The following is a 72,089-nucleotide window of genomic DNA, read 5'->3' on the forward strand; positions in this document are numbered from 1 at the left end:
CATACCATGATATTTATATATAAATTAACATTCCTCTCCCCATGACTTATCAGTGAACCTTACTTTCATTTGGGCACCTTATTGCACGGGTGCGCTGTCATTATTTGCTCTTTTTACAATAAGTATCATAGTTATGAACATGCAATTATCTCAAGATACCTAATGCTATAACCCATCAGCCCGCCAATTCAGGAAATGTTCAGGGAAGCCAGAAACAGGATTCAGGTGATAACCTGATTTCCAAAAATCACATGTGGATCACATTTACAGCTGACTAACCAGTGTGTTACTAGCTTCCAAATGATATATGAATAGATGTGGTACAGCTTATCGTTGCTGAGAAAATCACTACTTATGAAAATCCATTTAAACTAATGGGAAATCTTACCATGTATGCAAATCTTAGCTTATGTCAGTTTCATTTATTTGCAAGCATATGACCAGAGCCTCTTGGGCTGAATGATTGTTTAAGGCCAGGGTAAAAGCCATTAGCCTCTTTGCTCTTTGAAAGTTGATGGGCTGACGAGATCCTTATGCAGCAACCAGTTCACCTCTGCCTTGTAATGCCATGAGTCTATGCTGACATCTGGTACTTTGTCCTGTTATCTGAAGTTGACCACAATCATGATCTCAAAACCTTAGATTTCTGAGTATTTTTCCCCATCCAGCGCTGGTTCTGTGTTGATATGGCCTGTCTTAAATACTTGGAGTGTACATCATTTTCACAGAGATATCCCTTCCAGATAAGGAACCAGGCAGGACTTGACCATCTTCCAACAACAAGAAACAGGGTCTGTCTCTGACCTAAATACGATTTACATTTTACCCATGGAAACAAAGTAGCCTTTTCAATTGTTGCCATTATTTTGCACCTGAAGCATATTATATATTTTAATACATCGTACCTTGCCCCCCACACATCCAGCTATTTCTCTGACATCTTTATTGCAGCAGGGGAACAATTTTCTCACGTCTTGATTTAAAACTGCAAAACGCACATACAAGGCCATTTTAGTTTCAGTGTTGGAAAATCCTGTTTTTCATGTAGAAGGGGCATTTGATTTTCCATTGCAAATGCAAATTAAAGACATCTTTGCAGTTCGACCTTTTCCTTTGTAATAAAAGATAGGCCTTTTGATTTCCAATGCCTGGCCATTCACGTAGCATTTCAATTCTATCACAGCTCTTCCTTGTGTTACTTGCAGAAACTCACACAGTCTGCATTAATTGGCCCATGTTCAGAGTGAACATTTTTGAAGGTCTGCAGGTCAGTTTTCCAGTGGGCCGTTCAGTTATATTTGTTTGGGCTATGATTAAACCCCACAAATAGTAGAAGATAAAATGGCTGCCTGGACCTGTCAGATGTTAGTGGAAGGTATTATTTAATACTGTACATCAATGCATTCTGTGTCTCTATTGTAAGAGAATGGTTTCCAAGTGCGTCTAGGGAATGCTGAGGACATGGATGTCCATGCCATTGCACTAACTGGTAATTAAGTGGTGGCCCAGAACTTCCATAAATTGCTTCGTTTGGCCAGTGGGTTTGAGGGTGATAGACAGTTGCCCTTCCTAACATGGTTGGACCCAAACCATTAGTTTCTTCAAAGAGGAAGAAATTCATCTTTATTGACTTCAGTTGAAGTCTGTTGGGCCAGTTTGAAATTCATGAAAGGAAAAAGGTAAAATATTGGCCCATACATTTTTTTACTTTTTTGGTCTGCATATGATGCATAACTTTGAACTGTTTCTGCTTGCAAGTACATATCCTTTATCAAGAACACTGTTGCTTTTGCTTGACCTTCATCCCTGATTCATTACCCAGAGTGCTGCATCTACTATCTTTGCGTATTCTGTGTTCTGTCTTTGTGTAGTATTTTTCTAGTTAGTAGTTATTGTACATAGTGTGTTTAATTAAAGTGTATATATTTTTCTTTTTCTTTTTAAACTTCTCTTTAATAGTATACATTCTTCCCCCTCCTTCCTTTCTGTTTAAACTACAATGTAACTGTCTGTCATGCTATATAGATGACCTCACCTCCGGTCTGCAGTTTCTCAGCAGCTAAATAACACTTTACAATGGAGGGAGAAATTGGGAGAGGGTGCAGGACTAGGGGGAAGAAACAACAAATGATTTTTGCATACCCTTCATATTCTTCCCATACCTTTCCAGGTCGAGAAGAGGTCTAAAGGAAGTCAAAGGCATTCTAGAAACTTCTTTGGACTGTACTACTTTGCTGTTTGAGTTGCTACTCAACTACATTCACACACCTCTTAAGTGTATAGCCTTCCCTTGGCCCATGCTACCACAAAAGGAAAAGGAGGTATATCTCCAAACTGTTCCTGCTTTACCTTTCTGATTGTGTTGGCTTTTGGTTTGTAGAAGTGTAAGGGCTGAGTGGGCATTTTAGCTTCCACTCACCCATGTACTCTTGGAAGACATGAGTCAATTCATCACACAGACACAAATCTAATGAAATTAAACATGTTTTCATTAAGCTTTGTGCACTAAAGAAGTGGTCATGGGGTAGATACAAAAGAGTGTAAGTGGCATATGACAAAAAGTGCAACAAGGGAGAGCATAGATACAATCTAACAATACATACAATGCAATGCAGTGACATTTAAAATGTGAGCAGGGCAGACAGGGGACAGGAAATCCCCAACTGAAGAGAAGACAATATGAATCTGTGCCAGCAGAGCTCAAACAAAGTTGCCTTTCCTAAATCTTCACTGTAACCTTTTTTCCTTAACAAATACTTGGGGCAAACAGGGCTGCAGATAGACAATTCAGGTAAGAGTATGTTGCTTCCTATTTTGGGAAGTTGGGAGTAGGGGGATTTTTAAGGAGCAAATATATAGTGCTTTTTAACCAACTGACACTTTTTGCCAAATAAAAATGTATTTTAACTTAAAGAAATAGTAATTTGCCTTGCATTGCAAATATTGTTTGCAGCCAGCAATACATGCAAATTAAAGGTTCATTTCTATCATGTAGGCTGTCCTCACATCAGGCAGCACTACTGCAGAGGTCTTCTTTGTTGAATGTACTGCTCATGCCACTGGTCTGAACACATCAACTGAGAGCGGTGCAAGTGGCATACCATACAAGTTTGTGACTTTTGTACCTTTTACTCCTTATTTTTCTTTGTCAATAGGATTGATCTCCTAATGGGGAGTTAAATAGGAAGGTACGCCACTTACCTGGTGCCCTGACCTCACCTGTACATGTCAGAAAGAATCCTGTCTTTATTATGTAAATAGACCAGGAATTCCAAGCACTGGAACCCTTGGCAACCAATGTTTTAGTTCCTACTTCATGGCAATGGTTAAAAGCTGAATAAAGACGATGATTCCATCAATAGGGGACAGCCAAGTCTTGCAATAGATTTGTGTTATTTTGACCTTCCAATACAACACCCACTACCTTCACTTTGGATTAATCTTCAACAAGAAGCCAGGCCAGATATGCTCTCCGTGGAGTGACATGAGTCCATGGACCCAAGGCCCACACAATCCCAATGGCACTATCTAAGAGACTTTGAAAGAGATGTGGATAAGGTTTTCTCTGAAAAAATGGTAACAGAAAATATTAGACTCTGGGGTGGGAAGGGATGTGGGGTGGAGGAAACATCCTGCAACATCTAAAAAAGATTCTCTGTCGTCCTATTCCAGAGTCCCGTAGACTGGGAGTTCTGCTGCGCACATCCTGTAAATTCGTCCCCCTCAGACATTCCCTTTAACCCACTAGAATGATTATTGGGGGCCCAGCTATAAAGGGGTGCAGGAGTAGTTTGACAACTCTCCTATCTTCAGGGAAACTCACTCGAATGCGCTAGTATACACCCCCAGCCACTGGCCAACCCTGCAATGGAATCCCAATCACGCGTGGTTTACCCATGCCTGTGATGAGAGTGCAGGCTTTGCCCAAAGTACCATTATCTTAGAGTAACTCCTTGCCAATGTATCCTGGAGGACATGTTAGGCATTCGAGAGGCTGCAGATTAGGATCGTACCTTTTACTATTAAACCAACCTCTTATTGTCTCTGGCGGGCACACAGCCGTATACATTTCCTCTGGCATACACATACACACTTGTACATGTGCTCTAGGTGAGGTGGAAAAATACACAATTTACCCAGAGAACTTTGGGGTTTATGACTGTGTTTTTACATCACCCTGTACGTTCGCTGGTGTATCTAGTGAATACTTATACGGCATGGGATTCCTGTTAGCCTTGTGCTTTAGCTTTGCGACCCTCGCATCTTCTCCACACCCGAATGCAGATGAAACACATTCGTTATTCTTTGCATCTAATCTATGACACACCTCTTGGGCCCATCTTTCCATCAACTGGATGCATGGGTTCGTCTTTTAAATCACTCCGAGGACGGATGACAGCTTTCGCGTGGGGTAGGACGCGTGATGATAAAACAGACTGAGATATGCGCGCCAAGATTTACACATCCATCCTTCTCGCCTCACCCGCTTTCTCCGGGTGACAGTGATCTCCATGGCTGAGTGGGGCTCGCGGCTGACAGAAAGAGGAGAGGCTAAATGATCGATGACGGAGCTCAGCGCGCGCGATGAGAAACGATCATGGAAACCTCAGCATATCAAACCCGACATGAAAGAACCTTCTTAGAAAAATGCGTCAGGACTTACATTGTGCAGTAAATAAAAGTGCAGTGCGTTTGCAGTCTGATGATATAGCTCACCCTTTGAGTGGGGGAGAAAATTGACGGGGGTGTTGTGGACTATTGTGTCTTAAAAGAATATTTGAAAGTGTCTTCTGTGGCCTAAGAATCACAAGTAATGAAGGAACCTTTGAAAGACATGGGGCCAATGTGATTAATGGGGCCAATGTAGATGTGCCAAGGATTCATGCCTGAAATGGAAGGACCTAAAATCTATTTCAAAAGATGTTTTAAATATCATACATGTGGCGGTAAAAAAGCAACCAAAATAAATATATTCAAATATAAACTCAAAACCAAATCAATATATTTTGCAAAAATAAATCAATAATGTATAATCTATTTCATACTTTCCCTTACACTTAGTGTTAGTAAAGAATAACCTAATTCCAATTTTCTGTAACTGATGATGTGTTTATAAACATGGCTGATATTGACACCTGCTGGAGAAGAGCTGTATTATAAGTCAGCAACTTTTCTTTTATTTAATAATGTCCAAAGTCAGTACAGAGAGTCTAAACAGAACCCCGATTTGAGAGGAACCTTTGGCAATTTCAAGGACTAAACCACAGATAGCCCTGGCCCACTTAGGCCCTTTGTGTAGCTAATTGGACCAAATGATACCATCAAAGGTACTACACTGTCCTGACAACAGACCAATTGATACCATCAAAGCCACTACACTGTTCAGAAAACTGTCAACAAAAGTGTGACACAAGGGTGCGCCCAACCTCCTTAAAAGTATAGCAAACACCATCATGTTTGATGGTAACATACCCTAATGCTCCACCCTCAAGGAAGTCGAACTGATCTCCAATGAGGGTGAAACGTGCATGGGGTTGGCTACATCCTTGAGAGGTTCAGTGTTTGGTTCAGAAAGCTATGTAAAAAATAGCCTTGCCCTGTCAGGCGAAGATAGTTTTCTGGAGCAAAAACCGAGTGCCCACAATATATTGCTCAGTGGCTCTGAATTGGAGTTGAACTTCCATTATGCCTACAGTTGCATTTTCACACACATTAATGGAAAATACAATGTACTAGTGTACTTCTAAAATAAAAATACAAACCTTTAAATGCTAGTGGTAGATGCAGCCAACACGTGCAGAGGCCCAAGCAATGGCAACGCACATCTTCAATGGGTGAATTGAACACAATCAATCGCCTTACATAAACGATGTATGGGAGTAGGTTATAAGAGAAGTGTATTGACAAACAACTCATTTATTTAATTGGGTATGATTCCTTTTTCATGATACTGTATTTATGATATTGTGCGTTGATGTGGTATTTATAATGATTATTGTTGTACATGAAATTTAATGGATCAGATAGTTTCGAATAGAGTATATTGAATGATTGTATAAACAATGCATGTCAAAGGGGTTGTGTTGTTGGCAAGTTCTTGCCCATTCACACTACTTCTATAATACACTGGGTAATGTGCTGGAAGACAACCATCTTGCAGCCTGCATGCAGCTGTGGGTAGTCACAGTACCCGAGAGTTCATGTGCACAATGCACAGCAGTCAATCCTAGCTTACGGGCCTGGTTGTATTAGAGCACATTTGCAAATACTGGTTGCAATTAAGCGGGCAGTGCTTACCATAAATGTAGCCATGGGTGAAAGGCGGATGCAGATGGATAGGCGAGGAGGCGGGTGTTAGGGAGAATTCTCATTTTATGGCTAATTTCCCTTACCTATAGAGTCCCCCAGCAGCTTTGCTGGATTTGAAGGGTTTATTTCTTTTTACCTGCTAAGAGTGAGACTCTTTTTCCCACTCTTAGGCATTTTTGCTATGTGTGTTATAGGCTATTCTTGTGTTTAATGCCTATGGGATCTTTCTCAACCCCATAGGAACCATCTTTATTCACATGTGGTACACAGCACCCTCAGTGCAGTGACAAGGGGTGTCGTAGCGACCCCCAAACATAGACTCCATACCATGGGACTGACTACTGTCTCCCAGGGCATGTAAAGTCCGCATTGACTTTACTAGTCAAATCCTATGAACTAAACCAGTACAACCCATCTTACTATGGAGGTACTGGAAGGGGTTAATAGTTATTTCCCTTATGTTCATTTTCGAGAGGGTACCCTACAGTCCCTCTCTCAAAAGTTTCTGGCTGGTGGCAGTGGTTACTACTATAAATATTTGACCGCAAATATTTCCCTATGAGGTTTTCCCATTGTTCGAGGCTACCACATTTTCGGACAGCCTCTCACATACCGCCGGTGCATTTTAATATTAACTTTGCTCCGGTAGGGTTTATTTGCCAGAACTTTAATGTAACTTCTTTCTCGTGTCTTTCTCTAAACTCCTAAACCAGGTCAGGGATCCTTTGTTCTTCCTTTTGGCGGGCTTCTACCGAGAAGCCCTCCTTTCAGGGCCCCTTAGTCTGGGGTGGGTCCATTGTGTGGGAGGGGGAGTAGGACCCCTGGACAGGGTTGCCTCAGCAACCCATGTCACACTCTATCCTGATATGCTGGAGGGTCTCCCGCCAAGATGACCACTCCACTGTGTGAGTGACAGCTAGGCTGTATGAATGGGGATCTTTTTGAATAAAAGCAGGGTCCTGATGACTGGAAGAGCAAGACGTCGCCACTGGAACTAAGAAGCCGAAGAGGAGAGAAGCCAAAGACGTCTGCAACGACTGAATCACCGGTGAAGCCCTGTTGCAGCGGCTCACCACATTTCTCCACACGACGAGAGAAGATCTTCACCTGCAAGAGCCTTCTTCCCTTGAGCTGGTGGGGCCAACCAGTTTGCTAATCGCCTTCCCAGACCTGCTTTGGTCGAATCTCCCATACCCTGTACTCGGAGGCTGGATAGCCAGGCACCAGTCCACCCGGATCGCGGTTTAAAGGAGCGTATCTTTTATTCGTCGGGCAGCACCGCGGCTGGTTTCATCCCTGGGTAGTGCAGTAACTCGAACCTTCCTCCACGACAAGAACCTCTCTTCCTCTGCTGGATCACCCGAACTGCAGGAACTACCAGGAACAACCACCACCACAGGAGCCACCTCTTCATTTTAAGGTTTATTGTTCTGCCAGGCCGCCCTTTCTTCGCGGTAGTGCTAAAGGTGTTTTAAATCCTTTACCTACCTGTTGGTTGGCCGCCCCCCTCTCTTAACATTGTCTTTTCAACTTCTGCAACCACCTTTTCAAATTCGTTAACCAAAGACTTGACTGCAGCTACAAGAACATTTTGCTCCTGGGCCCTTGCCCTGTACCACTGACTCTGGCACAGGCCTACTGACTCTGGTCACATTTGTTAGATCTGCTTTCTTTAGATTGATTCTCACTGAGAACAGTATTGGTGCACCTATTTATTTTAACTACCCTTTCCTTCCCATGCTTAAACATTATGAAATACCATTTTTCTCAGTTTTCATTTTAAGTATTGCCTATACTGATGCACTGTCTTGCTGAACTGCTTCACAAACTGATGGGAAGTGTTGCTAGGGTGTATGAGAGACTATTTCTAGATAACTTGTGTTTTCCCTCCCTTGTGAGGAATTGTTAGAGGATCCCTTGTGTGTAGTTTTCATTGTGCCGTTTTTCTCAGTTCTCACGCTGGTTCACTTGGTCTACAATTCAACTTGGGAGTGTGTATATTTTCCCTTTGACTTAATTTAACTTGCTTGATGACTGTGATACCTGTGTTTTATTGGAAGTGTATAAAATAAATATTTAACTACTTTTTAATATCAAGCTTTGGTCAGTGTTTCCTTGTACCATGGTACAGTAGACCTATTGTGTAAATCCTGAATACAGCTCATCTCCCTCTTGAGATAAGTCTGACTGCTCAGCCACAGCTACCAACTAAATCTTTGTGGTACAGACTGATACCAAAGGGGATGCATTGCTCTCACCTGTAGTCCTAATCTGGTGTAGTGCTCCCTAAGGGAACTGCACTGGATTCTGCCTAACACTGGTGTACAGCGGTGAGGATAAAAGTATAGCATTTACATTTTACAGTTCTGCTAGTGCTTTGGTTCAAATAACCACAAGGCTAACTATCACAAGTTTACTTTAAACAAAAGTCAAAATTATGGGAAGTTACAGCCAGGAGACCCTCCTTACTAATACTGCTGATTATTTAAGGGATCTGCGTAGACAGAAAGGTCTTCCTGTCAAAGGCAAGAAACAAGAAATGATTGATAGACTGTTAGAGAAACAAAGTCTGGATAGTGGTGCCCACTACTCCAGCAAATGTAGCAAACAGTAATGAGGATAATGTTGACGATGTTATTTTTGAGACAGAGGAGGAAGAGGAGGATGACAATGTCACCCCCTCTGGTCCTCTGCCTGCTCAAAGGCCTCAGCCTGTGGCTACTGGACCCTTACCAGGTCCCACATTACGTCGTGAATTTATCTCACTAGAAAAAATGAGACTTGAACTTGAATTCAAAAGAATTAGTGCCCAAACTGAACAGAGACATCAAGAACTAAGGCTCAAAGAAATGGAGCTCAACCATGAGCTTGAGATGAAGAAATTGTCTTTGGAAAATGCTTCTCTCCCCAAATCTTCTAGATCTTCCAGTCCAAAAAGATCCCGGATGCCTAAAGAGATTGTGGGTATGTATGAACCTAAGATGGATGTATTAGATTGGCTTGCTATGTTTGAATATGATCATGGGCTCCAGTATATCACAGGGAATCAGTTGATCCCCTGGTTATTCTCTAGGCTCCCCCTGTAGCATCTGATGTGGTTATGGAGTTGGGGGAGGTGGATATGATGTATTATGAATGTGTAAAGCTAGCTTTGATAGCTAGATTTGGGAAGACTCCTTCCCAGTACCTTAAGAGGTTTAGGACCCTCAAAAAGCATGATAGTACCCCTTGGGCTACTTGGGTGAATGAGTGTTTGAAGAACTTAGAGGGATGGATTAAGTGTTATAGAGTTAACACTTATGAAGGAATGAGAAATCTTGTCATGATGGAGTCTATCTATGGTGCCTGCTCTCCTGAGCCCAGACAGGACTTGGCTGATTCAAAAGAATTGGATTCTAAGAAACTATCTAAGGCTGCTGACTTGTGGGTTGTCAACAGGGCCACTCACAAGGATTCAGGGGTAACTCAGAAAAAGGATGAGGGAAAGCAGCCAAAGAAAGACAACAAAGAGAATTCAAATAATTCCAATTCCAAAGAAGGCCCCAAACAAAATTCTAAGGGTAAGCCACAAGGGAAACCAAATCAGGCTAGTGTACCTTCCGGTCCCGGACCAGTAGGATGTCAGAACAAGCCACCATTCATAAAGACATTTGGGAAAAATTATGTTTGTGGCTCTACTGATCATGTGAAAGGGGATCCCAGATGTAAGGGTAAACCTTCAGGGGTCCACACTGTCTCCTTAGCCTTTGCTCCAGAGGAGGAAGTACAGATGGCCAGTGGAAACTTTCAACTACTAGCTGATGATCAAATTGGAGTCTCAGCTAGTATATCTTTAGTATCTCTAGGGTTGTGTGAACAACAGAATTTAGTTGTGTATAATTGTATCCCTCCTAATACTAAAGAATATTATAAAGACAGTGTCCTAGTCAATGGTCAAGAAACCCCTGCCATTAGAGACACTGGGGCCAGCATAATTGTGGTGGACAAATCTTTTTTCAAGGTGGAGGATGTTGCTAAGGCACCCAAACGCCTCACCGAGTTAGCTGGAGGGCCTGTGCAGATGCTTCCCCAATTAACAGCTCTCATCCAGTGCAATTAAATGACTGGCAGGATACCTGTGAGTGTACAATCTGGAGTACCAGGAAGGGTGTTGTTGGGCAATGATCTGAAAGACCTGGGAGTAGTGCCAAGTACTTCCAGACCTCCTAGTAAGAGATTACAGGAGCTTACCAGACCTGCAAGGGAGAGGACCTTGAGGGGCTCTCCTGAGGAGATGATAGAAAATAAAATCACTCCTACTCCACTGGAGTTACTAACTGCTATTTCAAAGCAACCAGGCGCAAAGGGGAAACCCAAGGCTTCAAAGAAGAAACCAGCAGAAGGCACTCCAGTGGTGCCAACCAGGAAATATCCTAGGTTGACAAAAATCACACTTGTGATTCCTCCTCCAGCTGAGGCGAGAGTGAGGTACAACCCTGTGTGGTTGAACTTGAGCCTGTAGATTCAGATCTAGTAAGAGGCCAGGAACTCATTGGAGATATTGACCCTGTGACCATCCTGAGCTGCATTCTTTACTGGCAGAAGGTGGACCCCAAAGGGCAGACTTCAGTAAGGGACAAAGAGAATGTCCAACTCTGGAAGGTTTTCACCACCAGGCGGCTTCTCAGCTTGAAGGGGAAGAGCCCGGGAAGTACATATTACACTGGGAAGATGGCCTCTTCTATAGTGAACCAACAGAGTCACTCCCTGGGGACTACAAAAGACTTGTAGTACCCCAAGCAAACTGACTCCAATTCTTGCAACTAGTCCATGAGATACCTTTGGCTGGTCACTTGAGCTTCAAGAAGACCAAGGAAAGGCTCTCTCTCTACTTTTATTGGCCTAAAATGGGGGCTGAGGTAGATAAGTATTGTAAGTGTTTCCACACTTGCCAAACCTCTGGTAAAAGTGGCTCCAAGAATGTGGCACCTCTAGTGCCTCTCCCTGTGGTGGGAGTACCATTTGAGAGGGTAGGAATTGACATTGTTGGTCCCCTTGATCCTCCAACTTCTTCAGTCAACAGGTTTATACTTGTAGTAGACCATGCTACTAGGTTCCCTGAAGCAATTCCTATGAGGACTGTTACAGCTCCGGCTATAGCTAAGGCCCTCCTTGGTATTTTTTACCAGGGTTGGGTTTCCTAAGGAGGTAATATCCGACAGGGGGTCACATTTTATGTCCCACTACATGAAGGCCATGTGGAAAAACTGTGGAGTTACCTACAAGTTCTCAACAGCATACCACCCTCAGACAAATGGGTTGGTAGAAAGGTTTAACAGAACCATGAAGAGCATGATAGGAGCTTTAGAAGACCATCTTAAGAAAAAGTGGGATCTTCTACTGCCATGCCTTCTCTTTGCATATAGAGAAGTCCCTCAGGAGGGAGTGGGTTACAGTCCCTTTGAACTTCTCTATGGCCATCCGGTCAGAGGTCCATTGGCCCTGATCAAGGAGGGGTTGGAGGGTGCTCCTTCCCCAGGCCAGTCAGAGTCACTAACTATATGATAGGACTCCGGAGGAGAATGTCACACAAGACGGCTGAGGCAAGTGATAACTTGAAAGCAGGTCAGGCTCTGGTCAAGCATTGGCATGACCAGAAGGCCAGCATGGCTGAGTTCACTCAAGACCAGCTAGTTCTTGTTATGGTCCCAACAAGGCAGAGCGCCTTGCAGGACAAATGGATGGGACCCTTCCAGGTTGTGGGGCACCTTGGAGAGGTGAACTATCTGGTGGCAATCCTAAGGAGGCTCCTAGAGTCTTTCACATCAACCGTCAAAAAGCTTATGTCTCGAGACCAGAACTGGGAGCTTTGCTTCTAGCTTCTGCTCAAAAGGAGGAGGAGAGTGAATCTCTACCTTACCTCATCAGAGGCAAACCTTTGGATGAGAAAATAGAAGGAGTTAATCTCTATTCTAATCTGACACCTGAGCAACAGGAGGAGTGCAAACTTTTGTTGAATCAATTTGCCTCCCTGTTTTCTCTAGCACCAGATTGATATTCAAACTGGTGACTGTTTACCTGTCAAAAGCAGGGGCTACAGGATTTCAGAAAATGTAAGAACCCACATCAAAGGAGAGGTCAACAAGATGCTTGATCTCGGGGTAATAGAGCCCTCTACTAGTCCATGGTCTAGCCGAGTTGTGTTAGTTCCAAAGGCAGGATCCAAGGAGTTGAGAGTCTGTGTGGACTATAGAGCTCTAAATGCAGTCACTAAGACTGATGCCCATCCTTTGCCAAGGACAGATGAGCTTGTGGAAAGAATTGGTTCAGCCAAGTTCCTCAGCACATTTGATCTCACGTCAGGCTATTGGCAAATAGCCCTGACTGACCATGTCAAGGAGAAAACTGCATTCTCCACCCCAGTTGGCTTATACCAATTTAAGGTTATGCCTTTTGGATTAAAGAATGCACCTGCTACATTCCAAAGGATGGTTAATAGGTTCTGAATGGGATAGAGGACTTCTGCATGGCATACTTGGATGGCATTGCAGTGTTCAGCCCTACTTGGAAAGAACATGTTGACCACCTAGGATATGTTTTGCTGGCTCTGGAACAGGCCCATCTGACCATAAAGGCAAGCAAATGTCAAATTGGTCAGAGTAAAGTGGTCTACCTTGGGCATGAGGTAGGAGGTGGTGAAATAAGGCCTTTGTTCAGCAAGATTGAAGCTGTGCAAAATTGGAAAACCCCTTCTACTCAAACCCAGGTGAGAGCCTTCCTAGGTCTCACTGGGTATTACAGGAATTTCATTGAGAACTATGGATCCATAGCTTCTCCACTGAATGTAATCTCTTCTCCTAAGTTCCCTGAAAAGATCAAATGGAATGAGGAGTGCAATCAGACCTTTGAAAGCCTGAAGAAAGCCCCTTGTCAAGCTCCAGTTCTCAGAGCTCCTGACTACCACCAACCCTTCATTGTGCAAACAGAGGCTTCCAATATAGGTATAGGTGCAGTACTCAGTCAACTGGATGAGAAAGATAGGGGACACCCCATTTCCTTCATCAGTAGGAAACTGAAGGAACCTGAAACCAGGTGGGCAACTATTGAGAGAGAATGTTTTGCCATTGTATGGGCTTTGAAGAAGTTTAGACCATACTTGTATGGATCTACTTTCATCATTCAAACAGACCACCAACCCTTGATATGGTTAATGCAAATGAAAGGGGAAATCCAAAATTGCTAAGATGGTCAATCTGCCCCTAAGGGTTTGATTTTACCATTGAGCACAGGACAGGATGTCACCACCAAACTGCTGATGGTCTCTCTAGGATGTTTATAACCGACTAGAGGTAAGAGACTCATCCATGAGTGGATTAGATCCTCCTGTCCCTTAGTCTGGGGGGGCGAGTGTTAGGGAGAATTCTCATTTTATGGCTAATTTCCCTTTCCTATAGAGTCCCCCAGCAGCTTTGCTGGATTTTAAGGGTTTGTTTCTTTTTACCTGCTAAGAGTGAGACTCTTTTTCCCACTCTTAGGCATTTTTGTTACGTGTGTTCTAGGCTATTTTTGTGTTTAATGCCTATGGGATCTTTCTCAACCCCATAGGAACCATCTTTATTCACATGTGTTACACAGCACCCACAGTGCAGTGACACAGGGGTGTCATAGTGACCCCCAAACATAGACTCCATACCCTGGGACTGACTACTGTCTCCCAGGGCATGTAAAGTCCCCATTGACTTTACTAGTCGAATCCTATGAACTAAACCAGTACAACCCATCTTACTATGGAGGTACTGGAAGGGGTTAATAGTTTTTCCTCTATGTTCATTTTCGAGAGGGTACCCTACAGTCTCTCTCTCAAAAGTTTCTGGCTGGTGGCAGTGGTTACTACCATAAATATTCGACCGCAAATTTTTCTCCACACGACGAGAGAAGATCTTCACCTGCAAGAGCCTTCTTCCCTTGAGCTGGTGGGGCCAACCAGTTTGCCAATCGCCTTCCCGGACCTGCCTTGGTCAAATCTCCCACACCCTGTACTCGGAGGCCGGATAGCCAGGCACGAGTCCACCTGGACCGCGATTTAAAGGAGCATACCTTTTATTCGTCGGGCAGCACCGCGGCTTGTTTCATCCCTGGGTAGTGCAGTAACTCGAACCTTCCTCCACGACGAGAGCATCTTATCCTCTGCTGGATCACCCGAACTGCAGGAACTACCAGGAACAACCGCCACCACAGGAGCCACCTCTTCATTTTAAGGTACATTGTTCCGCCAGGCCGCCCTTTCTTCGCGGTAGTGCTAAAGGTGTTTTAAATCCTTTACCTACCGGTTGGGTTGGCCACCCTCCTCTCTTAACATTGTCTTTTCAACTTCTGCAACCACCTTTTCAAATTTGTTAACCAAATACTTGACTGCAGCTACAAGAACATTTTGCTCCTGGGCCCTTGCCCTGTACCACTGACTCTGGCACAGGCCTACTGACTCTGGTCACATTTGTTAGATCTGCTTTCTTTAGATTGATTCTCACTGAGAACTGTGTTGGTGCACCTATTTCTTTTAACTACTGTTTCCTTCCCATGCTTAAACATTGTACAATGCCATTTTTCTCAGTTTTCATTTTAAGTATTGCCTATACTGATGCACTGTCTTGCTTAACTGGTTCACAAACTGATGGGAAGTGTTGCTAGGGCGTATGAGAAACTATTTCTAGATAACTTGTGTTTTCCCTCCCTTGTGAGGAATCGTTAGAGGATCCCTTGTGTGTAGTTTTCACTGTGCCGTTTTGCTCAGTTTTCACTCTGGTTCACTTGGTCTAAAATTCAATTTGGGAGTGTGTATATTTTTCCTTTGACTTAATTTAACTTGCTTGATAACTGTGATACCTGTGTTTTATTAGTAGTGTATAACACACATATATAACTACTTTTTAATACCAAGCTTTGGTCAGTGTTTCCTTGTACCATGGTACAGTAGACCTATTGTGTAAACCCTGAATACTGCTCATCTCACTCTTGAGATAAGTCTGACTGCTCAGCCACAGCTACCAACTAAATCTTTTTGGTACAGACTGATACCAAAGGGGAATTATTGCTCTCACCTGTAGTCCTAATCTGGTGTATTGCTCCCTAAGGGAACTGCACTGGATTCTGCCTAACAGTGGGGCAAGCGGGTGCAACTATCCTCATAATTCTTTATGGCATTTTCTTTTGGCTGACAGTAAAAAACGCTGTGTGCTGCATTCCCGTTTGCCCTACCATACAGGGCAGTATGGAAGGTTGGGTGGAGGCACCCCTTTGTAAAAAAGAAAACAGTATTAAAAACAATACAGAATCTTATTGAAGCAGGAAAGCTATTGATGTGGTTGAGTAGGAAACACATAACAAGCAAAGACAAAGCAAATAATTTGACTATTGTATAGTAACTTTGTTTTCTGTGCCACGAGTTACTGCCATCATATTCCCAGCTACTCGGATCATATGCCAGAAAGTGATTTTGAATGGCCAGATACTCACATCATATGCCAAGTATGGCAATATAATATCAACGTACCCTAATCACATGTTAGACACCTCGTATTTTAGGTACAACTGTCATATGTGACATCACTTTATATATTATAAGCTACATGTTACTCAATTTATGACCCTTGGAAGGGTGAAGGCCTGAGTCATCCATGGAAGGTTTCAAACCTGTGGCTGTACGCTGCATACAGGTGGGTGGCTGAGGCAAATGCTTAATTCGCTCAGCCACTTTAAGTTGCTTGGTAGTCATGAGGCCTCTGTCATTGCTTTTCAAACAATGCAGCAACGCGGTGACTTTGATTATGTGTTGGCAATGGAGGAGGGGCTGTCCAGTACATTTATTATATGTTATCAGATTTTGTATGTTAGAGAGACTGGGGCGGAAAAAAACAAGTGCTTTTATTGTTTAAGTGCTGCTTGAAATGTTACATACGTCATTATCAAAATGAATGGAACTCAATTTATTAACATTCGAAGGATGTAGACCTCAAAAGGGCGGCCAATATTCAAGGCCATGACTGCCTGATGCACACACATGTCTCAGGCAAATACTTTATTATCATGATTGGGGTATTTATTGAGTGCGGACCTAGATTCGGGAAGCACTGGATCAGTTTAAAATCCGGGGGGGGGAAGAACAAGGTTAGGGAGCAGAGAAACAATGGAGTGGGGATCTAACAACAGGGGAGGAATGGCAATTGCCAGCAATCGATCTATAAGTAACCACAGGAGTAAACAGAGGGGATCAAAACACCCAGTCTGAGGTATGGTGGCAAGTGGACCATGTATGGACGTAGGTGCTAGAGATGAGCCATTTCTTGAAGAGGATGGTGTCAGGCTCCTTCGTGAACTGTAGAAGAGAGGTGGTAAATTGGATGTTGATGGGGAGAAGGTTCCAGAGTCTTGGGGCATAGACAGACATGGTCTGTCTCCTGGTTTTATCATTCCAGCATCAGCAGATTTCAAGTCTGCACATGTCCTGAACTATGGTGGATCGTAGGCCTCCAGAGATGTAGGGTTTCTCAGTGAGCTAGCCTGTAGACTTCAGAGTGACATCCTTGTAGATGATACAGCATGATTTGAAGATGATACAGGCTTGAGGCGAGAACCAGTTCAGTTCAATGCGGGTGGGGGTGATGTGGTTGAATTTGCAGAGTCCGTTCATGAGTCATGTTACACCAGCCAGGACACATCTCAGGGGACACAGGGTAGTCGTCTGAAGTCCTTCCAAAAGGGCACTGCCTCCAGCCAGGTGGAAGAGGACCAAGACTTGGATGACATATTTGAAGTTGTTTATGGGTGTAAGGGTTTGATTTCCCTCAGAAGAGAAAGTTGATACCAAGCCGTTTGTGTCTTACATGATATGTGCTGTTTGGAGCAGAGGTGTTTACCAATGTCAAACCAAAGAGACTTGCGCAGGTGGCCAGTTGTGGCGTGAAAATCTTGAGGTGCAATGTAGAGAGCAAGATCTAGTTGTCCACGTGTTCGGTGTTGTTGATCAGCAGTAGGAATTCAATCTTAGAGGGGTTGCGCTTCAGATAAGCACTGGGCACCCACAAGTGGATTAAAAGAGAGGCATGCCTGGAGCCTGTGGATGTGTTCGATGGATGATATCTTGAGGTAGAGCTGTGTGTCATCTGCGTATTGGTGGATGTGGATGCTTTGTGGAGCAAGGAGGGTTCCAACCGGTTCCATGTAAAGATTGCAGATCACAGGGGGCGAGGATGGATGATTGTGGGGCTCCACAGGAGATTGGTAGAGTTGGTGATGTGGAGGATCCATAAGTATGAACTGGTGTCGATTGTAGATTTGAACCAGCTGAGGAGGATCTTGCTGATCCCCTTGCAGCAATGTAGATTGTCAGTGAGTGTCTGGTGGTCTACTGTGTCAAATGCTGCTGAGAGGTCAGAGTGAACCAGGAGGTAGGGATGGCCATAATTAAGGATTTTAAGGGCATCGTCGATCACCTTGATGTTAGCCATTTCTGTGCTGCATCTGGGTCTGAATCCAATTAGTAGGACTGAAGGAAGTTATTTGCTTCAATGTGTTGGAGAAGTTGTGTGGCTACTGCTTTCTCAAGGATTTTACCTACCAAGGGAAGATGGGTGATGGTCGGTAGTTGCTAAAACTGTCTGTGTACAGTGTTAATTTCTTGAGAAGCGGGAGGATTTGGCTAGGCTTGAGGATCAAGGGGAAGGTGCCTTAAGTTAGGGAGCTGTTGATGATTGACAGGTAATGGAGGAGTGCTTCTGTTGGAAGTTTCTTAGTATGGACGCATGGAGGATGTTGTCCACATACGATGGAATGGCAGTTAGGTCTTCCATAGTGAGTTATCTGGGTACTTGTGGTTTTTTGAGATGGGATGTGTAGAGTACAGTCAATTGTAGCATTGGTGTTTATGTGTAGGAGGATCATGCTGATCTTATTGGTGAAGAAAGAGTTGAAGTTGGTGGATTTCTCAATGGTGTTTTGTACGGGTGGGGTGCGTAGAGGGTTGATGCAGTGCTTGATGGCTTTGAAGAGGGCTCTGCTTTCACTGTTGGCTTGGGCTATGTTGTTTTGGTAGTAGTTGTTAGGGAGAATTCTCAAGAATGCCCTAATTTCCCTTACCTTTTGAGACCCCCAACAACTTTGCTGGCTTTCTAGGATTTTAAATTTTACCTGGAAAGTGTGTGAGCCTTTTTTTGCACTCTTTCATGTATTTTGATGTGTGTTCTACTTTTGTGTTCTTTGGATATGGAGTGTTAAAACAACTCCATAGGCATCATCTTTTTCTTGTGTGTCAAACAGCCCCTTCAGTGCAGTGGCACAGGGGTGTCTTTCAGACTCCCTTCTCTCGGGCTGACTACTGTCTCCCAGAGCATGTAAAGTTAAATTGACTTTACTAGTCTTCTTAAATTTACAGACACAGCACACACTATCTTCCTATAGAGTCCTGGAGCAGTTGCCTAGCATCCCCTGAGACGAAACACTCATGTAACAGTCAAATGTTACCCTTTTCTACTTGAAATGGCTAGTAGCAGTGGTTTTTAACAAACTACCATGATTTTTCCCGACCGCGAACACTGGTAGCTAAAAATCGGGTCAGCCCTGTTTTCCAATATGGCCCCCAAGACCTAGCTGTAAAAACAGACTCCGGTCAACTTTTTTCACTGTTTCTTTTAGAAAAGGTCCTTCTTGTGTTTAACTCTGCGCGCCAAACCAGGTTTGTTCCCTTTGTTCGTTGGCCTTTGGCGGGCTTCAGTGCTGAAGCACTCCTCTGGCACCTGAGTGTCTGGGGTGGACAGGATGTGAGGGAGGTGCCCAAAACTCCCTGTGCTTAGTCTCCTAGGAGACCTGAATGCACTCTGGAGTGATTGGCCGACTGGCTGTCTGACAAGGACAGCCACCCTGCTGTGTGAGTGACAGCCAGGCTGGAATGAATGGGGGAAAACTGTTTAAAAGCAGGCCTTGGGATTTGGAAAGCAGAGTCGACTACTGGAACGAAAGAACCAAAGAAGAGCTGAAGGAAGACGACTGCTGCAACTCCTGGTCCAATGGAGAAGCCCTGCTGCATGTCCGAATTGCCTGAAACTCCATTGACAGAGAAAACCTTCAAGGTTAACTTCTTCCCTTGAGTTTGGTGGGAACAACCAATTTGCAAGTCACCTGGACACTGTCCCTATACTGGTCGACTTTTCTTCAGAGTGCTGTTGAAAACCGGATAGCCAGTGGGAAGGATACCAGTTTGTGGTCTTTAAGGCACTCACACCTTGAACCAATGTTTTGAGAAGCTTGTGGCATCTTCCCTGGGCAATGCAGGAACCTCCCGATGTCCTCCTTCTTGTCCCCATGACTGAAGCTCAGGAACAACGAGATCTGCAAGACCTGCCAGGAAGACTGCCTCAGCTACAGCTCTTCTTCATTTAAAAGGTACTGTGCAAGTGGGGTTCAGAACTCCGTTCGGCCGCGGTGAAAGTTTGTGAAACTTTCCCGACTTTGAAGGCTTGTCCTTCCCTAAACCAACATCTAACTTTTCATCTGACCAACTACTTCTAAAAATCGTGGCAAAGACTTAACCGTTTACTACCAGAACTGTGCTATCCTATCCAAGATTCTGAACCATTGACTTTGGCCCAGGCCTATTGAATTGAATTGCTGGTTGTAGTGAACTGAAACTATTTGCCCTACCTCTGAAAGTATTGGTGCTGTTGCTTCTTATAACCTTTTCTTTTTACCCCTTTCTAAAGTAACTGAAGTGCCATTTTTCTCCCACTTCAGGGTAGCTGACGGTGTAAATAAATGTATATTCTTTTACCAAGAAACCTTGAGTAAGTGTTTGTTTGAATCACTGTGACTGCTAGTCCTTTGTGTAACCTCTTGTACTGCTCACTTTACTCTTGAGATAAGCCTGGCTGCTCAGCCACTGCTACCACATTACTGTGTAGTACAGGCTTGTACCAAAGGTGAAATTGTACTGACACTTATAGTCTTAATTGTGAGTAGTGTTCCCAGCATGTGATTCTGCCTAACAGTAGTTGGCCTTGGCAGTGGCGATCAGGTGTCAGTGTGTAGCACAGAGTTCCTTGAGCAGAGTGGGGTTGGATGCACGGCAGGATTTTTGCCAAGTCTTCTCTTGTTTACTGATGGTTTGTTTGTTGATGTTGAGTTCTTGAGTGTGCAATGGGGCTGAAGGTTTAGGCTTGAAGTGTGCTATTTCACTGGCATGGTGATTTATGTTTGTTGTGTGGGTGGTGTTGAATTTGTGAAAGAGCGAGTCACAGTCCTGGTTCATCAGAGGTATATCAGTCCATGTGAAGTGGATTTTGCTGAGGTCTTCCATGAGAGCCTTTACTGGGAGGTTTGTGAATGATCTGAAGGTTTGTTTGCAGGGTTTCCCATGGGTTTGCTTGACTGGCATTGTGGACTAATGTCCAAAGGGATTGCCAGATGGTCTGACCAGTCGAGGGGGATTGGAGAGCTGTTTTGGAGTGTGGGCAGACTGTGATGATGAGTTTGAGGATATTACCTTTCATGTTAGTTGGTCTTTCGTGTGCTGCATGAGGTTCAGAGTGTTACATAGGCAGGGGCAATCTTCTTTCATTGTCTTAGTGGATGGGTTGCCAGGGATGTTGAAGTCGCCAAGGGAGATTTTGCAAGCATGCATGAGAGATATGATGGTGATCAAGCCCATGAAGCCTTTGATCAAGGAAGTGTTGTGCTTGGGTGGTCTGCAGATGAGGTGAAAAGTCGCTGTGTCCATTGGGGAGAGTGGTAAGGGGTACGGATGTTTTTCAAAAGAGCCAATGGTGGCGTTGTCCATTTGGGTGCATGGCCATGATGCATTGTGAAGGATGGTGAGGCCTCTGACAATCTTGGTTGGATGGTCTCGCTGTAGAATTCTGTAGCCGTTGGAGATGAGGATATCTAGTGATGTGAGTGGAGGTGGATTTCATCCAGGTCTCAGTAATGAAGATGGCGTCCAAGTCACGTGTAGTGAGAAGATTGACTGCTGCATGGTTGGTGTTAAGACGGATTTCTGAACTCTGTCCTGGTGGCGCAGAAGTTCAGAAGGCCAACCTAATTACTTGGAACAGGGTAACCTCTGGACGAGCCAGACCAATCAAGGTAGCGATCGCGGCGGTCAAGACTAGGTCTCAAGAGGGGTGAGGGTGACTGAAAGCCCGCAGTGAGCACACAAAGCAAGAGCGCTGACAAACTACTCCAAACAGTTGTTATATCAAAAATAGATACACATTTATTTTAAGGCCTTTAAAATAATGACCGTAGCGAGAAAATCACAATATCACAATATTAAACCAACACATACCATATCAACACAATATATATACAAATACACAGTCGCAAGCGTTTAAAGCACGAAATATGTAGTCCACCTGCCAGGGAAGGAAAACAGGCAGTGCGATAATGCTTTCGACTCAGTTCGCCTTCATAGGCACCTAACTAGATGGAAGTCCGAGCCCTGCGAAGAGTGGAGCCTTGTGCTCAAAGTACCTGCCACGCCGGTGCCGACGGGCACAAGGGGAAGCTCTTCGGAGGAAGTCAGGCGGTTCACGTTAGTGCACAGCAGAAGAAGAACAGGTTCCGCAACTCAAGCGCAGCCTCCACAGCGGGCAGAAGCAGAGCGCGAGCGCGGCAAAAGGGTGCTGTTTTTACACAGCAGGTAAAAGCAATGGGATACTGCAGGAGGGCGACCAGATCCTAGATATACTACTCACCGGTCCCCGAAGCAAGCAGACCCAGGCTTCTCCACGATAGTTTCAGCAGCTGGCAGGTTCAGAAGAGCAGGGAACGCTTTGTAGTCGTGTAGAGCAAAAAGACGTCCCAATCGACGAAACCGGCACAGTTTTGTTGCCGCACAGGACAACGGAGCGGCCGTGTGTATTCGAGCCAAATGAACCCTCCTCCCTTCAGACCTGGGGACGCCAAGCGTACGAAGCGTGGGAGAGGGACAAGGACTCGCAATACAACACAACCTGGCGGCGGTTGCAGAGCCAAACTCCTTGGTAAGCTGGTCAGTCAACTGGATGGCCCAGAGACGCTTCCGAAGGCTTACTTGGCAGGAGATGGTTGAAGATGCCGGGAATAGCTGTTCCTGCTATTCCAAAGGTCGAAGCACCAGTACAGGCCTTCTGGTTCGATCAAAGGAGGACAGGGGCTCTCCGGACGACAGCAGTGCAAAGGAGGATTCCTTCAGCGGGTCACCAGCGATTCCTCGGTCCAGCCTCGTAGTTGCAGGATACTTGGCTCCTGTATTCCTTCGTTCGTGAGAACTCAGGAGATCGACATGGTAGTGGTGTTTCCAGCTCCCTCTTATCCACGGTTCCCTTCGCGCCAAAACGGAGGGGAGCCAATGGGAGATCCGCTCATCAACACACATACCATACGTGGACCAATCACGGACCACAGTGGTCCCAGGCATTCACACCACCCTAGACTCTCTGGCACCCAGGATGTGTATTGGGACCAGACACCCCAGCCCACACCCTGGAGGCACACAAACGACATGTAGAAGCCCGCGAAAGCAACCACGTTTCGCGGGAAAGTACATGCCCAAATAAGGAAGGCCCCGGGTCGCCGGACCTGGGGAAGGTGAAGGGAGCAAGACGGACAGTGGACAGGACAAAGGAGCCTCGCGGCCTGGCCATTTTGGGAGCCAGGCCACCATTTTGGGTTCAGTGCAAAAACGTGCTCAGAACGCCAAAAGGAGCTCAAAATAAACAAAACGATCGCTGCCACCAGTCCAGTCCCTGAATGACTTGCACCGATCAAATACCATCCTAAAAGAGTATCTAGGGCCCGTAGAAGGCTAGAGACCCAAGAGAGTTGTAACTTAGCTTACAGTGCCCTCTTGTGTCGTGTTGCACTAAAGCTGCGACACGATAAAAGAAACTACGGGAAACCACGTTCCCCGGTACTGACTGTCTTAAGGGCATGTCAGTTTCCCCGTAAGAAAGGAGCGAAAGCCCAGAGAAGTGCGGCAGAAGGCTGTACTTCTCTGGCAAAGTCAAGAACAAGGTTAAAAACAATAGCAAAAAGTTTAGGGGTTGCCACATGGAAGGAAAATTCCCTACAATTACGAAATCTTTCCTAACACTCGCCCCTCCCAGACTATGGACAGGGGGAACTAATCCACCCCTGGATGAGTTTCTTGTTCAGGTCGGTTAAACATTCTGGACAACCCATCAGCATTGCTATGTTGGACACCTGGTCTATGCTCAATAGTGAAGTCGAAGCCTTGAAGACTTATGGACCACCTAAGCAACTTTGGATTCTCCCCCTTCATGTTCATTAGCCACTTTAACGGCTTATGGTCAGTCTGCACAGTGAAGTGGGTCCCATAGAGGTAGGGCCTCAGCTTCCTTAGGGCCCACACAACAGAGAAACATTCTTTCTCTACCGTGGACCACCTGAGCTCTCTGTCCTTAAGCTGGCGACTAATAAAACCGATAGGGTGTTCCTTACCCTTCTCATCTACTTGTGATAGTACAGCTCCTATCCCAGTGTCAGAGGCATCCGTCTGCACGATAAAAGGTCTTTGATAATCAGGGGCCCTTAGGACAGGGGCCTGGCACAAGGAGTCTTTTAAGCCATTGAAGGCCTTCTCACACTCGTCGGTCCAAGTTACCTTCTTGGGTTTCTTCGGAGTTGTGAGGGCAGTCAGAGGAGCAGCTATGGTACCATAGTCTGCCACAAAATTGCGATAATACCCCGTGAGTCCTAAAAAGGCTCTCACTTGGGTTTGCGTAGTGGGGGTAGGCCAGTCTTGTACTGCTTGTACTTTACTGGGTAGAGGCTGTATCCTCCCTCCACCTACTTCATGTCCAAGGTAAACCACTGAGCCTTGTCCAATCTGGCATTTACTCGCCTTTATGGTCAAGTGGGCTTTCTGAAGAGCCTGGAGCACAATCCCGAGGTGTTTCACATGGTCTTCCCAGGTGGCACTGAAAACTGCTATATCGTCCAGATATGCAAGACAGAATTCGTCCAACCCATTCAACACATGATTCACAAGCCTCTGGAAAGTGGCAGGTGCATTCTTCAACCCGAACGGCATTACCCGGAATTGGTAAAGGCCGTCTGGAGTAGAAAATGCTGTCTTCTCCTTGGCATGTTCTGCTAAAGCTATTTGCCAATAGCCAGCAGTGAGGTCAAACATGCTGAGGTACTTGGAGGCACCCAAAGTATCCACCAGCTCATCTGTTCGAGGCAAGGGGTGGGCATCTGTCTTGGTGACAGCATTCAGAGCCCTGTAATCCACGCAGAACCTCAATTCAGAAGTGCCTGCCTTTGGAACCAACACCACAGGACTGGACCAAGGACTACTAGAGGGTTCAATCACCCCAAGGTCTAACATTTTGTTGACCTCGGTCTTAATATAAGACCGTACTTTATCCGACATCCTGTATCCCCTACTTTTGGTAGGTACACTGTCTCCTGTGTCAATGTTATGTTTGCACCAAGGTGTCAAACCAGGGGACTGTGAAAACAGGGGGGAAAACTGCCTAAGCAAACTTTTCACCTCAGCCTGCTGATCAGAAGTCAGGTGAGGGGCCACTCGGACACCCTCAACGGAGCTATCTGAAGGACCGCTCTGGAACAGGTCGGGGAGAGGTTCTGACTCCTCTTCCTCAACGTCTGACGCCAGTAGCAGTGCTGCGATTTCGACTCTTGGGACGAAAGCCTTCAGCCTATTCACGTGAAACACTTTTGGAGCCTGTCCAGGCCTTCCAAGGTCCACTAAATAGTTCACCTCACCCAGGGGCTCCACCACTGTGTAAGGGCCTGACCATTTGTCCTGTAAAGCGCGAGGCCTTATTGGATTCATGATCAGGACTTGCTGACCAGGTGTAAAGTTGATGAGGGAAGCTTTCTGGTCGTACCAATGTTTCACCAGCGCTTGCCCTGCCTTCAATTTATCACTAGCCAAGCCCATCAGAAGTACCATCCGTTTTCTGAGCCCTAGCACATAGTCAACTACATTGGTAGTAACAGGGGGATTGGGCATCTCCCATCCCTCCTTGACAATGGCTAAGGGTCCCCGTACGGGATGATCGAACAGAAGTTCGAAGGGGCTGAAGCCAACACCCTCCTGTGGTACCTCTCGGTAGGCAAACAGCAAGCATGGTAACAGAAGATCCCATTTTCTTCTCTGAGGCTCCTCCAGAGCCCCAATCATGCTCTTTAACGTTCTGTTGAAACGTTCCACCAGACCATTGGTCTGGGGGTGGTATGCAGAAGAGAACTTGTAGGTGACCCCACATTCTTTCCACATAGCCTGCATATACTTCGACATAAAGTTGCTGCCACGATCTGACACAACTTCTTTAGGGAAGCCAACCCTAGTAAATATGCCGAGTAAAGCTTTTGCAACTGACTTGGCAGTTACAGTTTTCAATGGGATGGCCTCAGGATACCTGGTTGCATGGTCGACCAGCACCAGGATAAACCTATTGCCCGAGGATGTTTGCGGGTCAAGGGGACCGACGATGTCGATCCCTACCCTTTCAAATGGTACCCCCACAACTGGGAGCGGTACCAACGGAGCTTGGATTGTCGCGCCAACCTTACCAGACAACTGGCAGGAGGCGCAACTCCTGCAGTGACTTTCTACTTGCACCCCCATCTTGGGCCAGTAGAAGTGCATGGATAACCTTTGCTTGGTCCTCTTCATACCAAGGTGACCAGCAAGGGGAACTTCATGCGCCAACTGCAGGAGGAAGGGTCTAACAGCAAGGGGAACCACCAACCTCCTATGGTCTCCTTCTGTAGACTCTGTGGGCTCACTATACAGGAGTACACCTTCCCAATAAATCCTATGCTTCCCAGGAGGTTCACCCTCAAGCTGGGAGCAGGCCTGTCTCCTTAGGCCTTCCAGAGATGGGCACTCACGTTGGCCTTTACTGAATTCGTCCCTATCAGGACCTCCTTCAACTAACAAGTCTTTTAGTTCAGGATGATCGTTGGGGTCGAATACTTCAGGCATCGCCACCTCCTCGTCAGGCTCGGGCGATTGACCAACTTCCTCCACCGCAGTGGTAGGCGAGCTCGGGGGAATATTCTCTTTCCCCCGTCTTGACTTGTAGACTCCTTTCGCCTTGGGTTGCCCCTTCGGCTGGGGCGGCGTATTGGACTTGGCCAATGCCGCCCGTGCTTGAGACCGTGTGTAGGGTTGTTCGGCAGTGTCTCCTACGAGCCCTAAAGCTCTGAGATCATTACCTAATAAGACCTTTCCCGGGACGTTTCTCTGAATGCTCACTGGAATCCTGACAGCTGTACCATTTAAAGTTAGATTAACAGGGATCACGGGAAACATACGGAGGGGGCCGTCAGCCAATTTAGTGGGCATCAGAGTAGCTCTGGCAACTTCCTCTGAGTCTACCAAGGTAGAATCCACTACAGTTCGACTGCACCCACTATCCCTAAGAGCTGGAGTATCCACTCCATTGATCAGCACACTGTCTTTAAAGTAGTGCTTGGTATTATCCGGAATCCTAGCATACGCCTCTGCGACTTTAGGCTCCCAGGAACCCAGGGACACTAAAACTACCTCAGCCTCTATTCCGCTGGGAAATGAGTCTGAGGAGAAGGATGCTCCTGTAATCTCTTCTTCCTCGTAGGAGGAGAAGGCCAGATTAGCGGAGTGGACCCCCAAAGGTCTAACCTTACAACGGGGATCCCCCTTCACATGGTCAGTTGCTCCACAAGAAAAACAAGCCCCAGTGGGTCTGTTTACGTAGGGAGGCTTATTGTAACCAGAGTTCTGTTTCGGAGGCGCACCTCCACTACCCTGTGAGTTCTCTTGTGTCTTACCCTTGTTTTTCTTTTTGTGGCCCTTTTGGGAAGAAGATTTAGCAGATTCCCCACCCTCCATATCTTTGGACTTTTTCCCCTCCTCCTGCTTACCAGGATGAGTTTTGTCCTTATGGGACACTCGATGTGACACCCATAAGTCTGCTGCAATGGCCAGCTTCTTAGGATCTATCTCCTTCGAATCGGCCAAATGCTGCTTAAGCTCCGGGGAAGAAGAAGCAAAAATGTGTTCCAGCATGACAAGATTTATCATGCCGTCGAAGGTAGAAACCTTATAGCCTTCGACCCAGCCAGTTAAGTTTTTCAAAGATTCAGCGACATAAGATACCCAAGTACCACCTTCCTTTTTCTTATACTCTCGAAAACGCTTTAAATATTGGGCCGGAGTCTTCCCAAACTTTAAAATGAGAGTCTGCTTTAACATTGCGAAATCAGCCCGCTCAGCCTTCGACATTTCCATAATGGCACTACAGCCAGAATGGGGCAGTCTACTGAGCAACCACGCAATCTTATCAGCATTGTCAACTTCCTGGACCTCGCATGCATACTCAAACGCATTCAGCCAGTCCATAATGTCATTCCTCTCTTCATACACACTGAGCAGATCTTTCGGAAACCGTGGATGAGAGGAGGCCCCAGACCCATGTCCAGGACCCTTGGATCCATTTGCAACCTGAAGCTTGGCCAGTTCCAACTGGTGATCCCTGTCTTTTTGTTTTTCTGCCTGTTCGATTTTTAGTTTGGCTATGCTGAATTCAAGCTCCTGCTGCCTAAACCGCAGCTCTTGCTTCTTGAATTCAAGCATAGCCTCCCCATCAGCACTGGCAGAGGAAACATTAGACAGCTCGTCCTCCCTGTCCTCGTGGTCGCGGTGGAACAGTGCGGCGGCAGAACCGTCGGTTCTACCAGTGAGAGCAGCCCCACCACCTTCCGCACTGTCCTCAGAAGTAATAGCGTCAAGCTGCGCTTCTTGCCACGCCACGATTCTTTGGATCATTTCCAATTTCGTGCCTTGAGAGGAAACACCTCTCTCCGCACACATCTTTTTCAGCGTTTCTGATTTGGAAGCATTTAAAGTTAACAACGTACTTGTTTCCATACTGTTTGATAGGACTATGGCCTTTTTAAAGTTATATTACAACAATTCACTACGTGTACTGTTTGGAATAACCTGAAATGCCTTAGTTCGAGCGCAACACTGGATACCTTCAGTCGTATCCCACCGCTGTACACCAATTTGTTAAGACGGATTTCTGAACTCTGTCCTGGTGGCGCAGAAGTTCAGAAGGCCAACCTAATTACTTGGAACAGGGTAACCTCTGGACGAGCCAGACCAATCAAGGTAGCGATCGCGGCGGTCAAGACTAGGTCTCAAGAGGGGTGAGGGTGACTGAAAGCCCGCAGTGAGCACACAAAGCAAGAGCGCTGACAAACTACTCCAAACAGTTGTTATATCAAAAATAGATACACATTTATTTTAAGGCCATTAAAATAATGACCGTAGCGAGAAAATCACAATATCACAATATTAAACCAACACATACCATATCAACACAATATATATACAAATACACAGTCGCAAGCGTTTAAAGCACGAAATATGTAGTCCACCTGCCAGGGAAGGAAAACAGGCAGTGCGATAATGCTTTCGACTCAGTTCGCCTTCATAGGCACCTAACTAGATGGAAGTCCGAGCCCTGCGAAGAGTGGAGCCTTGTGCTCAAAGTACCTGCCACGCCGGTGCCGACGGGCACAAGGGGAAGCTCTTCGGAGGAAGTCAGGCGGTTCACGTTAGTGCACAGCAGAAGAAGAACAGGTTCCGCAACTCAAGCGCAGCCTCCACAGCGGGCAGAAGCAGAGCGCGAGCGCGGCAAAAGGGTGCTGTTTTTACACAGCAGGGAAAAGCAATGGGATACTGCAGGAGGGCGACCAGATCCTAGATATACTACTCACCGGTCCCCGAAGCAAGCAGACCCAGGCTTCTCCACGATAGTTTCAGCAGCTGGCAGGTTCAGAAGAGCAGGGAACGCTTTGTAGTCGTGTAGAGCAAAAAGACGTCCCAATCGACGAAACCGGCACAGTTTTGTTGCCGCACAGGACAACGGAGCGGCCGTGTGTATTCGAGCCAAATTAACCCTCCTCCCTTCAGACCTGGGGACGCCAAGCGTACGAAGCGTGGGAGAGGGACAAGGACTCGCAATACAACACAACCTGGCGGCGGTTGCAGAGCCAAACTCCTTGGTAAGCTGGTCAGTCAACTGGATGGCCCAGAGACGCTTCCGAAGGCTTACTTGGCAGGAGATGGTTGAAGATGCCGGGAATAGCTATTCCTGCTATTCCAAAGGTCGAAGCACCAGTACAGGCCTTCTGGTTCGATCAAAGGAGGACAGGGGCTCTCCGGACGACAGCAGTGCAAAGGAGGATTCCTTCAACGGGTCACCAGCGATTCCTCGGTCCAGCCTCGTAGTTGCAGGATACTTGGCTCCTGTATTCCTTCGTTCGTGAGAACTCAGGAGATCGACATGGTAGTGGTGTTTCCAGCTCCCTCTTATCCACGGTTCCCTTCGCGCCAAAACGGAGGGGAGCCAATGGGAGATCCGCTCATCAACACACATACCATACGTGGACCAATCACGGACCACGGTGGTCCCAGGCATTCACACCACCCTAGACTCTCTGGCACCCAGGATGTGTATTGGGACCAGACATCCCAGCCTACACCCTGGAGGCACACAAACGACATGTAGAAGCCCGCGAAAGCAACCACGTTTCGCGGGAAAGTACATGCCCAAATAAGGAAGGCCCCGGGTCGCCGGACCTGGGGAAGGTGAAGGGAGCAAGACGGACAGTGGACAGGACAAAGGAGCCTCGCGGCCTGGCCATTTTGGGAGCCAGGCCACCATTTTGGGTTCAGTGCAAAAACGTGCTCAGAACGCCAAAAGGAGCTCAAAATAAACAAAACGATCGCTGCCACCAGTCCAGTCCCTGAATGACTTGCACCGATCAAATACCATCCTAAAAGAGTATCTAGGGCCCGTAGAAGGCTAGAGACCCAAGAGAGCTGTAACTTAGCTTACAGTGCCCTCTTGTGTCGTGTTGCACTAAAGCTGCGACACGATAAAAGAAACTACGGGAAACCACGTTCCCCGGTACTGACTGTCTTAAGGGCATGTCAGTTTCCCCGTAAGAAAGGAGCGAAAGCCCAGAGAAGTGCGGCAGAAGGCTGTGCTTCTCTGGCAAAGTCAAGAACAAGGTTAAAAACAATAGCAAAAAGTTTAGGGGTTGCCACATGGAAGGAAAATTCCCTACAATTACGAAATCTTTCCTAACAGTTGGTTGCTCAACAGGCATTGGAGAACAGTTTCTTGTAGTTATGGCTGATGCAGTCTATGGTGACCTGAGTGAGATTGCTGCAATGCGGTGTCCATGATGTTGCTGGTGAGCAGTGTAGTTAGCGATTAGTGGTGATGGTAGGGATGGACTGTTGGAAAAGAGGGGTGAAACACATATTTGTGGGAGCTTACCTGATGTTGGACGAGCAGGGGTTCTGGTTCTTGGGCCAAATAGGTCCAAACAGGAATGACCCTTTTCTTCATCTGCCCTCAACTTTAGATGCCTGGGCGAGAGATGCCCGTAATCTAAGAGTTAAGAAAGGAAAGAAAGGGGAGTTGCAAAGTGGGTGGGTGGGGCTTAGTTCACATGACTAGCAGTCTCCTCAAAGCTGCCTGCCTGGAGCTGGTCTGGAGTCCTGAAGTAGATTCCTGGAAGGTGCAAAAACAGGGGGTAGGCAGAGCAACTGAGTTTCAGGGCCTGATCTGGTGACCAGCAGCCTCTTCAAAGCTGTGTACCTGATCAGTATCTGTCTGATTTCTGTATTCCCATTGTCTTTTTGAATTTTCTGTCTGCACAGGCGGCTGTGGAGCCGATCGAGCAGAAAACGCATAAGCTGTATAAACATTCTTTTAATGTCCAAATTATAACTCGTAAAAAAGAATTGAGGAGTCAGATATCTATTCTGAAGAGATCAGGCCTATGTGAGAAGGCGTATGGGGAGGGGTTAGTAAAGTTGAAAAATAACTATAGGAATTGGCTTCGCGCACACAATCATTTAGTATTCCAACAGGATGCTGAGAGAATGCTTTATGCTTTGTCTCTTAGGAATTCCCGAAATTTTTGGACTTTAGTAAGTCTGAATGAGGTTTCTCAACAGCAGAAGCAAGATTCTATTATTCAAGAGGGGTGTGGATTGTCCATTTCTCCAAGGTTTACGATTCTGACGCCTTGATACGTTTGGCTGCTGATGTAATCCATAGCTGGTATCTTGATTTTAGCGCCCTGGACTTAGAAGTATTAATTAAAAAATCCTCAGCTTCCAGAGCGTCTGGCCCGAATGGTTTAAGCAATTCAATCCTGAAATCGTATCCAGAATTGTGGGCTAATGTTCTGAAAGCTTTGTTTGATAATATCATTTTTCAGATGAGAATCCCTGACTCCTGGACTCAGTCAATAGTTATTCCTATTTACAAGAAGGGTGATAGGCTATTGCCTTCTAATTATCGCCCTATCTCTCTCCTAGACGCCGATAGCAAAATCTTCTCGGGTATTATCTTAGGTGAATTGGAATCTTGGGCGAAAACGAAGGGAATTATTCCGAAGCAGCAATCCGGTTTTAGAAAGGGTCTCTCTACTTCACTGAATGGGTTGGTCTTGAGCTGCCTTGCTGTAGAGTCTTTCACCAAGGGGGGCCCTGCTCTCTTTGGAGCCTGGATTGACTTATCCCAGGCATTCGATATGGTGGATAGGAATCTAGTTTGGGGGAAATTGGATGCCTGGGGTATTCCTGCTGGCTTACTATCCATCTTAAGAGAGCTGCACTCTAACAACTCTATGTGGGTCAGACTTGGTAGGTCTGGTTTGCTCTCTGATCCAATCAGGATAACTAGAGGGGTTCGCCAAGGCTGTTTATTAGCTCCCCTGCTCTTCATCCTTTTTATGGCAGATCTTGCAGTTTGGCTACAGAATAATGGGTTAATATCTCCCTCCATCGGTAATGTAAAAATGAATTGGTTGGCGTACGCTGTCGATATAGTAGTCTTGGACTACTCACAAGTGGGGCTACAGCGATTGTTATCCGCTTTAGAATCCTATGCCAGGATCAATAATTTAAGAATAAATCCTTTAAAATCTAAGATTCTTGTATTTAGGAGGCCCAACAAAATAGTGAAGAACCTGGTCTGCAAGTTAGACCACTCCCAGGTAGAGGTTGTCTCAGAATTAACCTATCTGGGAGCTGAATTAAGATCCTTCCCTTCCAAGAATAGTTTGCTGGCCTCCATTGAATTAAAATTGATAAAATTGGGAGCACAGATGAAAAAAATCTATTCTAAGTTTGGCAGATTTACAATCCTCCCCCTTATAAGATTCTATATCGGGAAGGTAGTTCCCATAATTTTATATGGCATGGATTACAACTCTGTAGCCTTTGAACTAGATTGGGATGCTATTGAATCTAAGATTTGGAAACGTACGTTGGGTCTCCCCGATTGTGTACCGATTGTTTGTTTACGTTATGAGCTTGGCTTGTCCTCACTTAGATCTTGGCTAGCTTGGAAGTGGCTTACTCTTTATAGGTCAATTCTAGATCCCCCTAGGAATTCTCTTTTTGAGGAAATTGATGTAGAGCGGAAACAGGGAAATAATTTTTTTCTGTGTAAGCTAGAACTAACATGTTTGGAACTATGGCGGGCTGTGACTCTGATGTAGGGTCCCTTATACAGAACCCCCTAAAAGTAAAAGAAAAAATGAAATTGGTTGATTGGATCCATACGATTGAGGAGATGCGGAGCACTAAAAGATCAGCTTCCCTGACATTGTTAGGTAAGCCCTTATCGTCTCTTCCGGCTTATCTAAAGAAGTCCCCTAGTTTCTGGTTCAGATCGGCTTTTCTGAGATTCTACCTAAATTTACTTCCTACCCTGGAATTACTAGCCATAAGGGATAAAGAAGGGAGTACTGTATCAATATGTGAAAGGTGCTCAACTATGGAAGTTCAGACCACTAAGCACTTACTTTCTAAGTGTTCTGGGACCTGGAATATCAGGGCTGGCTATTTTGGCAGATTTGTTCATGATGAATCTTGGTTGAGCACTGATGATTTATGGGCTAGACTATCCTCTGGCAATGAGTTGGCTTTATCAATTGAAGTGGGCAGAGTTCTAATTGCCTTGAAGTTAGTAACAATTTGATTTTCATTTTGTTAAAATTATTTGGTTAGATTTCTTTTACCTTCTTCCTTGTTTTTTTCCTTGAACCATGATACATGTTTTTACTCAAATATGTAAATGCTTGATTTTACTGTTATGTTTTATATGTCCAATGAAATGTGTTAAAAGTCATATGTTGGCTAATGCACTTTAAATAAAAAATAAAAATAAAAAAAACGCTGTGTACCTTGAGCTGGCCTGAACTCTTTAACCAGTTTTCTGGAAGGCGCAAAAACAAATGGTGGTTGGAGCATCTGATTAGCAGGGCCTGCTCACGTACTCTTCATACAACAGATGACATATCCCCATTAACTATAGAGAGCTCAGATAGAGTCAAGAACACTGCAAGTGCCCTGAAGTACATATAAATATTTGGGAAGAATTAAGCTTAAGCTTAAGCCTCCTAAACTCCATGCCAAAATCATAGTGTGCCACTGTGCCCTGCTGCATCAGTATCCTGATCTGAAGAATCTGCTCTCCACTCGCACAAATCATGGCACAATAACACAGGGGCCCATTTGATAGTGGCTGTGATACAAAGTCACTACAGCACAGGGCCTGCATTTAAGATATGCCACCCCCTGTTAAAGAATACCATAATTATGAATGTTACTGTTCTGGTTGGCATGCTTAAACTGTAAATGTAAGCCATACGTGAGTTTGTGTATGGTGTATGGTAACTTCTCATAATTATTACAGCCACACCAAATTGATATCACACATGTGTCATCCCTGTTAGATCAGCACAGCTCTGGAAGGGTTCTTTGTATTCTGGCCGTACAGCCTGGTCCTGCCAAGTGACAAGCAGGAGCCTGAAAGGCTGGGCCTCTCATTTGATACTTTTGTGAGCGCAGTTAACGCCCTTACCAAAGAGACAGTCATTCCACAGGAAGCTGTCTCGTGAGCAGGGAACAAGGGGCAAACCTGTTCACAAAAGGTGTAGCCTCATACCAGCATGCTGCATATCACAAAGGGCTTTGATTCGATTAGGAAGGGAAGGGGCCAGTGTTAGTATGGGGGGGGTTACCAGCATTCTTTAGTGTTAAACTTTTATTCTTGCTCCGGCTCTTTCTTCTCTTCCTAAGTTTTCTTCGTTTTAATACTTGTACACTTCATTTTTGAAACCTCATTCGTTGATGTTTTTATTGATGTATCACCCTCCTGGACCTATTAGTTACTTTTGCCTGAATCCTGATGTTTTTCTTTCAGTTCTTGTTCTTTCTTCCTCTTCTTTGGTTCTCTTAGGTGATTTTAATCTACATCTTTCTTCTACCCATTCTTATGTACCTTTGCTTTCTATTTAAGACTCGTACCATCTTTCGGCTATTTCTATTCCCTCTTCTCATCTTTCTGTTTCTCATCTCGATCTTAAATTTTCCTCTCCACTCACGACCACTTCTGTGTCAGTGGTTCCGGTATTTTATTCTGATCTTTTTCTTCTCTTATTCTCTATTCTTTCTCATCCTTATTCTCACTTGGCGCTGTTTGCTTCTTCTCATACATACTATTGTCACATTTTTGGCACTTTCAATAGTCCTCTGTTCATTTCTTCTTGCATAGGCAAGCGTTCTTCTCACCCATCAGTTGCATCTCTTTCTATGGATGATGTTGCTTCTCTTTTTTTCTTCTTCTCTGTCTTCCGCTTTAGATATTCTTTATCCAGCCTCTCCCTCTTCACTCTCTTGCAAACCATCACATCCTTGGCTTACACCACAGCTTTGTTCCATGCGACAATCTCACCAATTGGAGCGTTTGTGGTGAAAGTCACATTCTGACTCTGATTCCTTTGCTCTTTCTTCTTATCACTCTCTTTATGATGAGACTCTTCTCTCTGCTAAGCGGTCTTATTATTATAATCTTGTTAAATTCCCACTCTTCCCATCTGTGTCCTTTGTTTCATACTTCATCTCGCTACTTCCCCCTCTCTCCCAAAACTCTCCCACACTTTATCTATCTCAGCTTCAGACTTTGCTCAGTATTTTTCCTCTAAGGTCTCTCTTCTTCGATCGGTTATAGTTGCTTTTTCTTCTCAGGCTTCAGATTCTCCTGCTCCTTCTCATTCCTCCACTTTTTCCTCTTTTCTTCCACTCTCTGTATCTGACACTGCACTTCTCTTGGACAGAGCACATCCTGCTGCTACCGCAGATCTTATACCTTCTTCCCTCATACCTTAGGTCTATCCTTCTCTTCTGTCTTATCTCACCTCACTTTTTAATATTTCTCTTCTTTCTTCCACTTTTGCTACATCGCTTAAATATGCATATATTCGTCCTATCTTAAAAAAAAGCCTTTGCATGACCCTTCTCTTCCTTCTAATTTCAGGTATATGTTTCCACCCCCTTTTCTATCTAAGCTCTTAGAGCGATCAGTATATTCTCAATTTTCGCTTTTTATTCCTGCTAATTCTATCCTTCCTCGTTTCCAATCTTGTTTTCATTCTTATCATTCTAGTGAGACTGCATTACTTTCAGTTTGTGATTACTTACTTTCAGCAATGTATTCTAAACACTCTTCTTTACTCATCTTGCTAGGTTTATCTGGTGCGTTTGACAAAGTTGATTTTTGTCCTCACTTGCTTCTCCTGGGATATCTGCCTCTGCTCTTCTTTGGTTCCTGTGTTATCTTGAAGATTGTTCTTATTCTGTTTCTCGGGCTGATAAATCTTCTTCAGTTATTCCTCTTTAGCATGGTGTGCCTCAAGAATCAGTGTTTGGTCACTTTCTTTCCTCTCTATATACTGCTCCTCTTGCTTCTATTATTTCTTAGTTTGGGTTGTCTCACCACTTTTACACTGGCACCCAATTATTTCTATCCTCCTCTTTCTCTTCTACTATTCATGATACTTTAACATCTTGTCTTTTGGATATTAAATCTTGGATGTCTGATCATTATCTTGTTTTTAACAGAGGTTCTATTTTGTCCTGCTTCTACTACCCCCCACCCCACTCCTCCTAGCAGTATTTATTTCCCCCTTCTCTCCTCTCTATTCCATCTTCCACATGTAATTTAAGTCTCTGTCTTGATTCTTCATTTTCTTTGTCTTGTCATATTTCTTTGCAGCCATGTTTTTGTCGAGCTCATCTGTATAATATACAGAAAGCTAGACCCTTACTCAGTTCTTCTCTGGGGTTTTTCGCTGCTTTTTTACTGTTCGTCCATTCTCTTTGGTCTTCCTGCTTCTCGTCTTTCTCCTGCAATACATTTTTAAATCTTCTGTTCGTCTTCTTTTTTCTCTTGTGCCTCGTGACTTTATTTCTTCTGCATTGCCTTCTTTAGGCTGGCTTTCTTTCATTCTCGTCTTAAATTCCACTTTCTTTGCCTAGCTTTCAAAGCTTTTTATGGTCTCTGTCCTCCTTATCTTTCTGCTCTTGTTTATTTTTATTCTCCTTCTCGTTTATGCACTCTCAATCTTTTTTCTTTTAACTATTCCTCATCCACCTCGTGCCCAGTCTCGTTTTTGTTCTTTGTCTTTACTTGCTCCGTTACATTGGAAAGCACGTCCACTTTCCCTTCTCTCTATTTCTTCTTACTCATCTTTTTGGGCTGCTCTCAAAGCTCATCTTCTATAATGTGGTCATTTTCATTGTGATCCTTTGTATACTACTGTGTAGTGTTCATGTGTTGTGCGCTTTGGCTTATAGAGCTAACCACATACAAAACAAATAAAAAAATAATTAAAGAAATGGTCTAAATTGTTCAACAGGTGCTGCGATGAGCTTAACACAAGAGAAGAATATGCTGTTTGAAAGAAGACGAAGCTGGAGGAGTCTAGATGGAAGACGTTGGGACAGGTGTCAACTCAGTGACATCATCATGGAACATCACAGAGAAAGCTCACCTGATGAGAAATGAGGAGAATTATTTATTCTGGGAGGAAGCCTGGTATACTAATAGCTAAGGACAGTCAGCTATGTATACTTTGTCTATGTCCAGGTGGACAATAACCTGTATATATAAAGAGAGACAAAGCTAAAGTGTAGATGCTAGAGGTACATGAAAACGATTTATCACATCAGGGACCAATCACAATTAAGATCAAATTTTAATGATAAATCAAACAAACTAGTTCGGCTAGTGACAAAACCAGTGTGTTAAAAGAGCACAAGGGGGTAACTATTATATCTCTGTATTGTAACCAGAGACCTAAACGTATTACACATTTATTCCAAACGGAAGTAGGGTTCTATACAATTTGTTTAATAGTTACCCCCTTGTGCTCTTTTAACACACTGGTTTTGTCACTAGCCGAACTAGTTTGTTCACGTAACTTCTGTTCTAGTTTAGTTTGGTTTTATATTGAATACTGTATGTTTTGTACTGTGGACCACCTCATTTAATTGGCTGTTTTAACTTTTATGATTTATCATTAAAATTTGATCTTAATTGTGATTGGTCCCTGATGTGATAAATCGTTTTCATGTACCTCTAGCATCTACACTTTAGCTTTGTCTCTCTTTATATATACGAGAAATGAGGAGAACCAGAACATATTTTGGAACTCATAATGGGGTAACAACTGACCAAAGTAGATGCAAGGCTGGGAGGGGTTGTATGGTATGGATGATTTGAGCAGTGTAACGCAAAATGTCTTAATGTGGATTATTTTAATATGTTAGATGCATGCTAGACTATTGAATGGGGTACCGGCTTCATAGAAATGTAAGATGACATGACAAACCAGCTGTTATCGATCCATGATGACGTCAGCCACCAGTCCCAGCCTGCATCACTAAAGGAAGATTCGGCAGTACCAGTGATGCTATGGAGGTGGATACACACATGAACGTTTACAAGCTGAAGCTGTGACGTTGAAGCAGCATGATACTTATTCACCACTTTTGGGCCCCTGTGGGGTACATATGCTCCAACATAAAAGGTGACTCCCGGACTCTAGGCCATCTTTCAATGGGATGGTATCGTCCACAGAGACATCTGGGAGGTGTAGATTCCCATAGATGTGAATCTCTATCTGACTGATGAGTCATCAGTCAGATAGAGATTCACATCTATGGGAATCTACACCTCCCAGATGTCTCTGTGGACGATACCATCCCATTGAAAGATGGCCTAGAGGTGATGAGTGTCCCTGAAATGATGCCGTGCAATATGGGTGGGAGTAGGAACAGGCGGAACTCTATGGCTGAAAGGACCTCTGTACATTCAATGGAAGGGAAAGGTAAAGAATGATAACCTATTGACTGTCACAGGAAGACTCTGCTCTGAGGTAAATGCTGAGAGACTCATACCAAATGGCACTCAAATGTTGCTTTTAAACAATAGTATTGTGCATCCCAAAGGCACGCTCAAATTTGATGTGATGTACCATTTAAAAAAGGTTTAAATTGTCTGACTCATAAAAATGGATAATCCTGCCTGTTATTGTTTTACAACCCTATTCTTTTTCTGGTGCTGCCTTGGGAATTGCTGTGAACACTCTCCTCACATTCACAACCAACGGATGCTGCCATTGATTCTTATTAGTATCACACATAGATTGCATGTTTTTATAAGTCATGTTTCCTGCGCCATTTCTAAGTCATAGGGACTTGAGTGCACAGTAACTTCCACACTCACTTGGTGTGGTAAGGTTCCTGCCCTGTCCTCTTGCCACTCTGTAAGGAGATCATACCGTTCACCCACTGACCCTCCAGAACCCTCTCTTTTTGAATGGAGGTCTCCCGCTTCACCTGCTAGTGTCACATCTCCTTCTCCTCCCACCCCCCACCTTCCCTTCTTTCTCTGCTGCTCCCTTCCCTTTCGCCTCTGGTGCTCGCTGCATCATACGCCTCCTGTCCTTGCCTCCATCCACCCCCTTCATGCATCCTTCCAACTCACTTACCAAGCTCTCCTAGACCCATATTCACTGTGTAGTATGTGCTGCCATCAGCGGCGTGACAACAACCTGCACATCAAAACCGATAAGGTCAATACCTGGGCTGATGACGGCAGCGCAGTTAAGACGGACCACCAGAACAGAAATACTTGTTCTCAGAAACAGATGCAGACAAAGACAAGATCAAGTTGAGAAAATGACCTGAATCGAATATTTGCAATGCAATTAATATGCGAAATGAATTGTGTTACAACACATTAAACACACTAATACACATGGGTAGCCTGGAGTGGGGTAGGAAGACACTTGGGTGGATGTAGCAAGAAAACACACAAGTTTGGGGTGTTGTTCTGAGAAGCACAAAAGAGGAGAAGTGTAGCTGACAGCATTTTATTTCTGAATGAGCCATTAACATGCACTCATGGACAGAGCGCATCTGCAGCCATGGCAAGATGATGTGGTGCCTGCGGCCATATTTAGGGAGGTGGTGCAATGAGGAAGCCGATTGGTTGGCATGAAAACAAGAAGGTGTGTTAATGTTCCATCAGGCTCTGATTCAGGGCGCAGGTAAACCCACTTGTCAGCTCAGTGTCCGCACTGCATGTGGTCGATGCCACCTGAGAAACAGAAAAAAGGTCAAGACAGCACAAGGTGCTGGATCTGACCTTCTTTCATGTAATGGAAAAGACCAGTTAGAGGCAATGGTTATGTCAACTGTGTAGGCCAAGGAGAATTGTAAAGGTCTTGAATGGTACTGGAATGCCATGCCCTAGAAAGCAGGCACATGTACAGTTAGAAAGTACATTGTTAAAGTATCTGACTAAATGCATCGTAATTACCCTTCAGTATAAGGTTCATTGAGTAAAACGCTATAAAAACCTAGATTATCTGTACTTGGGGGCCATATTTTTCAGATAGAGATAATATGGTAGTTTCTTTTTGCATTTGTGAACAGCTGTATTGGAAGAAACCTTGCCTCTTCCTTTGCAGCTCCCCATCAAAAAGGGTGTGCATTTTACTAAATCTGAGGCAGACCCCAGCACAATCCTATGCCTCCAAGGGACCAACTTAAAATCAGCCCATTAAATGCAACTGGTCAGAAAGATTTTCACACGACAATTATTAAGTTTGGATGGAAATAATGGGCAGGCATAGAGTTTCTAGAACAAAGAGAATTGACTTTGACAGTCCAAGCTAACAGAAATGAAAAATACTCCTGTGGTAACGGTAAATGCATGTGGTACAAAATAAAGCAAACAATAGAACGGTCCACCCTCTATTTTACTGACCTATTTTAGGACCTCATCATCAGTATGTGGTTATTATACATATGGCATTTTAAATATTTCCAGTTCTTAAAACACCACCTACTTGTGAGCTTGTATTGCATGGGATATTTGGGGCATGGGGTGGAGAGAAAGTAATGGATGGGGTAAATATAAGTTGTTTAGTCAATAGAATAACTACTCACTGCCATCGCAGGGTGCAACCTTCCCTGCCACGCTAGATGGATCAGGATGTTTGTTGAAACAGTGAATAATGCTGACTCTCCCAGAGAACTCTTCAAAATGGCTGATTTTTTAAGAGGCTCTTAATGAACCCTACCCTGTGAAGAACCTGCCTCTCATTTCCAACAGGTAAATTAACACTGGTGGCAAATTCTCTACTTTTTACTTTCTCGACTCGCAGGCCATACTCAATCTCATATCAGTAAAGCATAGTCAGGATACAACCCTTGTTTTTTTTTTTTTTTTAAACATTTTTTATTATTTTTTAACAACACACCAAACAATACAATAACTAGGACTTCCATATTCAGGTCAACAAGATAACATTACAAACTATGTTCTTCAGTCCCGTTATCTCCCTCCCCCCAAACTTGAGCCATAAGGTCCGTATCATCAGCCTGTACATCCTCAGGCGGGTCTATTGTCCTCCTCTCATCCATATCATCATCACTGTGATCGGGCATGGGAGGGCCCACCATGTTGGCCACCAATTCCCTTCATTCAATTAGAGGTCCTACCTCCTCCTCACCACCCCTGCTGATCGCTTCGAACCAAACAGCCATTACAGCCTCGGCCCACTTCAGGAGGTCAGCCCACCACAACTCCATCCTGGGCCTGTGAGCTGCCTTGCAGCACATTGCATTCCTCCTTTTGGCCAGGATGTATGCCAGGTCCTTCATCTTGCTAATATGCTTCAAATGATGTGGCCTAGTGAAGCCTCCTAGCATGCATGCCTAGGCCGACTCCACCTCCAGCATACTGCCTTTTTCCGATAGGCGTATCTTTAGTTCAGACCAAAATCTGCTCACCTTCGGACAAGCCCAGAACATATGTAACATCTTGGCTTCCTCATCCCCGCACCTGGGGCACCTCTGAATCATCTGGCCCCCGAACTTAGCAATCTTACTAGGGGTCAAATATGCCCTGTGTGTGACGTATAATTGGACCTGTTGGAGCCTCGCATTTCGGGACACTTTCTTATGATATCTCTGGGCTCTATCCCATAACCCATCCGACATAGGCTCTTCCACCTTGTTAAGACGGATTTCTGAACTCTGTCCTGGCGGCGCAGAAGTTCAGAAGGCCAACCTAATTACTTGGAACAGGGTAACCTCTGGACAAGCCAGACCAATCAGGGTAGCGATCGCGGCGGTCAAGACTAGGTCTCAAGAGGGGTGAGGGTGACTGAAAGCCTGCAATGAGCACACAAAGCAAGGACACTTACAAACTACTCCAAACAGGTGTTATATTAAAAATATATACACATTTATTCCAAGGCCTTTAAAACAATGACCGTAGCGAGAAATCACAAGACAACTCTAGTAAACCAACACATACCATACCAATACAATATATATACAAATACCAACAAGTCTATAGCGTTAGATGCACGAAATGTGTAGTCCACCTAAAAGGGAAGGAAAACAGGCAGTGCGAAATAATGCTTAGACCCAGTCCGCTTTCAGAGGCACCTCGCTAAAAGGAAGTCCGAGCCCTACGAAGAGTGGAGCCTTGTGCTCAAAAGTACCTGCACACGCTGGTGCCAACGGGCGAAAAGGGGAGTCTCTTCGAGGGAATCAGGCAGTTCAGTTTAGTGCACGAATGAAGAAGAACAGAGTTCCGCGACTCAAGCGCAGCCTCCACTGTGGGCAGAAGCAGAGCGCGAGTACGGAAAGGCATGCTGTTTTGACACAGCGGGGAAAAGCTATGGGCTCCTGCAGGAGGGCGACCAGTTCCTAGCTATGCTACTCACCGGTCCCCGATGCAAGCAGACCCAGGCTTCTCCGCGTCAGTTTCAGTCGCTGGCAGGTTCAGGGGAGCAGGGGACGCCTCGTCGTCGTGTTGAGTCTGCAGCAGCAGAGTTGAGTTGGAGATGTCCCAAACGAAGTGAACCCGCACAGTTTGTTACCACCGCAGGGCAACGGAGCGGCCGTGTGTATCTCAGTCAAATGTACACTACTCACTTCAGACCTGGGAACGCCAAGTGTAAGAATCGTGTGAGAGTGACAAGGACTCGAAATACTACACAACCTGGCGGCGGTTACAGAGCAAGACTCCTGTGTAGGCTGGTCAGTCTGCTGGATGGCCCAGAGACGCTTCCGAAGGCTTATGAGCAGGAGATGGTGAAGATGCCGAGAATAGCTGTTCCTGCTATTCCAAGGGTCGAAGTACCAGTACAGGCCTTCTGGTTCGATCGGAGGTAAAAAAAGGGTTCACAAGGCGACAGCAGTGCAGAGGAGCAGTCCTTCAGCGGGTCACCAGCGATTCCTCGGTTCAGCCTCGTGGTTGCAGGATACTTGGCTCCTGTATTCCTTCGTTCGTGAGAACTCAGGAGATCGACATGGTAGTGGTGTTTCCAGCCCCCTCTTATCCACGGTTCCCTTCGTGCCAAAATGGAGGGGACCCAATGGGAGATCCGCTCATCAACACTCACACCATTCGTGGACCTATCACGGACCACAGTGGTCCCAGGCATTCACACCACCCTAGACTCTCTGGCACCCAGGATGTTGCACGAAAGCCGCAACATGATAAAAGAAACTACGGAAAACAGCGTTTCCCAGTACTGACTGTCTTAAGGGCATGTCAGTTTCCCCATAAGAATGGAGCGAAAGCCCAGAGGAGTGCGGCAGAAGGCTGCACTTCTCTGGCAAAGTCGAGAACAAGGTGAAAAACAACAGCAAAAAGTTTAGGGGTAGCCACATGGAAGGAAAATTACCCACAATTACGAAATCTTTCCTAACACACCTCTTCTTCCGAGAGCTGTCAGGAAGCCATCGGCTCCCAGTATCTACGGACCCCTTGTACCAATTGGGGATCCTCTCCACATAGCGCCGCCAACGCCGCCTGCATAGAGAACGGGCCGGGTATCCCACCATCTGCCATGCTCTATGCCAAACCTCCCAACCAAGCACCAACAGCCGCGCCATTTCCAGTACCTTAGGCTTAGACAGCCACACCACCTCTCTAAGGAAATAGGGAGCCGGTTCCATGCACAACAGCCTGGTTTCCGCTGTTTCTTCCTCAGACAGCCACCTGGCCACATATTGCATTTGTCCCGCTAGATAGTATAACTCAAAATTCAGCAGGTTTATTCCCCCCCTATCACATGAATTTTCTAATTTCCAAAGAGCCACCCTGTTCCTGGAGTTGTGCCATATAAAGCTCCTGCACAAGCTGCGAAAACCGGCGAAGAAGCGCCTAGGGATCACATGCAGGATATTTACGAAGAAATGTAACAGTCTGGGCAGGACTACCATCTTGATTAGAGCCGCTCTCCCCATCATGGCCAGGGGCAGTCTGGACCAGAATCCCATGCTATTTTAGATACCTTCCACTGCCTTCCGTGTTCTGTTTATGTTCTTCCACTGTTGTATGGTATATAATTCCGAGATAACGGAACGACCTGGTCCGCAAGGGTATTGGCAATACCGGCAAACCCTCTGGTGGGACATGTCTGTATCTCCCCAGGGGGAACATGCTGGATTTTTTGGGGTTTACCACTATGTCGGAAAGGGCAGCATAACGCTCCATCACCTCCTGGATATATTGTGTATTCTCTTCTGGGAAGCGCAGATACAAAAGCATGTCGTCAGCATATAATGAAATGAGATGCGGACCGCCCGCGGTGCGTATCCCAATTTCCCCATATTGTTGTCTAAGACAGACAGCCAATGGCTCTAATGCTAATATGTACAACATGGGCGACCAGGGGCAGCCCTGTCTGGTGCCCCGGCTAAATTGCCATTTGTCTGAGATCATGGCACCCGTTTTAACCCTGCAATTGGGGAGCTGTCTACTATTTTAACCCACCTACCCGGGACCCATACCATAGGCTTCTAGCATCGCCAACAGCCAGGGCCACCTCACTGAGTGAAAAGCCTTGACCACGTCAAGCAAGGTGATCGCCAGCTCACCTGGGTCCTCCCCTGTCTGATCAATAATGTGAGGCAGTCTCCTGTGGTTATCGGTTATATTCCTATCAGGGACGTAGCCTGTCTGGTCCGGGTGTATCAGTTTGCCAACTACACACTTAAGCCTGTTTGCCAGCACTGCCGTTAGGATTTTGCTATCCTGGTTGAGCATCGATAGGGGTCTGTATGACCCACAGTCTGTGCTTGGGTTGCCTGGCTTTAAGAGCGGAATGATTACCGCCTCTCGTAGGGACTCTGGCAACCCGCCCTGCTCATACGCCTCATTAAACATTGCCAGCAACGGGGGAAGCAGCTCTTGTTTGTAGGTTTTGTAGAATTTGCTCGGAAGCCCATCTGACCCTGGAGCCTTACAGGTGGGCACATGACGAATCACTAACTCATGCTCTTCTATTGTGATTTCGGCATCCAGTTTTGCCTGATCCAGGTCATCTAAGGTAGGCAGGCCTATGTCTCTTAGCGTATCCCGGATTTCGTGGTCTCCAGCTCCGCCTGGGTCCTCATAGAGCCCTTTGTAGTATCCTAGGAACTCATCATTCACTCCCTCCTGGGTGTTCAGGATCTGACCTCCCTCCCCTCTAATTTCCCTGATCGCAGGCCTTGGTGCCTCGCTCTTATATAGCAAGGCCAGCAACCTTCCAGGTTTGTCTCCCCCTGCATGCTGTCTCTCCACATATTTCTTGTAGCTTAATTTACATAACCTGTCCCAATGTTCACCACTAGCTTGTTGAAGCTGTCTCATCCTGACCCCGTCCTCCCTAGAGGTGCCTCCCCTACGCATAATATCTTCCAGCTCTTCCTCCGTTCCCCGCAGCTCTCTTTCTATGCCCCCCTGGAACCCTCTGGATTTCAACATAGCCGCCCCCCACACCACCACTTTAAATGCCTCCCACACAGTTCCCATAGATCGAACACTGCCACTATTAATCTCAAAGTACTCTGTGAACTCCTCCCTTAAATCCTCCCAGAATCCCGAATCCTGCAGAGCCTCGGCTCTGAGCTTCCACAGTGGAATCCGCTCTCTAAGTGGTTGGTGTTGCCATTCCAGGACCAAAGTAGGCCGCTGTATCCTAGTTGGGGGCATATAAGTTTACAATACTCACTTCCCGGTTTTCTAGCATCCCCCTCACAACAATCAATCTGCCTTCTGGGTCCCCTGTGGACTGAAGCAATTGCAATGGTACGTGAGGTGCTATCCAGGTGATGACTCCTCTTGCGTAGGCTGAATATGTGGCACCTGCAACGCTCCCCCTCCACTTCCTCTTGACCACCTGCAGCTTCTCCCTGGTGAGGTGGGTCTCCTGCAATAGTGCTATGTCGACCCTCATCCTTTTCAGGTACATCATAACTTTATTGCGCTTCAAGTAACTATTGAGGCCCCTAACGTTCCAGGTGACCACTCTAAGGCACCCCGACACCATAGATGCGATATCCTGCCCTCCCTCTCCGCCCTCCTTCCCGCATGCTAAGATTCCCATATTGGCTCGACACCCACCGACAACCAACAAACTCCCCCCTCTTCCTATTCCCAACAACAAACCCCCACACACCACCGTTTCCCTCCCCCCTCCCCACCCAAACCCAACAAATGCCCAGCTCCATCCCTGGATCTCAGGCGACCCCGCTTCTGGTTCTGCCTGGGTGTGCCGAGGAGAAGCCCAGCAGGGTGTCACCGGACTACCGGTAACCTAACTAAACTACTCTAACTGGGGATTTGAGGACGAGCTCTGCGAGACTCCCTAACTAGGTTAAAAGTCACAGTGCGCCCGTATAATGTACCTTTCCAAACTGATCATGCCAGCCCATAAGCCACCTCGATTGCAAACGTCAAGTCCCATAGTCTTAGGCTGCGGCACCCTTTAGTGCCCCTTTCATAGGTTAGTTATCTCTTTCTTCTCCTTCCACCATCTGGATGGCCGTCTCCAGGGGGCAGCTCTGCGTGTCAAGCCACCCCATAGCTTCTTCGGGGGTTTCGAAAAACAAGGTTCTGTTTTTATGGAACACCTTCAGCTTCGCCGTTTAAAGCAGCATATACTTGTAGCCTGCTTCACGCAATCTTCTTTTCACAGCCCCAAAGTTCATGCGGCTACGTTGCACCAACAAGGTGTAATCTGGGTATGCGGTTATATTTGCTGTTCCTCTTTGTATTGTTACACCCTTCCGGAAGTGTTCAAGGATTCTTTCTCGATCCCGATAGTTTAGGATCTTGGTGATCACCGGCCTAGGGGGGTTGCCTGACGGCGGCCTCCTCATTAGAGCCCTGTGTGCCCTTTCTACCGTGAACCCCTGGGACAAAACTGCTCCGGTTATCTCCTGTAGCAGCATAGATTCAATGAACTCTGTAGGGTTAGGTCCCTCGGCCCCCTCCGGCAAGCCAACAATGCAGATGTTATTGCTTCGGGCACGTCCCTCCCCCTCCTCCGCTCTGCATTCTAGGTTAGCCACGTGTTGCACTAGGGCGTGCAGGTCTGCTTTATGTGTTGCACAGTCCGCTGTGTTCGGGCCCACCTCTTTTTCCAGGTTCTCTGTGCGTTCTGCCAGCGAACTGACATCTTGTCGGAGAAGGTTCACTTCCTCCTGCACTGCCCCAACTTTCAGCTCCAGTGCTGCTTTCAATTCAGTCATAGCCAGACCCAGTTTGGTCTCCCAGGCTACTTTCAGATCTGCGATCGCTGCAAGGACCTCCTGATTGGTGCCCATGGTGGCTGCGTTCCCAGCAGGGGTTTTATCTTTACTCCTGGCTCCTTTCGGGCCCGGCGGTGTTCTGGCATACTCTTCCAGCGTGGGCTACTTACTGTTCGTTCTTGGTGGTTTGCTGGACATGGCGCTGTGCCAAAGAATTGCGATCAAGCCTTCCCTCTCTCCAGCCCCGACCGGATGAATCTGCTGTTGGCACGTGGCCCTGGGCGGGCCGCGCAAGGGGCGTCCAAGAGTCAATTATTAGCTACCGGGGTGGACTGTGTCCTCCCACGTTACAATGCAGCTGCACTCCAATCTTGCCAGTACCCGCCTGTACTGTGGGCCAGCTGGACTAGGCTCCGCGTGTCACACTGGCAGCGGGCTCAAGCAGGTCCACCAGCTCATCACGTGTCGCTCATTTGTAGCTCATCCGCTGGCCATTATACTCTCACCTCCCCTATAGAGTGAGGGGGGTGTATTTTATTGTGGTGCCGCCAGACTTAGCTTGGATGTGGAAACGGTTGCGGTTCACAGATTTACCAGGCCACCTCTATGCCGACCCCCAGGCCCTGTGTGGTTATTGTTTGTACCGAGGCACTCCACGTGTGCCTCGTTTCAGGCCGTGGGATGTGGGGGTTTCCTCACCGAGTCCAGCTGGCAAGACTTTGATGGCATCTTGTGACTTACAGGTGACTCAGGACCTGTTCCTGTGTTTAAAGGAGCCAGGAACCAACTGAGGTTGGGCTCCCCGGATACACAAGCTCTGGGACCATTCACCAGTCTTGAAGTTCTTTTCGGTCCCTTCGTCATTAGCTGCTCTGTTTTACTGTGACACCTGATTACACCAAATAATTGCCTGCTTATGAGTGGCAGTATTGTTTCTGGCAGTATTACCAATTGTGGTGATACCACCACTCACCATTGGAGTCTTATGGAGCTAGCCAGCTAATTATTGTTACTGCTTGTGGTAACGTTAATTCTGTATGACTGGGTTAGTAAAGCTAATACCAGCAGACTTTTAATGGGGCCCTTATATCATCGTTTTATGAGTGAAACCTGCTTGTGTAACCGTGATCTTCCAAAAGTAAACTGCATGGACGTTTGTTGGGCGCTGGTGGACTCTGGGGGATGAAAATCTAGGTGCATGCCCCCGACCCCACCCCCTTCGTTCAAGTTTCGAGCCTTTGCTCACAAGCATTGCTTTCCCATCCCAGCCTCCCCCACCCCACATTCCATCTTTCTGCACTGATTGTTGCGCAGCAGCCTTGGAAGAAGAAAAATGAAATGTATGAAAGTAGCTCATCAAAGTGTTCTCTGTGTGGCTGCTACCTGTTGATAGCCAAGACAAGATGAATCACCAGATTAGGTCCCTGGCAGCTTGCTTGAAATGAGAAAAAGGGCCAGTAAACACATGCAGCCGTTTCCCATCATCCGTTTAATAACCTGTAATATTGTAGCAGGATATTTTTGTCACAATGAATCTGATTGATAGCTCCAGCTATGTGACATTACAAGTGTAGAGTAAATTGACCGAGCATCTAAACACACAAATAATTAAAGCGGGAGGTGGTGGGGAGATGTTAAAGGGAGGGGGCATGCCATGGGTCTCCCGGAAAAGCAGGCGGCCATTTAGTTAAGGCGATTCTATTTCCAGGTGCAATTTACAGTCTATTGACTTGTGGAAGTGTCTTGCTAGATGTGAGTAAATTGTCATACATTGCAAATGAGAAGCTGCTTTGACACTCGAATGCCTGGGAGTGCAGGCGAGAAATGATATCAGTGCTTGCTCTGTTAAGGTTAAATTAAGTTACATTGTTGCTGGCAGGCAGGCATTCATTTCCCCCTGCCTTTCTCTGCTGCCTCGATGCACAATTACTGTGATTAGAACGGGTAACTACGAGCTTCTGACAGTCGTGTATTGACAGGGAGAGCTGGGCTTTCCACTGGAGTGGCGCGGTCATTGCTTAGCCGCGTGGATAGTTTGACAGGAGAGGTTCCTGCCTGTCATTCAAGTGTATCAACGACAAGAAGGGCTTAGCCCTGGCACATACCTATGAATTAAAATAGTCAAAGTCGTTGCAGCTGCAGAAAAAAAGGCTACTTGCTGTTGGTTGTGCAGATAAAGGTGCATTGAGGGATTGTGTTATTGAAACTGGCAGCCTCATTTTCAATGAAGCGGTATGCTAGTTTGAGGTGTAAAATAGTACACCTCCATTTAATGTGCTGCCTTATTCTGCAGCACAAACGAAACAGAGGTGGGGGGTTTGGGAGGGGGGTATGGAGCAGAGATAGGATCTCTGCCAGACTCACCTCCTCTGTTTCAAGAGTGCGTTTCATTGTACGCCTTCATGAGCTTTAAGTACAGGAGTAAATGCCGCCTGCAAAGCGCATTTGCAGGCAGTGTTTACATTTCCACAAGACGTAGTGGAAAACTGAAAGAGTAACAGCACATTCCCCTCGCTTTAACTCTTTCCTTATCCACCCACTCTGCCTTGTGGACATTTAAAATTGCATTCAAGGGAGACACAGCATGCAAATGCTAACCTCAGTAGTCCCCTGCATGCAATTTACAATTTGTAGAAAATAAGGCTGTGTGTGTCATGTCCTAAGCCACTCCACCACATTATGTGGGATTGGGCCAGGAGAAGAAATTAAGAGGACAGGAGAAGGGAGGAGGCAAGAAAGGGAAGTCCATATTCACAAAGGTATTAGTTTAAATGTGTGTTGGAAAGCCCCAGTAATAGATGGGCAGACAGGGTGGGAAATCCCACACCCAATAACGGAAATAGTCGAAGTAAATGGCAAATCCTGCTTTAATAACTACATAAAATAGGGGCAGCAATGAGCACACAAGTCCCAAGAGCTCTCAGAGGATTCAATACAGAACAACAAATTATAAATGAAAAACACGTCATAGGTGACGTAATACTACAATCTTAGCTACAAAAACCTATGGGGTCAGTGAGTGGTTAGGAGATATGTTTACTTATACATAAAATATAAGAGTTAGTCCTTTCATTAGTTATCTAACGGTCTCACCTTAGTACAGTCCTAAATTGATAAAGGTAAGAAGTTGGGGCGAGTTGAGGCTGACCTTGTAACACTGTTTCTGGCACCTAGCTTCCCGGTGTCACATGGGCATTACAGTCCCGGCGGACCGGTAAGGTAGGTGTCAGAAAATGTAAGTCCCCAAATGTAAGTCCCCATTTGCATGGATTCCTAAATTACTCCATGGTAATGGGTTCACGGAAGCAATGGCACCGTCACTAACGGTGCTGGTGCTTCTGTGATGAGTCTGCTTGCCAGTGCCGCTGTACCCGGCAGGGTCAGACCTGTTGAGCACAGTGGCCCCAGCAGGCATACTCATAGTGTGGTGGTCCATAAACAAGGGTGCACCCTTGTTTCCGAACAGCCACACTTGTAAATAGTCCCATAATCTCAGCAACAGGTAATTGGCTAATGCAGTATGTACTAGGCGGTATCACAGTGAGAGTTTTGATTGGTTGATGTCTGTTTTCCCAATCTTGAGCACTTAGCCGACCAATTCTTTACACAGTATTAAGCTTCTAATAATCAGCACCTGACAGTCAAAGGTTAATTGTTCTTTACTTAATCTACCAAAAAGATGTCTCACGCTTTGAGAATTTTTATCTTCTGTTCTCTTCGGAGCCATCCAAACCTCCCTTATTTCACAGTAACCTTGGAAAGGGGCCGCACAGCTACTGTCTGTCCTGCACAGATCTGTGTTTTAGTGAATTCAGTAAGTTGAATCTGCCTGCAGCCTTACGGCTTCCCATTCAATCTAATGCGGCTCTGCCATCCATTCTATTCTAGATAGCCACACATTGCTGTTGCATTTCTACATTAGAAACCTATATGTGTATATCGTTCGGGTTTCATTTCAGCACATACATTGGTACAGTTATATTCTTTGTGTCTAAATGTACGTTTGACCTAGTGTTTGTGTTTCTTCATGGCATACCTGCCTCGTGTATATTGTACTCGCGTGTGTCAGTTAGCAGTGAGTTCACTTGTTCTTACCATCTTTAGTTACATCAGTTTCATTTCTTCTTGTATTTGTCTGGGATAAGGCTGATATGATTGTCATAGGGCATAATGCCTTTTACCTATGCAATAAAGTGGTGGGAGAGAACAAGTCACCATGAATTACTTATTCATCTGTCCCTCAACATTTACCCATCTGATCGAGTCCTCAACCACATTCTCACTTTCGCCCTCTCTGCGTAAGGTACTTTGGGTATCCATATCTTAGTCACCCTCCTCACGTTACCTATACATCTTATGTGCTCATCCACGCACCAGGGCATATAGTAGCACTCCCCCTCTAGTAAAATGTAAAAGCACAATTTTCTTCTTTTCTCTGAGTCTCTTTATATTATCTCCAAAATGTGAGTGCCTACAAGAATAATTGTACCACTATGGCAAGAAGAACTCTGTCAAGAATAAAACACGTCTCAGAATTCCCAAGAACAGCAGCAAGAGTTATAGTTCTTGTTTTTTAGAGTAGGATTTGTCTCCACTATATAGGAAAAAAATTGCAACCACGGCATCAGGAGAGGAAGCATTAAGGCCCCGATTCATGCAAATATTTGCGCAGACAATAGGGGTTTACGCGCGAAATTGTGGGCAAGCGTCCGTTTGCCGATTTATGGAACACAATGTGCAGGGCTTACCAGGGACTTGCTAGGTATCCGCGCTGGTCCAACACGTTACTGCGACACCATGAATGCGTTGCACGAAAATCCAATTGAAGGCCAGCCTGTGTCTGCGGAGTCACCTAAAAGGGGGCCGAACAAGTGAAATGGGGAACAACAAGCGAAAATATGGGTGTAACAAGCGAAGTACCACAGTAGAATCCTCACAATTCCCATGCTAAAAACCCATATTCATGGAATTGAAAAGGGTTCCCCGGCATGGGGAAAAATACATGCAAATCTTGACACACGTCCATCATGGGATAGCTGCCGTAAATGTCAACGCGCACAAAAACAAATGCATAAAAAGCCAGCGCGAGGAGGAGGGTGGCCAGAGCCCATATGTTTCTACCTAGGACAACCCTTTTTGGAATGCCTGATGACCAGGTCTATGGCAGTTATAGGTTTCCATCTCATATCATATCAGACCTGGTAACGGAGTGGGAAGATGACCTTACATCACCCACCCTGTGCTCCCAAGCACTAAGCCCCTTGGAAAAGCTGCTCAATGTACTGCATTATTTGGCCACTGGGTCATTTCAACGGACAACTGCCATAGTTGGGGGCATTTCACAGCCCAAGCAGTTATGCTGCCTACACCAGGTGTTGGCAATAATGACTGCAAGCCCCTCAGTCCGCAGGCACATCTACATGCCCAGAACAACTATCCCTGGCCTTAACATCAAGCATAATACTTGCGCTCTTGTCCTGAATGAATTACACATGGTATGGATTACAAGCTTGGAGTTTTTTTGCAATAGGCAGTAGCACTGGTGTAGCCTGGAGAGTAACACAGCACGTGTAACATTGCACCTATGCGTGGCGTGATGTTGTGGAAGTGTACATTACCTGTGTGCATCAAGGCTGCAAGTTGAACTCCTTCACAATCACATGAATATGTGGCAGTAAGGGGAAGGTGGTAGTTGAACATTAAGGCAAGATTCCTGCCAAGTAGGCTGCACTGGAGTCAATACATGTACTGGAGTACATACAATTTTGTAAATGGCGCACAAGCCAAGGTCATTTTCAGGGCACCAACCCAGGATGGCTGTGTGGCAGGCATGGTGAATAAGGGTGCCAGTGTGTCACTAGGAACAGTGCTGAAGAGTACCCTGTCCCCATCATAGCACATTAATCATAATGAAAATGTTCCAAAGATGCGTAGCAGCAAGAAAATGTATATGTAAAAGATGCATGGTAAAGGAATGGACACCTGCATGATGCCACAGGTGGCGGCTGATGTGGGGCATAAGAAAGGGGTTTTCATGGAATATATTTTCAGGAATTACATAAGCAAGTCCACTGTCCGCTCATGGATCATCAAAATGAGGATGGAATGCATCACTGTGTGAAAAGCATCGAGACATCAAGGATGATGAGGACAGAAGGGCATTATGAATGGAGGGATGCCACCTTTCATCATGTGACCCTAGTGACTGTGGCTCTGGACTGTTACAATGCACACTGGTGTTCACATGCATCCACAAGAATGCCCTAATGGGCGTACATTTTTGTGTGGACCAACATGTTTAGCAGTTTCTCCCAGAAGGCTATCAAGCTATTCACCAGTATGTTGGTGGTCAGGAAGGCTGTGCAAATGTCATATTAGCAATGTTGTGCAGAAGTTAGTGGCTGATGGAGGATTGAAACAAAACACTAGTAAAGCAGAGTATGCATAGATTAGACCTAGAGGAGAAATTTGCAATGATGGTTCTGTAGGGGCAGCAGTATACCAATAGGGATGGATTATTAATTGGGTATTTTCCCTGATTTTATTTTACGGGGGATCAGTTTTTAAATGGGAAAAATTCTCAAAGAGCCACAAAAAGACAAAACCTGATTTCCCCCCTCTCTGTCCAAAAACAATGCAAATATTAGTAGTTAGAAAAATTAATTAATGATCACCGCCATGAAGCATACTGTGACACAATTACTGTACATAATACAATTAAATTTTATTCAATCACATAGATGTTGCTATTTTATCAACACAGGTGATGTGGTGTGAAATAACAATCATTAAAAAAGAATTCACAAAACACACTGATAGTCATAAACTTAATACAACAGATAAAAAACCATGTGTACGGATAAGGTGGGAGAAAAAACGTGATTAATACCTATATTTCTTTAGAACACTAAACTACATTTTCTGTTTAGACAAAAAAACAAAAACCAAAGCCCTAAATAAGTTTTAGTCTTTTTTTCGGTCTTAAGAATCAACTAAGATTGTCTAGGCTAGTGAATTTTGCCCATCTCCTTTTGTGTAGGAATATTAGAAAACATCTATTAGTCTACTCATTCCTGAAGACAGCTAACACATGGAGACAGGCAATTTGTTTAAAGATGGCGGTTTTCAAAACCGTAAAGAAAATGTTCAAAATGGTGCAGAAAATCAAGTGTAAAACGGGCATATCACGTAAGCCATAGAGTATAATAAAAAAAGAATCCTGCAGCAACAACGGTTTCCTTTGGAGTTTGTGAGCCATTTTTCCGAGAGTGTGAGGAGAGATCCAAGCAGCCCAGCGAACAACTCATCGGTGAGAGAAACTGTGAAGTAATATATCATTGAGAGAGGCTAAAAACAATCCAGCACATCTTGTTTTTAGATATTTTTAAGTTCAGAATAATGAACGGAAACTGAATAACTATTGAATAATTTTGCATGTAGATCTAACATCTCAAGGACAGAACAACGTTTGTAAACGGAATAATTGTCAAATGGTAACCAAGACTCATGTCTGGCAGAGAGTCTCCCAGGACCCCCCTTGTTATTTGCATATTTCAAGTAACTTTGGGTCTCACCCTCAGTTATTAGAGGAATCCACACGTGGACCCCTTGCTCACTATTCTTAGAGAGGCACAGCTACACCCTACTTATGAGGTTCAACCAGACCGAAACACGTGTCTGGGGTTGCTGTTGGTACTCTTGTTCAGAGGAGAATTGCCTACCATTTCGGTGCTGGACTGCCCCAGGGCAGGACAAAGACTGATATGTTTAGGATATTTCTCCTCTGTGAACGATAGTGAGCTAAAGACTCCGGGTAAGGCTCTTGTAACCAGGACTCATGTCTGGAAGAGAGTCTCCCAGGACCCCCCTTGTTATGTGGAGAGAGTGATGACATGTGCTGGGAGATAGGAAGAGGGGACAGTGACACACAAGAGGGACAGGGCCACGCACCCATGGGGGTGTGTTGAGTGTGGCATGTCAACATGGATGACTCCAGACAAATATTTTACAAGGGGGTCAGTGCCATAGCTGCAGCTGGGATTTGCACAGTGTAGTAAAATGCTATGTCACTCATGGCACAATGTCCCACCCGCAGCCAGTGTCCATGGAAGGTATGGGTAGCATGAAACAACCTATGGACATGTGTGGATGGACTTTATACTACATGCAGTGCATGATGTGTAGCACATACTTCAGACACAAGCACTTGACTGGCATAGCTGAGTCACTAACATCACTGATGTAAATACCCAGATGCCACGTTGTGTTGGCATGCCGGAAATGTCTTTTAGTATCTGACGCTTGTACATGACTACTGTCCCAAAGCCATGTTCAACCGATGTGCTGTACATGGGTTGCATTCACTCTCAAGTATACTAAGCACGGGTCAGTACACCATGACCTGGTTCACCCATGGCAGTCATACAAATGCAGGCAGAAGTGCTATACAATCATACACATTTATTTTATCTACATACACATATTCAGGATGCACAAGCTTCATCACTCACAGGACATTTCCTCGTAATCTGGCAGGCCTCCCACACCTTGCAGTTGATCCACATGAATCAACTCGCTCATGGCCTCTTCATGTGGTGTGAGCTCCTACTCCTGTAGTGACCCACGTTCAGTCACCAGAGCAGAAGAGAGATTGGCACCAAGCTTCGATTTGGTTCGATGGTGGAGGTCATTCCACCGCTTTATGACCTCCTGAGCGGTGCACCTCTCATTACCCAAGGCGTTGATGCCATCCGTGACCCGCTGCCAGTGGACCATAGGCTGAGCAGGAGTATGTGTGCTCCCTAGCTGCGTGCACATGTCATGGTGGTGGTTGCACACGTATTTCATGAGGATCCAAAGTTCTTCATCATTGAAGCTCCTCTTGCTCAACGTGGCGGTGTCCTTTGCCTTGCTTTGGGATTGAGCCTTTCCCTGTTCTGCACGCTTTTGCCTCTTGGCATGTGGTGCAGACCCTGTGTGGCTGGGACCACTCAGGGCACCGGATGCTGGACCACTAGTGTTCTGGGCCATAACATCACCCACTGATGCTAGGACAGTAGTTGCCCCTGCAGGTCCATGTACCTGGGTATTTGGGCCAGGACCTTTAACTGTATTTCCTTGGGCTGGGACGACTACAGCATCGCTGCAGATCCCTCACCCTGGGTGTTTGGGACAGCAGCTGCCCCTGAGGCTTCCTGACCCTGGGTGCTGGGGACAGGTGTCTTGCATGGACGTCACTTCCCCTTGAATGCACGGACAGCATTTGCCCCTGCGTGTATGTGTACCTGGGGGGGGGGGGAATGACACAGATACTGTTGTAGCTCCCTGACCCTGGTGGTTGGGGACAGCAGCTGCATCTACAACTCCCTGACCCTGGGTGCTGGGGACAGGTGTTTTGGGTGGACGTCCCCACCCTTAGAGGTACGGACAGCATCTGCCCCTGTGTGTCCATGTACCTGGGCTGGGACGACACCAGCTATCGCTGAAGATCCCTGACACTGGCTGCTGTGGACAGGAGCTGCATCTGCAGGTGCCTGAACCTTGGTGCTCGGGAGAGCAGATGACTCTGCAGCTCCCTGACCCTGTGTGCCGGGGACAGCAGCATCACCTGCAGCTCCCTGACCCTGACCCTGTTGGGGGTAGGGCACAGCTCTCTCTGCACGTCCGTGACCCCGGCCACCTCTGCCACCTTTCCCTCTTGTGGCCTTCCCACTCATGGTACAGATGTATTTGTACAATGGAAGGTACACCAAGCAATTGTCATGGATAATCAGAGTGAGGGGGCAGTGTACCTGATGTAAAATGTACTAGTGTGGTCCAGCAAGGCTCAATATTAGCCCTGGTAAAAAAATTAATGGGTAGGGTAATGCACAGGCACCCCAAATATCAAAAATGCATGTACGTGACCCCTCAGTAGCTACCGTGAAAAGAATTATGTGGTACGCTGTAGCACGCAGTAATACAAAAAATGCATTCACAAAGCCCAGGAAAGCTACTGTGATGTTAAGAATGGGGTACGCGATACACAGGGGCACCCAGAGTATGAATAATGCGTACGCGACTCACGGTTAGACTCAGATAAAAGAAAAGTACAGGTACATGTGCGCTGAGGCAAATCCCCCACCAAAATAAGACGTTTGCATTGTCACAGTAGTGAACAAATTGCGTGGCACCCCAAAAATCTCTGAAGTCCACACGTCCGTCTGCTCAATTTGCACATGCGGTTTAATGTTCTCCTATGCACTCCTTTATCCCAAATCTGAACGTCAATGCCCAATGCCCAGCGCGTGGCCCTTTCCTCTGATTTCACGTGTATGCGTTAATTTCGAACACGCAGAGTAAACATCACTCTGTTTCCAGCTGCCCACGTGAGAGACACGGAAGACCCACGGTCCTGCTTATGAGCTTTTTTACCTGCCTCCTACTGCCCTGAGATGCCTCCTACGAGCCATCTGCTGCTGCCTGACCACTGTGTGTGCCTGCTGCCCACCTGCCCTGCAATTTGAGTGCCTGCTGTCCAGCCATTGCTAGTGCTCCTGTCCTTGTCCCTGTGGCCATCTCAGCTGATTCAGAAGACTCCCAACATGTCAGAACATCACCACTGCTCCACAGCCCAGACCCAGGACCACCTTGCCCACCCACACCTGCCTCAGGGGTTGCCATGTCTCAACCAACTTCTTTAGAGGTAAGTAGCAACCCCATGGCAGTAAGGCAGAGGGCTGTCAACTTCAGTGCCAGTGAAGCTGACATCCTGATGGAGCATGTCCTGGGGCATTATTGTGGATGCCATCAACATGGAGTGGTGGGATCCCATGACTACCACCACGTGCACAAGCGCTGGGAGGATCTGAAATCCAAGACCCACAGCAAAGCCCTGCGCTTCCTTCAGGATGGTGCCAACCAAGGAGGGCACAGGGGCTGGATGAACACCACTGACACGCAGGTCCTGGAGAAGTTCTACCCAGTGCTGCACAACCAGGTCAGCTATTTGCAGCAAGGTCTGGAGTCGTCAGGTAAGTGGCCATGTGTTGCTGGGCTCCACAGTGCATGTGCATGTTCATGTATGGTGGGAGTGTGCACGTTGGGCTTACAGCAAGTATGCCTCTTCTACGGATGTCTATGGGCATATCCCAGACAGTGCTCTACATGCGTTAAGTGAACCATGTGTCATTTCAATGGTCTTACATTTGCATTGTATGATGTACTGCAGCATTTCACTACATGCACATGGTTTGTTACATGTGTCTGAGACGTGCCCGTGTGAGGAGAGAGACAGATGAGGTGGTGTTGGCAACCACATGTGCATGCATGGTAGTCATGTGTATGTGTTTAAGATGTGACTGTGTGACTTGCCATCACTACTGGGTGCACGTAACAGGTGCATTTCAATGTGTGACCTAGTCATGTGATTGCTGTTGAGGGAACTCTGATGTGTTTGCTCAGTGTACTGCTTGAGGACTGTTAGGTGATGTGTGTGCATGACATGTGTATGAGCCCATGATGCAGGTGGGTGTAGCATGCACCATTGATAGGTTGTGACTGTGTCATGTCCCCGGATGTGATTGTTTGGTGTGAAGGACCAGCATGTATGTGTATGCATGTACATTGCATGTACCTGTGTGTTGTGGAGGGTGATGATGGTTGTACCCTTTAGCAGTGTACTTCATGCACACATTTTTTGTGGCAAGCACACGTCGGTGCAGTACCCTGATGTTTGTGTTCTAGGTCTCCTTATCTGCAGTTGCGTTGGAAGAAGAGGGCGGAGACAGTGCTGTGGATCAAGGCAGCAGGGATGCCCCCACCAGAGAGGCACAAGGACCAGTCACGCTCCCTGGACACAACTTCATCAGTAAGCGAGGAGGCTGGTTTTGTGCCTGGACCATCGGCCAAAGCTGCTGAGGGGAAGTCTAAGTGGGCAAAGGTGGACGTGGATTCCTCCACAGCAGGGGGGACAGGTGAGCAGACACAAAAGCCTTCCATTGTGGAAGATGCTCAGGAGGCAACCAGGATGGCGCAGGAGGAGTAGGAGGAGGGGGATGTAGTAACCCAGTCCATGGGGTGAGGTGGGGGTGGTGAGGTGGGTGTGACTGCTGCACTCCTGACCGAGGGGCGTGGGGCTGTGCAGGCCACCATGAAGTTGCCTGTGCAAAATGGTGTCCCTGTGTCAGCACATGCAGCAGTATGCACCTGCCGGCATGCCCCAGGCTGAACCCATCCGCAGGTGTCAGCTGTTTCCACCCAGACCGACACCCGGAAGCCTGTTGATGTTGCCATTCGGGACAGAGTGGTACCCCTGCTAGTCGGTATCGGAAAGCGTATCATCGTCATTTGTGATGAAGTGCAGGCTTGCACTTATGTGCTTGCACATCATCACAATGATGTCTGGCGTCTCCTGAATTGGCTGGCAGCCTTCCTGGCTGCCATCCGCGAGGATACTTGTAGGGAGTGGGAGGGGATGTAGAGGTCCATGCTGGTTTTCTGCAAGCCCTCAAGGAGAGAACGGATGTCCGCCTGGGGGAAGTGAATGCAGTGTTCAATGATGCCCTAGTCCAGACATTGAGTGAGATTGGTGATGAGGTGGACTAGTCTGCTGCCTGTGTAAATAGTTTTGTAGATATAAGTTTCTTTTCATTTTTCCTTATTATTTGGAGCCTGGACCATAGACATTACTCAATTCATTTTGTACATAGTTCTGTAGGGTAAGTTTCCTTTTATTTATGTTTTTTATGGAGTGGACTCTGGACTATCCTCCATGTTTTTTTGTACATCGTTTTTTTGTGTGTTTGAGGGTTCCTGGTAACCATGTTTAATTCGTATCTTTTTGTAATGTTTTTGTGTAAATATTTTTATACACATGGACAATTTTAATTTTCGATATTTACACTGACATCTTTTATAATTTTATTTACAGTATATATGCGGAAAATACAACTGTTGAATATATTTATTTTTTACTCTCAGAGTCATTGTCTGTCACAGTAATTTTTGCAGTGTGCCTGTTTGGTAGTCCATTTAGTAGCCCTGATCTTGCCCATTCTTAGTCATGTAACATTTGTTATGTTCGGGGTTTATTTGCGGGGTGAGTATACACATGGAACGGAACAGTGGTGTTGTGTGAAGTGGGAGTTTGTGTGTGCACGGGCAAATGGCATTTCCTTTCACATGTGCAGGATCACTGTGTTTTTGCTCTCACTGTGTTTGTGAGCGAAGTGGGTGGAGTGACTGTTGGAGTGTTACATGTTCAGGACATTTGCACATCATTTCCTGGATGCTGTGTAACACACTGATGGTGCTTACCCCTTCACCAGCATGTGTTTGTACAGTTATCATCATCTCTGTTGGGCGACCTCTTGCACTGGGATACACTATTGGCATTTCTTTGTATTTACACATTGGCTGCCCAATGCAGCTGTCTCGGTGCGTGTCTGATTGCCATGTCCTTCACACATGGGCAAACTAGTGATGTTTTTTATTAGGGATTCTCTTCTAGGAATAGCAGCTCAATGAGGCTCAGGCTGTGAGACACATGGCAAGTGTTTGGTCGTATGGCACACATTGAGTGTGGGTTTGATTCTGTCATTGGTGAACAATTTGTCCCTGGGGATTGATGCCATGATATTGTAACATGGCCAGCAGGGCCTCAATTTGACATTAACTTGTTACATGTGCATGTTGGGAGATGGTTTTGGACAGCAATTCTGTTTGGCCCGCTGCCACACTCATGGATGTGGCCTGGGTGAATGCATTTGTTTTGGTTTGCACAATACATGTTCCGGTGGATATTCTGGCTGGTGTCACACCATGGCAGTCAAGGTGCACGACACACAATCGATGGAGTGACGATGTGTCACTATGTCAGGGTACATCATACAGGCGATGTCCCATGTGGGGGGGGCTGCCTGCAGGGTGGGGTCACTGTGATGGGGGCTGGGGTGTCTCATGTGGAGAGGAATGCCTGCAGGGTTGGATCACAGGTTATGGTGGCTCGAGTATCCCATGTGGAGGGGGCTGCCTGCAAGGTGGGGTCATGGATGATGGGGGCTGGGGTGTTCCATGTGGAGGGGGCTGCCTGCAGGATGGGGTCATGGGTGATGGGGTATCTCATGTGGAGGGGGCTGCCTGCAGGGTGTGGTCAGAGGTGATGGGGGCTGGGGTGTCCCATGTGGAAGGGGCTGCCTGCAGGGTGTGGTCATGGGTGATGGGGCTTGGGTGTCCCATGTGGAGGGGGCTGCTTGCAGGGTGTGGTCATGGGTGATGTGGCTGGGCTGTCCCATGTGGAGGGGGCTGCTTGAAGGGTGTGGTCATGGGTGATGTGGCTGGCGTATCCCATGTGGACGGGGCTGCCTGCGGGTGTGGATACGGGTGATGGGTACTGGGGTGTCCCATGTGGAAGGGGCTGCTTGCAGGGTGGGGTCATGGGTGATGGTGGTTGAGGTGTCCCATCTGGAGCGGGCTGCATGCTGTGGTTTGTCAAGTGTTGGGGCACCGTTTGGCTGGCGGAGGGGCAGGGCTTGCGGGTGCACACGTTTTCTATGAGGTGACCACGTGGATCGTGGGGTGTTTTTGCACAATTATGCTGGGGTGCGGCCGGGGTTTGCAAGGTGTTTTCGCGCAATTATGCTGGGGTATGCATGGGGATTGCGGGGTATTTCGTCCAATTACGCTGGGGTGCGGCCAGGATCGCAGGGTGTTTTCACGCAATTACGCTGGGGTGCGGCCAGGGATCGCATGGTGTTTTTCACGTGATTACGCTGGGCTGCGGCTGGGGATCGCAGGGTGTTTTCACGCAATTACGCTGGGGTGCGGCCAGGGATCGCATGGTGTTTTTCACGTGATTACGCTGGGGTGCGGCTGGGGATTGTGAGGTGTTTTCATACGATTACGATGGGGTGCGCACAGGGATCGCAGGGTGTTTTTGTGCAATTATGCTGGGTTGCGCATGGGGATCGCATGGTGTTTTCGAGCAATTATACTGGGTTGTGCACAAGGATCGCAGGGTGTTTTCTCGTGATTACGCTGGAGTGCAGATGGAGATTGCGAGGTGTATTTATTCGATTATGCTGGGGTGTGCACAGGGATCACAGGTTTTTTTGTGATTACACTGGGGTGCGGCTGGGGATTGCAAGGTGTTTTCACATGATTACGCTGGCGTGCACACAGGGATCACAGGGTGGTTTTGCATAATTACTCTGGGGTGTGGCCAGAGATTATGAGGTGTTATCACGTGATTACACTGGGGTGCGCACAGCGATCGTGGGGTGTTTTTGCGCAATTACGGTGTGGTGCAGCCGGGGATTGCAAAGTGTTTTTGTGTGATAACGCTGGGGTGCGGCCAGGGATCGTGGGGTGTTTTCACGTGATTACACTGGGGTGCGGCAGGGGATAGTGGGGTGTTTTCATGTGATTACGCTGGGGTGCCACTGGGGATCACAGGGGGTTTTTGCACGATTTGGCTTGGGGGGGTTGCATGCTGGCCCAGGGATGGTGTGGAGGCTTGCGCCGTGTTAGGCATTTCACTTGTTTACTATGCATCGGGCGTGTTGGGGGCATTACTTGTGCAGCTTGCTGTTACTTGTGCCCTTAGTGTCTATCTCTTTCCTTGTAAAAAGAGCTATTTTTTAAAAAAAATGTGCAGGTAAGATTCTTAGGAGAAATGTTCACTGAATTCTTTCTGTTTGCTGATTCGGAACAATCCATTTATTATCTGTCTTAGTCTTCAGATTGGTGCTTGCTTCTGGTAGCCAACCTCATTTGTAATTGTGTCACCTCTTCTTCACCTTCAGATTCAGGGAGTTGCAGCAGGGGGTGTCTCTTCTTTGTAGGGTTTGATGTCACCAAGGTGCAGTCAGGTTCTTTTCCCTTGAAACCTTACCACTGTGGGTGTGACCTCATCTACAAGGTGTGGTCCATCAAAATGTGGCTTGTGCAAGAGTGGTGTAAAGCTCCAAAAGAGCACTCTTTCTCCTGTGTATAATGCTGGGGACTTTAGCAATGTTTCGGACACAATGGGCCTCATTACGACCGAGGCGTTGGACCATGGTGCTAATAGCAGGGCGGTAATTCCCCATGCCGCCATGGCCCTTCCCCATTCCCATTTTTGCCCCATAGGGCTCAATGGGAATGGAGAAGGCACTAATTACGGCACCGTAAATTACGGTGCCGTAATTAGCTCCTAGGTCCCTTTGCGGGTTGGTTTTTTAATGCCTGCTAAAAGCAGGCGTTAAAGTGCAACCCGCAAAGGGACCTTGTAATCAGGAGTGTTTAACAGCGCCGACACCTTTTACGGCGCTGTTAACCCCTTAACGCCTGGGTTGTAATGAGGCCCAATGTGTTCATATTCTTCATCACTCTTCTTTGACCTCCCCTGCCAGGCACAAAGCTGTTGAAACATAAAAGCAACACTTGCCGCCATCATAGCAGCCAAAAAGTCATGTATTTCAGTCCCAAGTACATTACACATGCTATGGGTGTCAGTTTTCTCTCGAGTGGGAGGAGCAAGAGGTACACACATGCAGTGTCCGATCATCAACTCATGAGCAGTCAGATGATGGTTTGAGCTGGGCCCATTACCAAATGCATATCTAACTCAGGGTAGGCTTTGGAGCCATTCTTTTTTCAGAGTTAATTTTAGCTTGGCAATGTATTCTTTGAGGAGGCCATTGAGACTCTCACAATTGCTGTTTGCATGTGGGTGATAAGTGGAAAAGAATTTGTGATTAACACCCTGTAGGATTGTGATGTAGCCAAATACATCATTTAGAAAATGTGGTCCATTATCAGACCGAATGTTTTTACACACTCCCCACCTCGGGAATACCTCACACACAAGGAACTTCTCGGCACATGTGGCATCGGGATGTGTGCATGGATTGGCCTCGATCCATCTAGAGAAAGCACACATGACTACAAGCATATATGTCAGGATTAGTCAGGCGAGTACAAAGGCAGTGAATATGGCAAGGGAAATGTGCACCCAGGAACTACGACTCAGGTATGCTAGAACCCTGGAGTGCAAATAGAGTGTGACATCAAAACCAATATATGAAAAGGGATGTGGGGTAAGCACCTGACCGCGAGGAAAGTCGGCAAGCGCCTTACCCCCAATTGCTGTTACAGGTACTGACAGCGCTAAACCCACGTGGAGGGCAAGCAATGACAGGATCTGTGTACTAACACTCTTGATGGTATTACAGAAGGGAACTTAAGAACTGTACTCACGAGGACGAGATAAACCTCTTGAATGTCAGCTAGCCCACGAATCCTGTTGAAGAAACTGGGACCCCGAAAGGCTAGAACAGCAATGGAAGGGAAACTAAATACCTAAGTGGGAATAGTGTCTACAAAATAGTGAGGAAAACATAAGCATTCACACAGGAGCTAGCTACTACCGCACACCACACCTAATAATCAAAGGGAAAATAAATGCAGAAGTGCAGTGGAAAACATGGAATGGATCCTCTAGAAAGTAAGGATCAGGAGCAGGGAAAAACGAAATAACCTATGCAAACTTCTCCCTACCCCTCCAAGGAAAAGACAGGAAACTAAACTAAGAGGAAGGCTAAGGCAAATGGGTAACAGCAGCAAAGGACAGAGTCAAAGAAATATAGAACACAGACAAACTGGGCTGCATCTAAAAGGGGAAAGCACTGAGAATTGCTGCCTGCAAACAGAGGAAGACAAAAAGGGAAATCAAGGGAGCAGAAATCAATTAGCTCATGAATCCGAAATTCAGGGCGGAGGAAACAAGAAAACAGGAACAAGGAAGTAGGTACAAAGGCAAGGAACCAGGAACCAGGGACTAGTCAAAAACAGGAACACTGCAAACGATGACCAGCGCTGGACTGAAGTAAGACTGAGGCTTTTAAAGCTGCTTAACGAGCACACGCCTCGGGTGTGCTGATAGCTGCACCTGCCGCCACAGCTGTTACCTATCCTCCACCCAACCTTGTGTTGCAAGGGTGGAGGTGGAGCAGTGGGCCAGGCATTCTGGGAAGCATAGTCATTTGGTTAAAGAAGCATGCTGGCTGCCAAAAACCTGGAATGGATCCGGAAGGGAAGTAGCTGGGAAAATAGGGATTTAGCGCTCCCAAATCACCACAGCACTGTAGCATAAAGTTCGGAGGAAAAGTCCAGTGGGGAATAAACCCCAAATCATGCCCCCAAATGGTGGGAACGGGAGCGAAGGGAGCGAGTCGTGACAATATATCTGTAGCTTTTCCTTTTAAATCATTTTTATTTAATGTAGGTTTTAGTTCATAGAACCTTTTGTATATTTATGCAAACATTATAAAACATTCAAGACATTACAAACCACTTATACACTGTAGCCTGCTACAGTGCAATCAATATTCAATATCATCACCTGACCAATAAAGCATAAAATAAAACCAAGTAAAATAGAATAAACAAATGTATATGTACCTAAAAGAAAATAATATTAACAACTCCAAGAGAATCATGTTAACAACTCAAAACGTACTTTAAACATCTCTCATTCTATATTCATTTGACTTAATTCATTTATCTACATCACATACAATCTAAAATTTCTAAAATCAAATTCATGCACTCAAATAGTACATTACTATTCCACAAAGATATCCAGTACAACTGTGCATTCAAGAAGCGGTCCATTCCAGGTTGGTTGTCCTGGGATATCATTATGAAGACAGCCATTTAACAGTGTCATCTCCCATACTGCCCAAAATGTAGACCATTCCTCACCTCAGTATCATATCACAGTTTGGGTCCACCACCCAAGTCATTAATATCCTATCCAGGTAGTCAAAAATATTCTAAGTTTTTCCACTCCCTGGAGGGTTGTACATACATATCAGCAGTAAACAAATATTTCTATCTTCAACGATCAATCTAGTCTCCACTGCAATGACATTACCACTCTCTTCTAGCAGAGTTATGAACGCGGAGCGTAGGCCAGTTGAGACTCCTATCAATAGGCCCCCTGAAGGTCTTCCAAATTTACTCTTTATAGCCATTCATTGAGAAAGCAATCCACATCCAAGTTTCCTGCAGCATTATTAAGTTAAATGTAACCAATGATGGAAGTGATCCACCTACTGCAGTGATGTGTGAATGCCCCCTCGTATTCCATGATAAGATATTTATTCCATTTTGTGGACCCAACATATCATGGATAATACTTTGTAACCAAAACCACCACAGGGTATTATCAAAACCTTGGTTATCAACTTTTACAGGAAGTGTGGATGGTACATGCTTTCCATTTTTGTCAAATTATTTATGGTTTTACAGATACTGTCACCAGCTTTTGACATTGGCTCACTATCAAGCGTAGCCCAAAAATTCCAATGATTCCAATTGGGCTCTGATTAAGGCAGAGGTTGCTGGTAACGCACAGTGGATCTTAGATATGTGATTATATTGTGAGCCCAATGGCTGTACATCGTCCAAGTCACTAGAATTTAGGATGCGTAGCAAGGGAATCTTCATGTATAGTTTAAGTAATGATGGAAGATTTATCATTGATCGTTTTACAATATCTCCCTGGCAAATGGTTACTGTCAGAATATCCTGTTCCTGTTTCAAAGGAGATTGGACTAAAGACACATTTGACTGTGGTACTGGGTTATCGTTTATGTCCAATGGGTTACCGCGAACCAAATAGCATACAGCCAATGGTAATATTTCCTGTGCACCTTCATTTGTTATATCCGCTTCCCTCACGGCCTCCACTGATTCTTCTATAGATACATTTTCTTTCAGCAGCCATCTAGTTAGTTTAGCCTCACTTTGCTGTCTTCATTTTTTCTTTCTCATTTGTTTCTTTTTGTTTTTTTTGGATCTCTGTGGTAATGCTAGTGCAGTATGAATAGTTGAATTTAAGAGGTAGAGTCAAATTTCTGGGAGGCGGCGCTACAATCTCATCCGTAGAAGTGAGCAGATTAGCTTTTCCCAATTGATCACTTAGCATAATGCAATGTTTTCCAACTTCATTGTGAATGCGGCAGCATAGTTTTAACAGGAACATTATTGCAAAGTTAGCCACATTATTCTCAGCAGATTGGTTTAAACTGATCCCATGTCCATTTATGACTGACAATGCGTCTCTAAAGCTGGCAATGTGTCACCCATTACCAAGTTGGGGGATACAGATAAAAGTTGAACCATTAGGGCACAAGTAAACCCAGCCTGAACTTCCATATTTGAGAGTACCCCAGCTGCTTGGGACCCAGTTGAAAGATTAGCAATGGCTACAGTTGTAACTTCTCTGGTGGGTTGCATGGAATTACTCACTAAGTAGCACAAATCCAGTAGAGAATTGTTATCGATTCCATCAGACGTGGAATGTAAGAGACATTTATTTAGCCCAGGTTCTTCATGAATTATAGCCTCAGTCTCATTTTGGGCATCAGGGCACCTTTGGGTTTAAGCCTTGTTTTTTTTGTTGCAAAAAAGGAGGAAATGTCCTTGGATTTACATGTGCCCTGTTTAGTAGGGTCCACCTTTAGTGATGTTTTCATTTCCTCTAAAGGGGCTGTTGATATTCCATCAGTAGGGCCTATAACAGGTGCCCGACAATATCCGTTACTTTTGCCATATGGTTTTTGTTTCCTGAGGTTATCATTTCTTGGTTTGGATGCCGTTTTCCCCGGCATATTAAATTAATGTTGCTGGACACCAACCAGTTCTTCCATGCAAATAATTAACCAGACTCTAGTCAGTAAAAGGCACTAATAAACCCTCTAAGACAACGGGCACCCATTGTGTTGCTAACCATAGGCTCAAAGGGCACCCGCCCCACAGTCGCCTCACAGTTACTAGTTGGTAAAATGCATGTTGCCTGGATTGAAGGCACACTTTTCAGAATAAGAAGAAGCACAGATTCTCTGCGGGTTCAAAGGGGAAAACCTCCCTTGCAGTCACCATGCAGTTTAACACTTGGATCATTTGCACAAAAGATTCCGTCTAGCAAAGTTCAACCGGTTTTAGATGGGAAAAGTTCCACACCTGACACGAGCACCACACTGTGAGGAAACAAGGTTCAATGGAAATAAAGCTTGGCCACACACTTCCTCCCCAGCACAGTGTCAAAAAATGCTTTTCGTGTGCTCGTAGCAATCACTTACTTGGAGTCCGGTAACACGTAAAACGTGTCGCTTCCATATACCACCGACAAAGGGCTCCAGCAAAGAGGGACTGGCCGCCCCCAACACCCGCCACATAAAACACAGAACACTCTGCTCACTCTGCTCGCTCTGCGGAAGTGAGGTTTATGAGTGATTCTCACCAGCAGCAGTTGCAGTGAGCCACACCTCCTCCGATGCAAATGGAGAAAATCCTCTAAGCAGTCCAGCATGGCAAAGTTTCAGAGTTTTCACAAAACACTCAGCCCACTCCACTCGCTCTTTAGAAGTGAGGCTTATGAGTGATTCTCACCAACAGCAGTGGCAGGGAGCCACACCTTCTCCGATGGAATTTGAGAAAATCCTCCAAGCAGTCCAGCACATTAAAGTTTCACAGTTTTCACAAAATATTGAATTCACTCCACTCGCTCCGTGGAAGTGTGGCTTATGAGTGATTCTCATCAGCAGCAGTGGCAGGGAGCCACACCTCCTCTGATGGAAATGGAGAAAATCCTCCAAGCAGTCCAGCACAGCAAAGTTTCACAGTTTGAATAAAACACTCATCTCATTCCACTCAGCCGTTACACACTTGGAGCAAATCCACATAGTCGATATCCAAATGCTGGAAGGGTCCAGTAGGGCAGGGTATTTCTCCTCTCACTGTTTGCAGCATTTGCCCTGCAGTGTACTGCTGACAGACCAAACAATTTATGAAAATGATAGCAACATGCTCTACTAGATTAGGCACAAACCATTCATCTGAGATTAGGGCAGCAAGACTCTCTTGTGTTGTATGTGCTGGGTAATGTATTTGATGTAATGCTATATTAAGTAATTTAAGAGGCACAACTGGTTTTCCGGTGCTGTCTTGCTGTCAAATTGCATCTGTGGGGGACAATGAACACCTCCTTCGCTTCCACAACTCTTGTTCCTCTAGTGGAGCTGATATGATATGATATGATATGGTATTTGTATCATGCCATATCATATCAGCTGGTCCCTGAAGCTCTATGATTTGGGCGATGGGCAATGCATTAAAGCCTTATTTCATTACCATACTTTGTGCATGTGTGAATGTATTGGTTGCTCTGTCAAATTTGAATATTTCAGGAAGATACGCTGCTTTTTTGGCCTCTAATTGGGTGGCTTCATTGTCACAGGAAATTAAATCTGTGCCTTTAGTATGCACTTTGCACTTCACCATGGTGATGGCCGATGGGAGCTGTAGTGCGCCTATGAGCCTGTCCAATAATGGCGCATGTTGCACTGGTGTGCCATCTGTGCGCAGAAACCATGCCTCTTCCAATGTGACAGTCCTGCGTGCACTGTTGACGTCACCTAGGCAGAGTCCGAATATACTGTTACTTCCCCATCCTCATGCATTTCAAATGCCAAAATAAGTGCTACCAATTCTGCTGCTTGTACTAAAAAATACGAAGGCAATCTTGTACTTCCCACCGACTCAAAGTTGCCATTTGATTTTGCTTTCACCACTGCGGTCCCTGTAGGCCTTTCACCTGTGGTCTGGTTGATCGTTGATGAACCATCAACGAAGAGGACTTCCTCCCTCCTGTGGCATTTTCCCTAAAATGTTGTATATCATTGTGATATTCAGTATACTTAGTGCAATCATGTATGCAGTCCCCTTCTTCTACTGGCTCTGCTATGAATTTTGCTGGGTTCATTACTCTATACCTAACAATTTTAATCACTGAATTTGAGATGATCACCTCATACCCAGATGCTCTCTGTGTGGTCAATGTGCTTTTAGGCTTTTCAAGGATGGCAAACAGGGTATGCTCCACATATAACATTACTGTATAGCCCATCATGATACTGGCACATTTCTCAATTGCAAAAGCTGCTGCCGCCAATGATTGTTCACAGGGATAACGGCCTCTCAACACTGGATCTAGGATCCTGCTATAATGTGCTAATCCGTTGTGTCCTAGGGTCTTTTTGTGTGGGGACTGCTGTCATTAATACTCCATTTGAATGAGAACAAAAATAATTCTGCACTGTAATCAGGGATACCTAACACGGGTGCTGTGCACATTGTCCTTTTCAACTCATCAAAGGCTTCTGTCATTTCACCTGTCTAGGCTATGCCACTGTCATACATCTGAGCTTCCTGGAGTCCTCTTAAGAGGGGTCTGACATAAGTACTATAATAAAAGACACATCACCTGTAGTAATTTTAAAAGCCCAGAAATTGTTGCATCTCCCTCACTACTTTTGGTCTGGCTGTTTTCATAGTCGCTTCTGCTCTCTCACAGGTCTCTTTTCTTCCTTCTTGAGATATCAACTGTCCTTTGTACAAGACTTCCTTCTGGCAATATTGTAAATTCTCCTTGTCTACTTTGTACCCCTTCTCTTCCAAGACTGTTATCAAATGTATTGAGTCTTTTCTGAATTGTTCTCTGTCTCGCTGCACACCAAAATGTTATCTACATATTGTATCACTATACCGTCAAGGGGTATGTTTCCTAGGTAAATCTGAATATTGAGAGGGACTCGCAGTACGCTGGAGATAATCTTGTATGTTTCCACTTATTTCCTCTATAGGAAAATGAAGTCAAGTCTTGTGACTCGTCGTGAAGGGGGGTTGAAAAGAAAGCATTCTTTAAATAAATCACTGTAAAACATTTGAATTTAGGCGGAATATTGCACAATATGGTCAATGGATTTGGGACCAATGGGAATTCCACTTCAACAATTAGGGGGCATAAGCCCTGAATAAATCTCCATGATTCCCCCATTGATTTTTTCACTGGGTACACTGCTGTATTACATGGGGAGTCTGGTGGCACTAGTATTCCTTGTTGCGCTAGACTTGAAATGGTATCATAAATGCCTTCATCTGCCTCTCTTGATTGTGGGTACTGTCTCACCCACAGGAAAATGTCTCATGTCTTCAATTAGATTTTGACTGCGCCTACTCCTCTTAATAGGCCAGCATCAAATGGACTGCTATTCCACAGTATGCTCGGTACCTGTGCTAAATCTTCTCGGAGAAATTATGGTTTCTATTTTATCAATGACATTCTCTGCTCTCAATTTTCAACCAATAGGTGAGGCTTATGAAAAACACTACCTCATTATCTGAGTCATTGTCTGTGAACAATTCCTCATCTGTCAGATTGGTCAGTCTGTGTCCCTCATCAAGAGCTATCACTGTTCTCTAGGTTTTTCACTCATCATCAGCCCTGTGAAGAATCACCCTGTCTTCTCTCACTATGGTTGCTTCTCGTTCTATTAGATTCACTTGCACTTCTTCCTCATCCAGAGGTACTTCTGCTCTGGACACAAATTCTACAAGTAGCTGCAATGTTTTGCCCCTTATTCCGGGAGGCCATTCTAAAACTATGTGTACTCCATGAATAAATACTTCTGGGCTTAATGGCATGCCCTGCTGTACGTTTTGGCCACTGAATGCAGATATAAATGTGTCTGCATTTACATAGTGAATCCTTGGAGTGGAACATATTATCCCCTGATCAGTGAAGGCTATTGCTAAGTTAAATCTGCTCTTCAGATCTCTCCCCATTAAGGTAACTGGTGTCTAGCGGGAGTACAATAGTGGCAATGTTTTCCTATAGTGATAGGTAGGTTGTCAGTACAAGGAACCAAACCTGTCACCCAAAAAAGCCTTGTGCATTCATGGTAATGCTTGACATTGGGTTCTTCCCCTCCCTAACACA

Source organism: Ambystoma mexicanum, chromosome 6q (assembly GCF_040938575.1).
Source record: "Ambystoma mexicanum isolate Mex_15411 chromosome 6q, UKY_AmexF1_1, whole genome shotgun sequence".
NCBI classification, from domain to species: Eukaryota; Metazoa; Chordata; class Amphibia; order Caudata; family Ambystomatidae; genus Ambystoma; species Ambystoma mexicanum.